This window comes from Symphodus melops, assembly GCF_947650265.1.
Source record: "Symphodus melops genome assembly, chromosome: 8".
NCBI lineage: Eukaryota > Metazoa > Chordata > Actinopteri > Labriformes > Labridae > Symphodus > Symphodus melops.
This window is the reverse complement of record NC_136698.1, coordinates 15,613,604-15,674,551: the sequence shown is the minus strand read 5'-3', so window position 1 is coordinate 15,674,551 and position 60,948 is coordinate 15,613,604. Positions and strand designations below refer to the sequence as shown.

The window sequence follows — 60,948 nt, the reverse complement described above, 5'->3', positions numbered from 1 at the left end:
GAACAGTGCTAAAGAAATACTTTTAAAAACAGATGATCACACTCAGGTAACATGGTTCAAACACACATAAAGGATGTCGTGATATTTTATGACCCTGAAGAGATACTCATGTACAACTTTAAATTAGTTTATTATATAATCTCATGATTCTGATATCTGTTCGGAAAAGTCATCATGTATATGAATTTACGCCCTGGTTATTGGTTTTGGGCTTATACTAGCCTCTGAACAGTGCTCTATAGTCATATATCATTTACTACACCTGCAGTCTTTTGCATTTACAACCATTCATTTCGGCGTTTTTAGCCGTCTGTGTTCAGGTCAGCAGGGGGCGCTGGTTAGCACCGGGCACCTTGACACAGGGACGAGGAAGAAGTATGTACACGGAAGTCAACGAGGCTCTTTATCTTGCATGCATTTGCATTTGTGTCCACTGAATAGACTTCCTTTCATTTCACTTCTGACGGTAAATCAAACTACAATGACTGTAAAGTATGGGGCAGCCAGAGTGGAAACCGTGAGCACATGATGTGCTTGTCTTGAGATCCGGATCGGGTCACAGGACTGACCAGGATTTGAAGCGGTGCTGTTTTGACAGCTGGGCTGAGCCCCCCGGTACCTGGTCCGGGAGAGAGCGGAAGACAGAAGTGTCGATAAGAGAGTAGACTAGGGGCGTTTTACTGTCTGAAGACTTGTTTTCACTGAAGTAACGGGTAAAAAGGCGTCTCAGGGTTTTCTTTGTGAGTATAAAAGTATTAACCTCCTTCTTATACTACAACAACAACAGCACCTTGATTTATTGTAATGTTGTGTTTTTCCTTGACTGTGCACGTAGCTTCCAACAGGCCAGTGGTCTCATGGCCTCGTCCCGGCTGAAGTACCTCTCCCTGGGCGTGCTGGTGTTCCAGACGACCTCCCTGGTGCTCACCATGCGTTACTCCCGCACCCTGCAGGCCGAGGGCCCGCGGTACTTGGCCTCCTCAGCTGTGGTGGTGGCCGAGGTCATGAAGATCTTCACCTGTGTGCTGCTCGTCTTTAAGGAGCACAGTGAGTGAACATTGACGCAGTGCCTGTGACTGAAAGCTGCACACGCTTGAGTTTGAGGCTTGTGCGTAGAGTTTTAGAAACAGAATTAAAGCCTCAATATAATTATAGTCCTTATTGAAACAGAGATGTGATTTGATGTGACAAACTCATGTTAGAGGAGATGAGTCATTGCATAAGGTGCAGGATTGCGTTAAACAAATAGTACAGATATGATGGAGGTGTGATTTCTGAACATGTTCTGAAAGGGAAAACATTAAATCTACTATTAGAAGAGAAAGTATCATTTTCTTGTACTTGTTGGTGCTTTGGATAAACACGATATGCATTGATTGGAGTTTCTACTCACTCTCTAAATGAGTTCGAACGGGTTATTCAGGTTGCTCCTGTCCTGCTTTTCACTTCTCAGAGTACAGTGTGCGAGCTCTCAATAGTGTCCTTCGTCAGGAAATAGCCCATAAACCTATAGACACACTGAAGCTGGCCATCCCCTCAGGGATCTACACCCTTCAGAACAACCTGCTGTATGTTGCACTGTCCAACCTGGACGCAGCCACCTACCAGGTACAGCAGATCTAAGTGGACATCATCCAAACTTGCACAATTGAAAATCTGACTGGGTGTTAAACACCCGGGAGCGGATCTGTCTTCTTGTACCATTTAACCATTTGTTTTTGAATGATTTAAACTCCTCACACTTTTTCTCCATCAGGTGACATACCAGCTAAAGATCCTGACCACAGCACTGTTCTCTGTGTCCATGTTGGGCCGCAGACTGGGTATCTACCAGTGGCTCTCATTGGTTATTCTTATGGCCGGAGTGGCTCTTGTGCAGGTGCAGTACAGCTTTGTGTATTTTCATGACTTGTGTTGAGGGAAATTATGTGGTCCTCTTCTCCATCTTTAGAAATACGAGATATTTTTTTTAAATATGAGATTCAAACATATTTCAACCTGAAGTAAAATCTGTTTTGTTCCTCCGGGGGCCATGATACAACATGATAAGTAGAAATACAACATTAAGTATAGCAGTATTACATTTCATGCAATATACACAGTAATTTATACCCATTAAAAAGCAATTTCTGTTTTTAGCCCTCTTAAGCTTTTTGTATTGCACTCTGATCAAAATAAATCAAGTTTACTTTTATTTTAGAGTAGCATAATGTTTGTTTTATTAGAGCTGTGGTTGAGCCAATAGTTCTGTGAATCATCCCTTTCACTCTGATTAACTTCTGTGAAATCGAACTGGTATAATTACATTAATAATAATAATAACAACTTTATTTCTATAGCACCTTAAAAAAAAGCACATTTATGAAGTGCATTTATAGACAAACCTGAGGCAGGAAATTGGCCAGATAACAAAACAGATCAGCAGATGAGCCAGACAGACAGAGAGAAGTCACCAAATGGGCAAGAATGGAGATAGATGGAGGTCAACTTGTGGAGAGTATTTGTTTGAATTGATCATTAAGAAGGAACATTTAGTGCACTAATAGTCCACTGGTGTAAAGTTAGGCAGGTTTGTTGTGTAACCAACTGTTGATTACTAAAGAGACACCATGCAAAGGCAGAAAATCTAAGGACTAAAAAAGGTCCTTCTGAAAGTGTCACTTTGTCTTTTTAGCCATGAACTCTTCTGTGCACTTGGATTTTCCTGTATCGTAGTGGTGAGATCTAGAACAAAACGTGGTTTCAAAGGTTAAATAAATCAAACAAACAAAAAAAATAGCTGCTGCCACAACACTAAATAAATACTGTCTGTCAGTGGTTTAGCAGGATGTGCCAATGAAGGATGTTGGCAGGTGTTAACAGCTGTGACGACATCTCCTCCTCCTCTGTAAAACAAAGGAAGGGGCAGTCCGTTTTACGCTGTGTTTTTAAGCTTCAGACAGAAGCACAATGAGGGTGGGGGAACATGAAGAAACACCTTGATAAACCTGTAGGATCAGACGGGTGCAAATGTTTATTCTTTAACAGTGCACCCAGGAATATGATTGTGACGGAAAAAAAACACAGAAATAATATGTATAACACAAATCCACAGCAACTGTTGTGTTTGCAAACATTGTCACCCACTAACAAGTTAACCAGCTGAAAAGCCAGCATGAATCTGTAAAAAAAAAAACTATTAAGCATTAAAACAAATGCTCATTTTCACAGTTCTTTTAAGCTTTATGTTGTGACTTCTCACTCTGATGGCTTCTTGTTGGTTTATGGAGGAGGCATACTGTAGAGGTGAAGAGCCAACACAGTCATGTGCAGATTTCTTTCAGGATTTTTTTTGTTTGACTTGTTCGGTTATTTTTGTCTCTATCCAAAGAAAAGTGCAGCTGCAATACTTTTCATTTGTTCTACTGTGCACAACCAGAGATCATCACTTTTTTTTTTTTTTTTTTGCATTAAGTCTAATTTTTCTGCTTACTGCAGCACATAGCACAGGAACTCTCTCTGCAGCATTTTTACAGCTCAACAACTTTATGGCGATGCCTTTGTATGAATTTCATGTATCCAGTATAGTTTGTTTCAGGGACTTTCTCTGGCAACCATGAGAGACAGAGGTCATGTCATACTAAGAACATGCTGTAGTTCTCCTTGTATACTGTAAAGACAATTACCCATTGTGTCCCAAAATGAGATGCCTAGTGGGGGTATTGCACCCATCAGTTTTACTCTGTAAGTCGGGTAACTTCTGCAAGAGCTTCAAATATGCCCTGGTCATTTCTTCCTGGATGAAGGAGTAGAGTTTAGGCTGGTCCAAAGGGGTTTCATTATGATTGAGAGCAGAGTATAAAGCAGAGAAAATACATAATTTATGCTTTGCATTCAAAGTCCTAACCGTAGACGTCACTCTTTTTTTCTCTATTTTCTCTATCTGGTCCACTGAGTATAAAGTGAATTGCAGGTGATTTTTCTTTTTTGTGAGAACCCCCCCCCCCCCCCCCCCCCAAAAAAAAAAAGTTGCTGTTGAGGCTTTCAGGGGGGTTTAAGTATCAATTAGGTGGTCTCAGAACCCCCACCCCATTTTTTACATTCTGATCGAAAGGCAATTTTTCCAATAAGAAGAGATTGAAAAATGTCCCTGATCTTCAAGGGATGTTACATCTGTTTGATTTGTCCAGATCTTAAGTGCACAAACTAGGTGTCGTTCATGTGCTAGTCCATCGTCCATTTCTCTCCAAGGCCATTTGGTTAAATTATCTCTTAAAAGACATGTAACCAGATACAGCTTCATGTTCTCTTCTTAACTTGTAGCTCAGGTGTTTAATACTGTTGTTGGTTTTTTTGTCTGTTTGTTTTTTAAACTTAAGTTCTCGCAAGTGATTGTACATTTACTGTAGTTAAGATGAAGGGTTCAAAGTCAGAGGTTTGTTGTAATCCTAGTGTGTCCCTTGTGTTTGCAGTGGCCCTCGGAGTCTGAAAAGACCCCAGAGAAGGAGGCGCTCTCTGCAGGCTCCCAGTTTGTGGGCGTGGGAGCTGTGCTGGTGGCGTGCTGCTCCAGTGGGTTTGCCGGGGTCTACTTTGAGAAGATCCTCAAGGAGAGCAAACAGAGCGTCTGGGTTCGCAACATCCAGCTGGGTCAGTGCCAATCAATCCAATCAATCCAAGCCATGCAGTCAGTTAACACTCCATAATATTTTGTCCATAGTTTGATTAGATACCCTGCGAAGTAAAGCTCAAGTTTACAGAATTTATTAAAAGCCTATTGACTTTCAAAGAAACCATCTTTCATTGAAAACAGATAAAAAGGGCTTTACCTCCTGTTTTTGAGGTCCAGTAAGCTTATGTGTGTGAACAGTTTCCTCTTAGAGAGCCAGCTAAGCTTTTACCTCTGACATGTTTCAGCAGAGATGAATGTACCTGTCTGGTTTATTTTTACCCTGGAGCGTGTGAGCCATGTGTTACATTTTCTGTGATTCCCGCTGTGAGATTGAAGCTTTTTCACCTGCTGATCTTCAGAAAGGAGTCCAAGAGGAAATGTATTTATTCGTAGCTGCTGTGGGATAAATGGATAATCATGAAGTAAAGGAAATACTGTAGAAATATTGATTTATTGACTAAGAATGTAATATTCTTGTTGTCGGTGTATGAATAACTTGATGTGGTTAAAAAAAGTGAAGAAATTGCCATTCTTCTCTACTGAGATTTGAAATTGATTCATAATTTTCAAAAATCGATTTATCTGTTAAAAAAAAAAGCAAATCTTTTTTTTTTTGGAGGAGGAGGGGCTAGCCTATCAGCCACTCCCTGCTCTATAACTCGGTAGAATGCCAAACAGAGCAACAAGAAATCCAGCTAGCCTCACAGATGACTTTAGTAGATCCAGAAGTATCTACTAAATCAAAATAGATTTTGAATCCAAAATTGTTTTGAATCTAAAATTGATTCTGAACTAATCGTTAGCCCAAGAATCAAAATCGAATTGAATCGTGAAACACCCAGCCCTGTGCATGATGTTTTCAATTTGATTTCATACATAATTTTTTTGGGGGGGCGGACTGATGATATCACAAACAATCTCAGGATGTCACTTTAACCTCATCAGAGATCTATCTTTTTAAAGGTCTGGAAGGACTAATCTTGACTTTGTTTTGAATTGACTCTGGCAAATGTGTCTCCCTTCTTTATTTCCTTTGACTTTATTTCATACCTGTATTAAGAGAAAAACAACCTCTGGGGCTATCCAAGTCCAAGTCTATCCAAGTTTTGAATCATTTATTTACTTGTGCGTGTTTTTCCAGGTATGTTCGGGCTGGTGTTTGGAATCTTCGGGATGTTAGCCTACGATGGAGAGAGGGTGAGGGAGTCAGGAATGTTCCAGGGATACAACACAATCACCTGGACTGTGGTAGCACTGCAGGTAACGTCCACTCCGCAGATTCAACATGTTTCCCAGCAAATATGTTCAATACATATTATCAGTTCTCACAGCACAGGCTTTTTAGTTCTTGGAGCAAACTCTCTGTGGGCCAGTACAGGTCATGCCTCAGTCCATCTGTGTCTGTGTGTTTGTTGTTTCTCCAGGCGCTTGGGGGTCTGGTCATTGCAGCGGTCATCAAGTATGCAGACAACATCCTCAAAGGCTTTGCTACGTCGCTCTCCATCATCCTGTCAACTCTGATATCATACTTTCTGCTTCAGGACTTCGACCCCTCAGGGTAAAAACAAATAGTCCTTACATCTCTTAATCTTTTCAGAATATTTCCTTTCATTATTTCTTGACCTGACCGTTTCATCCTCTGTCTTCCACAGCATGTTCTTCTTGGGGGCCATTTTCGTTATCATGGCTACTTTCTTGTACGGCTACGAATTTAAGCCGTCCTCCAACCCCAGCAGGGCCTAGGACTTTCACAGCTTACACTGCAGCAGCAGGAGGAGGTCCTGTTGAAGCATCAAGAGAAAGAAGGGGAAAGGTCCTTATAGCATACTTTGGTCACTAACAGAGAGCAGGGGAGTAAGAGGAGAAGAGGTAAGCAGACTGTTAACAGGGAGAAGGAAAAAGAAGGCTAATAAAATAAGCAAGATTAGTGCTGTGATTGGTCTCACACACCAATAGTGCCTCCGTTAAGAAGGGTAACCAACGAGAAAAGAAAACTGTGGCAATAGGATTGTGTTTCTCGTTTTCCTATAATTGCCGCCGCTGAGATAATCCTAGCTGTCACAGCTCCAGATGTGGAGAGGGTTTCCGGTCAGGACCTACTGATTGTTTTTTTTTTTTTTCCAAAACCTAATTGACTGCCATTGTAAATGCCACATCAATCATACCTGTACTGTAATGGACAAAATAGGCAGACAGTCAGAACATTTTCCCTGTCGGGAAATAGGCCCACACTGTTGGCTGACTCACTTAAGAGTTGCAGTATTTATGGTTCTGAGTCTTTCATGTCACACTTTGAGCTCTGAACGCACAATTGTTCCTTCCAGTAATGAGCCCTTCAGTCTATTACATACTCTAAAGCTGTGAACAATACACAATCAGCATCATGCTAAAAAGGGAGATGTATCTCTTCCTGGAAGTCAAACCTCAATGCAACAGGAGTCTTCAGTCTGTGGTTATATCGACTTTATAGTGACCATAAGGTATTGTGCCCTTACTGATGACTCTCATGTTGCATTTGTTTCAGCTATTTTTGGAAATGTGTTCTGTTGCCAGGCAACCTATAATCACCGGGACGTCTTTGATAAGTGCGTGTCTCCGTGACAGATTTGTTTTACTGAATGAGACTGGTCTCTGCATATGTTGGAGTTTTATGATTAAAATTAATCTGGGTTTAAAGGAATATGTTCATTCATTTCAGAAATACTGCTCTCGGCTGTTCCAGGATTTCATTTGGAAGATGTACATATTTTTTCTCGTTTTGTTTAAAACGTGATTACATGGAAATAAATAATTAGTAAAACTTAAAGTTATGTTCATCTTGGGTAAATGATGGCACCCTTTCATCTTTAAATCCAAAGGAATTGTCTTCGTAAGTTATTTATTCAGTCATTAGAAAATAACGTGATTTTAAAAGCCATACATGTTAAACATTCAACTCATTGTTATTAACTAATTCAGAAATAAATTAATTTACATTTTTGATAAAATAATAAAAACAAATGATTTTGACTCAGCTGAATCTCATCGGTCTGATTCTGATTTCTTGATTCTAATGACATTAGACATCTGTCAGGTGTATTTCACAAAGAAAGAATCCTTGCATTGTGTGATTACTAATGTTTTTCCTTTAGAGCAAAGGTTTTGGTGATAAAGCGGGTATGATTAATAACTCTGTTTTGATATTCAATATTTAAATCTTTTCAAAAAGAAAAAAAAAACTATTGAATGTGTGTGTTGCATTTATTCTGTATGTCTTGTCAGACCTTGTACTCACAAAATCCACATGAATGATACAATGACTTGAATTCAGAAAATCAAAGGGCTCTGTGTTGCTGAGAAACCCAATTTAGACAGCAGTAACACATTCTTCTTAAAATAATTTCTAATTTATTTATCGTCCTATCGCAGCCTGTCATTCTTTCAGCATTTTATCCCCCTACCTCTTATTCGAGTAAGTTTTGCAGCAACAACACGTCTACCTCTAATCTAATTTCGTACTTGGCACAACGCTGTAAAACTGCAAACTACACAACAGGAATAAATTCACACTGATATTTCTGGCATTTGTTTTAATGAGTTTAAAAACACTGCATGCAAAAGCCAGACAGTCTGAGAGAAAGGACGCCAGGGATTCATGTCTTTATATCATGACACTGTAAAACACCATTACCCAGCCATTTGAAACCCATAACTGCATTAAACTCCAGTCAATCAGCAGAACGAGAAGGATAAATGACTCGCTCCTCATGAGGGGCTGTGTGTTGCTCTACCCACCACTCCTCAGGCACATCTGTTTTTCTAACACACACATGAAGTCCTCATATACAGACAGACTGTGTTGCCTCATGGTCAAAGATAAATTCCGTTGTTTTGGGGTTTTTTGCCGACAATTTATTTTCAACTGGGCAACGTGAAAAAAAAGTTTTTCCCTTTGTTTCAGCCTAAAAAAATCTCCAAATCCCTGAATAAAATCACAGACTTATTGAGATCTTCTAGTTATTTCTTTTCTAGTTAAAAGTGCTGCTCCGGATGTTTCCCTTGATTGTCAGCTGCTGTCTGCCCCAAGAAATGCTCCTGTGTCATGGCTACAATTTGCATGTGTTTCAAATATCCAGTGTGTACTCCCTCTATTGCACAATACAGAGGAAAAAACACTCCTTCAGCTGATCTCAGCTCTTGTATCATTCTAGATCAGGTGAGTGTATGAAGGCTCGTTGGTTTGCACCAGGAGTAATGAGCAGCATGGGTATGATGAGGTGGTCACATCCTCTGTCTCTCTTCATCTCTGTCTCGTCTGGACCAAATCCTGTTTCACTGGCCCGATGTGTCCAAACAGAAAAACATCATATAGAGCAATCTTGAAATACAAAATTAACATTTTCATATTCAACGTGATTGTGAAATGTTAATATTCTTAAGCTGCACTCGGATTTTCAATTTCACTCATTTGTCCTCATAGAAACACATTTTGTCTAACATCATAATGGCACAAGAGACTGCATGTCTGTAAACCAAATACTACACCAGTCTTTAAAGGATCACGTCAACAACAACAACAAAAATACAAACAAAACATTTTTTTTTTAAATTCTATCAATACCATGCCACGAAGATAACTTGGGCTATTTGGAGGTTTTGAGACAACCGCCTCTGAAATTTCTGCCTCTGTCCGATACAATGTAGATTAACTAGACACCAACTGATACTGGACATTTTCATATAAATCAACAATAGAAACAACTTTACAGAAACTGTTTCTATTCACCTTTCTTTCTTTTTTTTCCAAATAGTGTCCATTTCCCCTGATGACTCACTCAGGGCCTGTAGCTCAGATGCTGCTATAATGTTGTACTGACCTGCTCCCAAGTTTTCCCAAGTCATAAACGGAAAAAAAAAGTTGTTACCTTATCACAAAGTTGTCAAAAGTTCTTCTTGGTTGTTCGTTTACTGAAAGACTTGTACAATTTATGGATATGGAGCCATAGTTTAGCAACAAACAATCTATTTTTACCCATTAGCTACCATTGAACGCAGCTAAAGCTAGCATTATAGCATTTTAAAGTTATTTCTGAAATAAGTTCCTCACTAAATTTGCATGAACCATGCAGTATGTTCCTGGTTAACATATTACCTAGGAACTTAAGGCCTTTTCCAAATTTATCAAGTAACACTACCATTATCAAATCTTATCAAATAATAGAACTGTTAGCTAGGACGTGGGTGAAAAATATGGTTACGTTAGCTGTAGTCTCACCAGAAGCTTTTAAGTATCTGTTCAGTTTAAAACTTGAAATATGGGGGTTCACTAAGTGCTATTTAGTCAAGAAGCCGGTAAATAATTAGGATTTGTCAACTACCCTCAATGTTTGCTCTTGTAGCTTGTAACATTATCACAGCAACTGATTGCCACCAAATGCTGTATTATTGTCTTGGTATTATTTGTCCCTTCCCAACCATAAGGTTGTCTAAAGATACACAGTATGTCACTGTCAAGTGCTTTGGTTTAAGACTGCAAACATGGAGATTCTCATCAGTATCATCTTGTGCGCTCATAACTGATAGCATGCTCATATGGATGATGAAACAAAAGTGTGTTAGCATTCTTGATAATGACAAGTTAGCAATACGTTTTGACCATACTCTGTCCAAATAAAGAGTCACATCGCTGCAAGCATGGCTTTAGACTTGTCTAAAGTCTTTTTGATGCAATGTTGAAATGCAGCTTTTAAGTGAAAAGAGTAACTGTTAAAGTTCATTCATCTCAACTGCATTGTTTCAGAGACAGAAATTTCACTGACACACAACTCAAATCTTCAACAAATAAAGTCCCAAAAATCTACATGGCTACATGCTGCAAGAGGTAAGTTTTTGTACTTCACACAACCTGATTCTTTAAATCTTGTCACATTAATACGGTTCTCTTGTACTACAATCTTTGCTCTTTAACAACATAGATAAAAAAGCTCTGCTTGCAGATGAAAGCAGGCTAATGTCATGATCTGTACAGTACCATCCTTGTTTCTTTACCCCATAGATCTGGTTACATTGGACATGGTATAAACACAATTATTGTTTTAAAGGCTGTCATCAACACAGGCATCATGGCTTTCAAAAGGCAGGGATGGAGAAGCTCTGCAGCTTTGATGAACTGGACATTAGTGATTGTAAAAGAAATATCCTGGTGCAGGTCTTCTTTTAAGATTGTTGTCAATGCATAAACTGTGTTCATGTGACCAAATCCATGTGTCTACATTTTCTGTGATATGTAAATGCAAAGTAGTTCTGAGGATGCATGTATGTTGACAATCTTTCAGTTTTTAAGTCATTCTAAAACTTACCTTCCTTGTAGCATAATGCCACATGTATATGTGTGTTTATGTGAGGCAGTCTGGTGTGACAAAGCAGCAAGCCAGGACCCAACCCTTAGGCTCCATTGTATAAAACACACAACCACAAGCAGGTGCACACATGCCTGTAAACTCACACTCGTATCATTTTTGAACGTCCACTAATATGAAACTTGTCTTTGTCCCTTACATATAAACTCTGCAGCAGTATTCTGTTTAACACATAGATACTACTATCCTTCATTTGTTACCCTCTTACACTTCACTCTACTGTACAGTACAGAGCAGGCTAGCATTATGTCATCATTAAGGCTGAAGAACCTTCTTAAACAGGGTCTGTTTTTTTTCTGGGCCTGAGTAGCTACAGTACAAGTTTGTGTTACATCCCAGCACTAATGGCAGATTTTCAAAGTTTTGCTCAGTTGTGCTGGGTTGAGTTGAAGGCCAAACAGCTCATCAGCACCAGAAGTGGCGACAAACAAACTTTCAGGATCGTCAAAGGCAGCATTTTGGAATTAAGGCAAGTGTCACCTCAAGATTTTACACACCAAAGACTGCAACTAAGATTTATGCCATTGACAGGGTAAGTCTGAGCCTTCATTTTTTCTTCTGATTATTTTGTTTGCTCTTCAGAAATAGTAAACCACCAAACAGATTCTCTCATTGCTCTACTTGGGTGGTATGACAACAAGTGGAGGCCCTCTCCTTGGCCTCCACATCAGAACCTGGGCGTCGTTAGCGTTGGGCCTCCCCATGGCATTAGGAGGGATGGGCTCCATGCGAGTCAGCACCCTTGGCTGGTCCTGGTGCACCCGCCCAACCAGCCTGGCCCTGGAGCCTAGAGGCAGGGACGGATCCACAGAGATATCGACCCTCATCCTCCACTTGATAGTGTGGAGCAGGATCTTTTCCCTAGATGTGGTGTTTAAAGCCACCAGCCAGGTGGTAAAGCTCTGATCTCTTTTAATGTTTGTCAGCAAGGGGGTGTTGGATTCACTGACTGGCACAGCCCAGGTGACGCTGGGGTAAAAATTGTCATTCATGCTAACGATGAAGCGGGATGGCTTGGAGGTGGGGCCAACTATAGTGACGGTCTCTGTTGTGTTTCCATACCAGGGGTAGCTCACACCGTCGGAGTCGCTGATGGCCCTCACCAGGCCTTCTCGGAGCTGAGGAAGCTCCCAGCTCGACCTGAGGTGAGATAGACAGGATGAGACCTGGAGCAATGAGTAACTGTGCCATTCTCTTTTTTTTTTAACCAAAAAAAATATGATGAATGGAACAGCAATGAATTGATTATACAGACTAGAATTTTCAATGTAGCTGAAGCATGAAGAAGTTTACAGCACTACCTGGGCTACCCTTCTAGTGTAGTATCCTCCCTGTTCTGAGAAAGTACTGATCTGCAGAAACAACATTTTAAACTTATGTGTAACCAACCTTTTTGAAGGACTCATTTATAGTCCTCCAGGTCATTATCTATTTTTTAAATTAAATATAAGTAGAGAATTGTTAAAAAACTTGTATACAAATCCATGAATTGTCATTTAAAAGAACAGGGAGTATGAAGTAGGCTAACGGGATAGGCTATATAATTTATCGCCAAGCTTACAGTGAGACCACAACAGCCGCCTGTAAATGATATCTAGTGGTTCAGTATGTCAGCAGAGGATTATCATCATCTCTTTGTTGTGCCCAGCAGTTTTTGTCATCTGGTGGCCCCCGTCCATGCTGTGCCTTTAAGTCCAATCTGATGCCACACCACACTACCCTATCCTCTCACCCCTACATCCAATCATTTGCAATAAACCCGGGGAGATTAAACACCCCCTCACATATGCCCTCCGGATAATGTGGGGGTGTGGGGGAGAACATGTCTCTGTTGAATGTGAGTGTATCAACTGTTGTTTAGTTCCCTTAATAGCAGCTTTTCTATATAGGTGCCAAAGTCACAGGAACAGAATCTGCCAGTGGGCGTCTGAATGAAGAAGGCTGACAAGCACAGTTAACCTGCTGCGTGCACAAATGCTCCTCTGTGCAACTCAGTGTGGTGCATAAGGGTGGACAGGCATGCACTTTTCATATCTGTAGACGTCACAGGAGTGTTATGGGGACACAGGTGACAGAGGTGTGAAGTGTGAACTCACATGCCGACGTCTCCATAGGTGTTGTAAAATTCCATCTGTGTGCACGCCTGGATCCAGCCAACCACCCAGGTCTCATTGCGCGGTATAGGGGGCATCACAATCCGCGCGGAGGCTTTAAAATAGGGCGTCTTGTATCGCAACACTATCGGCGAGTTCTCCTCGATCACTGTGGAGCAATGGTCTATGGTGGCTGACAGGTCATACACCACGATGTTCTCTCTTTTGATCCGGGACTTGTTACAGGCTATGCTCTGGATGCAGCCCATGGCGGTGCAGGTGAAGGTGATGGTCAGGAGCAGCCAAGTAAGCCTTACAGGCCTGTGAAGCAGCGCTGCTGACCGGGACTGGACCAGAACCAGAACTATGAGGCCGTGCATCAGAGTAAACTGTAAGGCAAAGGTGGGTGCTACCACTCTGTAGGCCCAAATCAGAGACACGGTAAGGCTTCAGGACTCTGTGTCCCCCGTTGACACATACACCAGCTCCACGGGCGCTGGTCTTGGGCAAACCCCGCAGTCTTATATCCCAAGAGAAACAACCTGGATGGATTAAAAAAGTAGCCTATCGCATGAATCTTTGATTCAGGTGTGTTTGTATCCTCAGACAGTGCAGAGTTTCCGTGTGCCCCCTCGTCAACGATCTGACCCCTCTTTGCTCCTGCACGGACCCAAGCCCGTAACCTTTGATCCTCTTCTTCCTTCCCCGAGCTGTCATGTCATAAGAGGCGTCGTGGGACCGGCGGAGACTGGGGCGCCGGCAGGGGGACCCTGTGGTCGGGCGTTAAGGCTCGACGAGGAAGTGCTGTCGTACATGAGACGATGCTGCTGCGAGTAACTTGAGGGGCGACGTTACTGTCCGTCATTCCAACCCACTCGACGGGATGGGATGGAAACATACCAAACACGGGTGCATCTCTGACGGGAAAAACAGCCTCCCCCTGCAGGGTTAGACGACACTAGCTGGTCGATTCTGGTAAAGAGGAGGTAGAAAATGAGCTGTGAATAAAGCGACTGTCAACATCTGTTATAGACCAATGAAATAAGGCCAATAAGGCTGGAAAAAAAATTCAAATAAACAGTGTGACAGTAGCCGTGTAGGACAGCGTACGCGGCTCGGCATCCTCCTCGGATGAAGGCTGCATGGCTGAATGTCGCTGTTCAGCTGCGTGGTGCTGAAGATGCTGAATGGACCAATGAGCGGCTGCAGAGGGCGACTAAAGGCGTAGGAGTGCCCGCGTCAGCACAGTAGTAGCTTGACGACCTCTTTCCTCCATATTGAGGTGACACTTTCAAACAGCATACACATTATCTCACAAGCTTCAATTATGCACCTAAAGAATGTTTCAGTGGGACCCGTTGCTAAAATCTAAGAGTTTGGGGGAAATAATCGTTTAATGGCAAAATCGTTTAGCCTATTATAAAACATCACTACAGTCGATTAAACATTTTACATGCACTTTAACATTAACCTTCTGTAACTATTTACAAAAAAAGTGTTGCTAATTGTATATAGAAACATTTGATTGCTCATTGCAGTGTGCTGTCAGTTGCTCTATGACGCTTTCAAAATAAAACCTTTCATTTCCTCCCATTACACATAGCACAAGTTTAGGATTTATTAAAAGAAAGAAAAAGAAAGTGATTATCCAGCCATCAAGTTGACCCTGTAATGGCATATTTAGTCAGCAGTTGATAGTACGAATCTCTCTGTATTTGTTCAGTTTGGGTCGCCTGCACTCTGTAGAAATGATCATGATGTCAGCAGACTACAATTTATTCTGAGTAGCTATGACCATACTTGAAGAGATGTATATCATATGTAATGTCTCTGAAGCAACTAGCAGTGTAATGAGAGATTGTTCTAAATAGATGCTTGCAGCTTACATTAAGTCTCAGTGTTTCTTGTCAGACACCCAATTGGGTTATGCCTTCTTCTATCATTCAGTCTGTTTTATAGATTCAGCATTAGGGACATTTGGTTAAACCCCTTACAGCAGTTTCCCTGTTAGTATCCCCTCATCATATGCACAAGTTAGACACTCAAAGGACTAAAACAGGACAATGAACCTGTATCTATCAGCAACACAGGTTATGATATTAAGGTCGAACTGCTTGCAGTCTATTTCACTTCACACAAATCATTTACGTACAAAAACTACCATAATGAACCCCTTCCTCAAACAAACACACGTTACCCTTCAATGTTTTTTCTTTCTTTCTTTGTGATATATTATCAATAACACATTGTGATAAAACAATATTTGAATTAGACTCTGATTGTTGGATTGGATTGATAATTGAAACTGAATCTCAATTTCTACTCTACAGCTTCATTACAGTACCTGATAAGCCATATTGATTTCACAAAATTTTCAGCTTTCTTTTTTTCAACTTGACATGTCTTTAAATGTCCTTACACTCCGCCTTACTATTTTTTAAACAGCACCAACCAAATCTTCATCAATAACATTTGAGCGGGCTACAAACGTGTAAATGTATAAAAAAGGAGTTAATATTTTAAGCTAAACTTTAAAGCATTGTTTACATGTTTTTATTTGTTAGCCTGTTCGGGTATCTAACACATTTATGGAAACATTAAATCACAGACGTAGGCTACTAAAAACCCTATCACTGTATTTAGGCTATATGAGCGCTTTTATTTTGAAAAAATAAACTGTGCATGTCGTCACATCCCGCGGACATGGGAGGCTGTTTGCCGAGTCACATAAACACACGAGAAACAGACCTTTGAATATGTCGATTATATAAACTATAGACACGTAGAGACATTATTTCCGAGCAGCTTACCATGGTGAGTATCTGAGAGTCATGCCACAGTTTATTTGGAAGTCTTGAAAACAAAACATCCACATGTGTTGCACTAAGCTAAGACCGGCTAATGCTAACTGTGACAGTGTTGATGTAGTTGTTGTGCTAAGTTTAATATTTAATTTCATTATTAGTAAAGCAGAGGAACCTTTATTTTATTCACAACTGAAAAAAAACAATTAAGACTGTCAAGTAAAGTAGTAATTATTGTAAGTTTTTTAAAAGGTCTGTTCAGAAGCCTATCCCTTTCATGCATAGAGGTCACTACAGTGTACAGCTATTCAAAAGCTGTTTTCTTGTATATGCATGCGTTTTGATGGCACAGCTGCACATCAGCCACTACAGTGGATGCTATGGCATCATCTCATACACTGCAATCCATTGGCCAGCCATTGCATGTGACTAAAAAAGAGTGGGAAACTGAGATGGCCAACAGACAGTCAAGCAGCAAACTGCTCATTTTTTTCTGTTCAGACTTTCTATAAAAAGAGACCCTTGAAGGTAAGAAAAATATGGTGACATCAAGTAACATCTAAAGAGTCAAGTAATTGCTAAATTTTCCAAGTATTGATTTTATAATGGGAGAAAATTAGGATTAATCATGTGTCCACTACAGTGTACGTCATGCATCACAAGCTATATTTCAACTCCAATTCCTAGACTACAATTAGTCTGTTACTGCTGCTGTTCTTCAAAATACTTCATCCATAGTCACTTTTTTTGCCTGTAAATCAATTTGTTTGTGTTTTTAGAATATAACTTTAAGTTCTTTATATTTCTTAGAGCTCAGGAGCAGAGCATAATAGGCAGGCCTACAGGATAGTGCAGGAATTACCACATTCAAGTGAGGAGGAGGATGATGCTAGTGTCATACTATCCTCAGTTCTGAGACCAACAGGTTCAATTTTATGCCAGTGGTGTGTATACTCTTTCTTTTTTTGACCTGGCTAATAAATCAGATTTTAGTTCTGATTTTGATGTAAAAAAAAAACATTCAGTGTAAGTTTGTACTGGGGCAGTGCACCTTATGATAGCTGACATTTGATAGATCACGAGTGAGAGCCTTGTGAATCTTTACAGGAGAGTGAATTCCTCAATGGTGTTTTTTTTGTTTGTTATGCATGCATACAATTATATTATTTTATAGTTCACATCACATTTCACACAGTTTATTTTACAAGTGTATTCATTTGTTTGTTAAATACATACGTTGATACAAATGCATGCTGTCCACCTGAGTGGACAGATAAATATATCTTTATAAATGTGTGTTGGGAAAAAAAAAGTTCAAACCTTGTTTTTCATGCCTAAAGATGAATGAAAACACTTAGTAAAAAAAAATCCCTACTGAGGTTATCATAATTCATGCATGAAAGGGCTAGACATAATGCAGTAATAATATGGATACAGATATATTAAAAGTGTTTACCCTTTTTAATGAAAGGGGTGTCATGATGAAGTAATGTGCAAACAAGTACTGTAATAATACCGCTCCTTTCATTTAGATGATGGGTATTTAAATTTTGTCCTATAAATGCTGAAATAAATCATCCTCTTTCCTCACTGCAGATCCCCACAGACTTTAAGGCTCTGATCCAGAGATTTTATCACCTTCAGTCTGAGCGGGTGGAGACCTATCGACTCTTTGAAGAGTATGTTTGTATATTTTTAAGACCTACTGAACTAAGAATAAGTTAACGCATGTTTAACTAACCTCACATACATTAACATGTTATGAGTCCTTTCTGTTCTTCAAATTCACTTAAGCTTGTGTTTTTCTTTTTGCTTCTTCTTCTTCTTGTTTTGTCTGCTAACTTCCTTCCAGAGGTCACGAGGCCTACTTGAGGACCGGGCCTCATTATGACTTTGACCACTACAGGCAGCTGGTCCACGAGATAACACAGGCCTTCTGTGGCATCTCCACAGAGGTGCTGGAGATCAAGGGGAGGCTGCATCGTGAATTTGATCGAGCCGACCTCTCCGAGCACATTGACAAGCTGCAGAGCAAAGAGAAGCAGAAACTGGACCTGGTATGTAAACACTCTTCTCTTTTCTAAAATAATGCGTGCGTTGATAATCTAAAACTACATTGCCTGTGTTGTGGGATGGTCCAGTGAATAGGTTGCTCACCTTTATTTTTTAACAGTGTACAAAAATGTGACTGCGTTCCTGTTGATCCTTAAAAGTGTTAAAAATGTCTAGTTAAAATAGTCAAGGTCGAAAGATCTCTGAAAGTTTCTGAAGTAATTGGAAGGGAAGACATTCCCTCATCAATCTTTGTCAATACGTCTGCGCTGGTAAAGTCTTCAGGCACCACTGTCGGGCATCAGACAGTGTTCAAGCATGTTATCTGTGATAACCATAATTATAGTAAATGGATGCTAAATGGAGGACATGCTGTTTTCTGTCAGACTGCCTCTAACAACTTGTGGTTTTACTGGCTAAGGTGTGCCAAATAAATCAGTCATCCAAATGCAATAACTCAGGCTGTTACTTTAAGCCAATACTCGCAAATGATTAACGTCAGACTACAACGCAAACTTTATCTATTCCATTAATCGCCTGCTGTTTTGTCCCTTCCGGCGTATTGTATTTAAGCCACCGTAGTGTCTTCCTGCTGCTGCAGTGATTGGGAGAAAGAAAAGTACACCACTCATAATAAGTTAGGGATTTTGTGAGGTGCACAGTGGGTTTCATACATAAAGTGTTTGTTTGACTGCAGTGATTTTTGGGATAGGAGGGAAACTGTATTAGATATTATATATTAGGGCCAATACAAAAAGACAACCTTTTTCAATGTGGCATCACTGTCAACATTCTGAGGGTATAAAAAGCTGGTATCGTCAGTAAGTCATTCCCAGTTCATCATTCAAGCAGCCATGAACACACGACGAAGCAGCGGCGCTCGTATCCCGACCCCATGTGACCTGGCAGAACTGTGTGTAGCACTTGTGGAGAAGTGGAACGCATTGCCTCAGAACAACATGAGGATAGTTAGGAGCATGAGACGTCGCTGTTATTGTGGCAGACACCCGCTACTGACTTTGTCAATTTAGGCTATTTGAGGCTATCTTTGTTATTGTCTAATTTTTGGGGTAATAGCTATCTCACGAATGAAAATGGTGCTTTATCCTTTGTATATTTCATTAACGTAAATGATTAGCATTCTTTTGTTAATTGTTAGTACAGTGAAGTCATTTTTTTAAGAATTTCTTTGTTGCTTTCTTAAACTTGTTGTAGTTTCAAATCAGTGTCAGGTAAATTAAGCTCCGTCTTAAAAGTTTACTCTCTTTAACATTCGATTCAGTTCCCTGTTTTCTCAACAAGGGGGCAGACTTCTGAAGTAAAACATCCAATAACTTCAGGACTTTTTTGTAGAAGGTTTTTGTTTTTGTTGTTTTTTTAAATCAAAGCTTAAGTCTTGTTTTATTGTTTGAAGTGAAAAGTTCTTCTGCCAGGTGAGTGCACCATGTGTTTGGTGTTTTTATTGAGTTTCTTAATACCAAACAAAAATTGAGTTCAATTGTGGCTGTTTTTGAACTGGTCCTGTTACAATTCACTGACCTGAAATCAGCAGTCTGAGATTCTCATAAATGTTTGAACAGACACTTTGAGAGAGACTGGTGTTTAAATCTCCACGCTTCAGTTCCTCCCACAGCCTTGAACAGTCCACATCTCATACATCTGGTGTTCACCATGATGTGCAGCACTGTTTTATGAAGTTTAACACTTGTTTAATAAAGTAACCTCAACTTCCTCTCTGCCAGTAAAGTCATAAAACCCCTATTATCTCAGAGTCCCTCCTCTGTCTCCCCATCCTCCACTGATGAATGGTTTGCATGAATCTTATCTGATGTGCTTCTCAACAGACAGCCAAGCTGCAGCTGGCCAGGCAGCGGGCCCAGGATCACCCCGAGGAGGAGGACTGTCAAGAACAGATTCAGGAGATCAAGCATGAGTAAGAGCAGCTTTTACCACCCCTGTGTTTACTGAGTTTACTTACTCCCTGCTGACCCATCCACTCACTCACTTTCAACCTGCTGTCGGCTGCAGGACTTCCTGTTTCCTCTTCATGTAACAAACTTTTCTTTGTTACCACGGTAACATCATAAAACTGTCAATTAACTATTGTCGTTTTGGTTTTTTTTCCAGGATCATCAAGAACATAGAGGCACTGAGTGAGATCATGCAGGACTTTAAGTATGACTCTGAGGAGTGTGATTGACGGGCAGCTCCCATGAGGCCTCGAGCTGCTGTCTCAAATCACCCGACAGCAGCACTGACGGATCAGCTCGGCTCTGCTGCAACTTCAATATTGGACTCCTCAGCTACACTTATCGATCCCCCTCTGGCCCCACCCTGCTTGATGCTGCAGTCTTATTTTACACATATATTTATATTTTGGCGCTGTGTTTTATGTGTAGTCATGTGTTCATGATGATGCATGCCAACAAAAACTAAACTGAGGCCTCCATGTTCGATTTGTAAATAGTTTCTTGGGCTCATCCAGCTTTTGTTTACGTGATGAATTGTATTTTGAAATAAAACACTGTCCAAGACATTCTTGACTTTTTGCTGTTCGATACACTGAACACATATTAAGAGAAAGTTTAAGAATATAACTCAGACAAGACATTCTTTAAATATGAACAGTATGATAATGTGATTACACAGTTGGTTTAGACACAGGACAGTATAAACATTTTACAGAGGAGTCCTTAATTAATAGATATTAAATGACTGATACATACAAAACAGATGTAGTGAAAAAAACATGTAAAGCAGTACTAAGAATAGGTTTGTAGGCAATGTGTGAGACAGCTTGCTACTTAGGTTAGACTTTAGTTAGACCTGAAACCTAATGGACAAGTTATTTGATGAAAGTATAGCTACGAGCTAAGCTATTTTCAAAATAGATGAATAGGCTTTTGTAGAGAAGTGGGGACAGTCACGTGATTTTCTCAGACTTAAACCACTGAAAATGACATTTCTTTGGGTATTAGACATGTGAGTCATAATAGAAATACTGCTGCATGTCAGCATTTGCAATTCTTTACTATCCTAAAAATTTATATTTAAGGATTTATCAACCAAGTAAAACAGTTACACACATAAACTGGTAATGAAAATATTGTAAGATGTTGTAATTGCAGTAAATTCACACATTTGTAAATTACTTAAATAATTTTTCTCACCCATGAACACTGGCTAAATGTTTTGCACATATTCATAATTTCAAGCCTGTATATTTGCTTTTAGATACTTTATCAATGCTTTAATGTTCTTACATTATTATAGTCTCAGAGATCTCTTTGCATTAAGTAAATAAGTCTGACTTGTAATTTTTTTAAAGAGTCATGGTGAGTGACTGTATGTTGCTGTTTTTGCAGCAGATTTAAAAGACAGATTTGGACAGCGGAAACAGCAGAAGAAGGCTGCAATTGTCTATCTTCAGTAATCTTCCACCCGGGCCTATTAAACCCAAGTTAAGGTTTTATGACCAAACACTGCGGTATCCTTCAGGCAAGGCATTGGACCTCTCACACAGCTGGGACCCACGGGGCCAGTAATCTATTCTTAAATTAAACACCACAGTGATCCCGACTGGTGATGCTATGAATTATCTTCTTGAAAAATCTGAAAAGAGAAAAACAGATGGTTCATACTGGGATAAACTAAAGCAGCAAACCATGTAATCTACAATCATTACAATAATCACTCTGTTTGGATGCCACATTCTCTATTTCTCAGTGTCCTTCTTTGCATCATCTCTTTTTTATTCTCTGTCTATCGCTCTTGAGCCCCACCCCCTCTTACGACATTTCTCTCAAGGTGATCCATGGGAACCTGTCACTGTGAGAGAACAAAGACATTATTCAGGAGACAGCCCGTGCCCTATAAAGCACAAAACACAGATACTACTGAGCTGATAAAGTGAGGTAGAGTGAAGGTTTCTGTGAATTTGTAGATGGAGCGGCAGAGGGTTATGCTAACAGATCTGAACTCTCATAAAGTCACAAACACATAGAAGATGTTGCTCTGCGTGACAAAAAGTTATTTTGGTTAAGGGGCTTCGCATACTAATCAGAAACATACAATACAGAAAAGAAGCACATCTTTAACTAAATTAACATGTTCATATCTCTCTGTTGTGGTCCTCAGATGAAAGGCACAAGTCTACTCTGTTAAAATATGTAATAAAATCAGAGTGCATGACTGAGAGCACATCTACTGCTGGGCCTGTAAAGTCAAAACCACACATTTTTACCTTTATAATAAAAAACAGAAAGAAGCTTTACAGAGAGCCAGCTCAGAAGAAATCAGTCCTCTTTGTGTTTTTAAAAAATGCTGACCACATGAAATTACCAAGGAGGGGTCAGAGAATCACTTCAGGACTTCACTGCAGCAGAGGCAGATTGTGCGAGAAGCTCGGGAGAGATAGAAAAAGAAAGAAAGAAAGAGATTGCGCTTACCTACCTGGTTGCGTGTTTTGTGCGATTTCTGCAGCCACACCCTCCATTGATCATACAGTTTGATTGACATGCCGCTGCAGCCATATGCGTGCTTGCGGACCCACCCAAAGAACTGTTTGAGTTCCCGTCGCAGGGTGGAGTTACGATCGCTGGGCTTTGACTCACAGGACCCACTCTGCAGCTGCTCTGAGAGGAGAGGAGAGGATGTAGAAAGAATTGAGGTAGGAGAGATGAGGGAAGATAAGAGAACAATGTCAAGGTTGAAGTAAGGATGGGTTTAATGACTTACGAATTAATGCACAGCCTGCTGACCGGTTCATGGGTATGCATGGATTATACCACAACAAAAAACTCATTTAAAAAGTCTTAGTGTGATGTTTTAAGTAATGACAACCAATGGAGACACCTTTACAAACTATATTTTAAAAAAGGGGGAAAAAATGTGAAACAAAAATATCCACAGAAGACTGGCATAACATATCCAACATACAATGTGCCTCAATCAGCTCCAGAATGCGGAAAGAATTTTGTTGAAAATAACACAATTACATTTTTCATTACACCACAGACCAAAAATAAGTTTCTAACTACTCGACAGACAAGAAAATCATACCCATGCAGTTTGCAAAAATGAAAAAGTACAGGGGTCATTTTGAGCTGTTTTCAGGGGAATAGAAGATGCATCAACGATGGAGAGAAACATAAACTATCTGGCTCATAATCATCTTTCTCATACCTTTTTCTTCTCGAACAAAGGCACAGGATGAAGACTACCAAAATAAAATACCTTTAATTTAAGTTTTAAAAAAAATATGTTTTTTGTAGATCTACAAATTATATCAGATTCTTTTTTTTTTATGTCCCTATGGTTTTATTGAACTTATCTCTTACAACACTTATTGATGTTTTAAATAACAGATTGTTAATTTTAGTTTTAACTTCTTTCATATTTTTATAGTTCAGTCTCTGTTTTGTCTCTGTGACAAAATATGAATTCAAATAGTGTTAGCCCTGCACAAAGCATGGAAATATTTGTAATTATGTAGATCCCTTTAGATTTAAATACCAAGGTGTGAGATAAAACGATAAATTGCAATTACTTCAAACAACTTTTTATTTTGCTTCTTTGTCTGTTACATCTATAAAACTAAAGACATTACCATCATCTTCTACTGAAGGCTACTTTCATGTTTAGTGCTAATTAGCAAATGCTAGCATGCTAGCATTGAGCACTGCTTTGACGGTTTCCAAATGAACATAGTTTAAAAAGGACCTGTGAATATAACAGTGTTAGCATTGACATTTGTGTACAAATGTTATGGGTTGAAATAGCAAGTAGCTCCAGATCTGATAGAGTCACAGAGATGTTAGCATGGTTGCTAAAAAAAATAAAAATAATAATGACTGTCACAACATATGACGAAGAATTTAGAACATTTTTCATAAATTACTCAAATCTTTGATGATAATCCTCAAGTATTTTAATATTTTTATTAAGTACCTCTCTTCACTTCAGGGGTTTTATGTTGAAAACTGATATGCTTGGTTCACATTAATGATAATTTAACAAAAGAGTGAACATTGTCATATATGGAGAAATATTTCTTAATTTAAAGTTTTAAACTGTGGAAGTAATCCACCAAACTCTGCTTTCTGGGCAATAAAAGCAACTAAAAGTCATCTTAAATCAATCCTTTATTGCAAACTACAGAGCCTGATAATGACTTCCTCCCTCCAGGGAGTAAATACCACATAACCAATGTAAGTCATTATCTGCTCCTCCTGCTTCCAAACCTGCTTCCACTCAAGCTTTATAGGCCCTGTGTGTGCGCAGTCAGACGAGCAGCTCTTTAACCTGATCAATCTTTGAAGCTGACGACACAAATCTATCAAATGTCCCCCCAGCCCTTTGCAGTCCCCTCTAATCCTTTGCTGGGAGATCTCCATCAAGATATTTGGCCTATTGATGTTCGCTTTCTCCTGGTTCACATGCGGTTTGGATCTGCTTGTTCAGGATGTTGAAACAAGGATAAGGATATTGTTTTTCTGGCTTTAATTGATGATGAAAGGTTCATTATTAGACAGGATGACTAGTTAAGATATGTAGGATCCAGAAACATTTGGAAAGCTGTTTGAGTTACACAAAGACACACAAAGAAATTTTAAAAGGACTTCAGTTGTTCTTTTAAACACTACCTGGATTTTGTATTGAATAGGTCTTTGGTCCTCTTTTATGTACTCACGGCTGCTGGGTGTAGAGGCAGCGGTTGGATGACTCCAGTCACTCCAGATGCCCGCCTTTCTGGAGCCATAGATGCCCACTGGATTGCACCTCACCTGGACAAAATAGACAGTCCCGGGCCGAAGACCTGCCAGGCGACATGATGTCTGGTTACCAACATCATCCACCACCTGTGAGAGGGAATACAACCACAGATAGGTTTGATTTGACATAAGACAGACCTTGATGTTTAAATAATGTAAAGCTTCTGTAAGGAGATTTTAGCTGATTATGAAACAGACTGAAAATGCAAAAGAAGGACATGACTGTTACCTCTGAAGATATATATATATTTTAAAGCGTATGCAGGCAACCTTTTTACAGACATTACAGACAGTATTTGTCAGTCAAAATCATTGTTATGTAGCCTTCATTATGTTCATGCTGATAGACATTTGCATATGACCGTATGACATTGAACTCAGGTAATGTATGTATAGAGAGAGAGAGAAAGAGAGGGTGAGCTCTTTTGTAGGATTTCAACCTTCATTCTGCTGCTTGTCTACCAAACACAACTATAATCAATTTAGTTAACTTATTGAATATTGTTAGACTTTGTTTCATAAAAAAATGACACAATAGGTTCTCTTTTTGAAACATTGTGCATGAAATTGTGTTTTCTCTCTAGTTGTCATGATACTGAAAATAAACATTTAAGTGGACATCTGTAAGATACGTGGACTCTTTTATAGTAGTTACATACTGTAGATAATGTGATGAAATCATAGTCAGTTTAGTCAAATCATTGTCCAAACCAAGAGATTGTTTTCTGCATCTTTCTGAATGTCTTCTTAATTTTTTTGAGTTCATTTTGAATGATTCCTGGATAACAGTGGCAGCGCACACATTAACATTGTTAGATAAAGATTGAATACAGAAATCAAAGATTTACTTTATCTTCATACACAGAAGAGAAAAAAAAGAAGCAGTGGGTAGAAAACATCAAAGACGCCTTATGAAAGAATGGCAGTTTCTGCAGCATGGTTTGGATCAAAGCCAGCTTTCTAAAAGGATCACTTGTAGCTGTCAAGACTTTAACAAGAGTATTATTTGCTTCAATGCAAAATGAATTTGTTAGAGATGCAGTCTGAGATACTTCTGTCTTCATCATCTAAAAGATCAGTCAACTTTCACCTTCTATATTTTCCCAGAGAAAAAATTGTTGAGATTTAGTCTGCTGTTTTCTGCAATAGTTATAATGACCACCTTCCATTCAGTGCTGCCCTCCAGCCTGTAGCGAATCTGATATTTGGCCTGAAAGAGGATGTCCTTGAGCTCGTAGGAGTCGGCCCAGCGGATTGTCAGCTGGTCCTCGAGGTCCCCAACACGGCTCACCTGCACGTTGGCAGGAGGGTCTGTGGTCACTGCACTCACAAATTAACCAAGAAAGTATGACAAAGTTTATATACAGCAATTGTACAGTGTGTGGTTTAAGGATATACCAAGACTAATATTTTGAGAAAGGAAAAATGGAAGACAAACATCATACAACATAACAGAAAAAAACTCAGTAAGTTGTGTCTGTCAATTACCTTAATTTTCAAATTATTAGACAGCCAAAAAAGAAGTTTTTGCTCTTTGTAAAGAATGTACTTATATTTTCCTTGTCTATTTTTCATTATTTCCCTTTAGAATAAGAAGAGGTGTCAAAAAATGTAAATCTAATGCTTCCTTGGACATCCCCACACCACCAAGTATAGAGGGCCCTAACTTGCTTACAATGAGTAATATGATAAATATTTATTATTCTAATATAAACGCATAAAATGCATCTTGACTTCCACCTGGGCTGCCTGGATCGTAGTTTTGGGTTCAGGTTGCTCTGTAATTCTTCAAGAACCAAACAGTTTACTGTTTGTCCGATCCAGCTCTTTGAAGGAGAAAAAGATGGAGGAAAGATGGGTGGAAAGATAAAGGGGGCAGCAGCACAAAAAACAAAGAGGGGAACTTATTAAACAACTTGTTAAATGTCCTATAAAAGTGTTTCCTGCTTCAGACGTCCTTCACTGCTGTTTGTAATGCAGTTATTCAGCCAACGTTCATGTTTATCTTACACTCTATTCAGCCGAAGGGAGAGGAGAACCCTTGAGCTTATTGTTTCTGTCATAGAGGCAAGGCATCACAAATATGGCAGAGCTCCTCTTTCTCTTCCTACCCATGTACAGCTCCAAGCTTTCTCCTCCTCAATGTGCAATGAGGGTCAGAGGGAGGCAATGCTCCCTGAAGAACAATAAACACTCATTTTAAAATGTTGCGGTCACTGTAGGACACAGAAGTACTTTATGTTATCAAATTACATCTGGATAAATTGTGCGGAACACCTGCTTTTGCTCATTTATCATTTCCTGAATTTCTCAATTAAAAGCCCTTGTAAAAACAATGCCTGAGAAGCATCTGCTACACAGTTAACAGCACAGTTTATCTTGGAGAGTTTCAGCCTGAACACATAATATTACTTCAGTGACACATCAAAGGAAGCCAACCATAAGGATATATCCCCTCACTTTAGAGAAGTGTGATACCCAAATGCAGGAGATACGCATGGCATAAAAAGACAGGAAGACATGAGAGCAAGGGCAGGTAAATGAAGGACAGGAGGAATGCTTACCCACCTACATTGAGGATGTCCAGGATGGTGATGTCAGAGGTGGCAGAGCCCAGCTGATTGGCTGCATCCACCCAGACCTCATAAGGCGTGAAGAGAGCAAGGTTGCGGGGGATGTAACAGGAGTAACGCAGATTCCCTGCTGTGCCATAATTATCACATTCCGTCTCCTTGCCATACCACCTACAACAGAAAAAAAGACATATTTTGTTTCTGCTTTTATTAGTGAAAGGCTATCTGAACAGTTTTTCATCCCCTACAGAGTAAAAGAAAACAACAGCCTGTTGGTGTAGTATGTTGCAGCGATAATGCATTCATTGCCTGTCCACCAGTGTGGTGCTGAATGAGGTGATCACCTGTGAGCTGAAGCAGGTCGGGGCGCTCACCTCAATTTGTACTTGAGGGTGTATTTGGTTTGGATGTGGGTCTCACCACGCCCCCCTGGGCTCCACTTGCAGCTCAAGTCTTTTGTGTTGCGAGACCAACATGTTATGTTGACAGGCTTTTCTGGAGGCACTAAAAAACAAAACAAAAAAACCTGGAGATTTAGATCATGTATAAAGCGTAAAGTTAAATACTTTAAAATATACAAATAGCAAACAATCTCTCCTGGTTGGATTTTGAAATTGAGCTAAAGGTGATGTTGACCAAAGAGGGACGTAAATAAGCTTTTGTGATTTTATTAACTTAAGTCTAAAATTTAAGAGTGATTAAAACAGCATAAGGCCAGTTTACTTTTCTTATTATAGACATTTAAACTCTTCAGTCTATACATTAAAACAGCTCATACTTTATCACTGACAGGCTCTAATGGGCTTTTCTAAGACCTAAAAACTTAAAGAAAATCAACAGCAAACATCATTTTGAGTCTTGTGGGTTTCTGTTTCTATAAAAATGATAAAAATGTAAACATTATCGACTGTGTCATTGAGAAACGCACATAAATAAATAAAAATCTTTATAGATTTCTTTAATGGCAGAATTCTACTTTCCACTGATTTTTATATTTTATAGTTTTTAAATATCCTCTTACAAAGAAAAGTGTTAGGCTGTAGGACGTTTTATTAATTCATTTTGTATCTATTTATTTACCTTTAATGTAAATAAATGTTAAAGTTAGTTATAAACAAGAGCAGAATTTGGGATTTAATTAGGGATTTGCATAAACGGCTTTATAAGCGAGAATATACTGTAGGGTAACTGTTTTCATTTTTACATATGCACACTACAAACTCCTAGAAGTCCTATGCCATTTTAACAGCCAACTTTCTCAGCCCAAGTGCATCTGAATGGCAAATCTCTATATGACTCGTTGCAGACTAAACTTACTGCCCACATGTAGACATGAGCCGGCCAGGACGTGTCCATCTGCTCTATGACACACCAGGTTGTCTCCAGACTGCTGCTGGGAGCCGTTGAGGTTGTGAAGAGTGACACTCAATGCGTCAGGGCCCAGCAGGCTGTAGATGCTGTTGGACAGAATCATGCCGTTCAGAGTCCAGTACAACGAGCCGATGTGGATGCCAAGCTCAGGATTCAGCGTGCAGGTGGCTGTTAGAGATGAGCCAATCTGCAGGACTGGATCTTGAGGGGAGATCACTGCTTCATCTACATGGGGGAGACAAACATAAAAAAAACCCATAGTCTCCAAGAACTTTAGAGTACACATTACTCTTCTAGTATGCCTTTACTTTTCCCAATTACATTTTTTTATTGCTTTCTATTAAAAACATGTCAAATGTGATCCTAAAATTCCAGAGCCCAAGCTAAGGCCTTGTCCAACCAAATTTCTCAAAAACAAAAAACAAGGAAATGCTGCAGGTCATCAAAATTATTAAATATATGATAAATATATACAAATTCATTGTCATGTTTAAACCGCAGTTTAAGCTCGAGTTACAAAGCTCTAGACAAATTATTGAGTGTGATTTTTTCTGTGACTGGTGCAGTGGTCCCAAATGATTTGTCTCTCTACTTTTTGTGTTTACTATTATGTTTTAATGTGGGATCCCTAATTAGGTCAATGTCCCGAACATTTATTTTTCATACAGTTCAAGTGCCAACTGTGTCCACTGCACCTTCACTATTTATATGATTTGATTCTGCTTAAATATAAAACTTTGCGATCACCAGATTAGATTTTTCATTAAAAATGTCTGAGAAAAAAAAAAAAAGAGGTTTGGTTGTTTTTGATATTCCACTACCATTAACTTCGATTGATATTTCACAACCCTGATAATGACCTTGATGCTTGAAACATGTTGGACTTGTAATGATTTAGCAAATAAATAATTTTTAAAAAAGTTTCCCAACTTATTGAATACATTTTTCATGCTTGCAGTGCCAGGTTACAGCTCCCCCCCCCCCCCCCCCTCCCCGTGTAACCTGCATTAGGTGATCTGCAACTTCTAATGTATGCAGTTTCATATTTTTAGTCGTTGAAGACAAGGTTCTATGTGGTTTAAATATCATTTAAACCACAAAACTTTGTTTGTGTGAATTGGAGGACACCACAGCAGCACAGCACAGAGCAGGAGCTCAGCACATATTTATGACCCTAAAATGAAGTGGATTTATGAAGCCTCAGTGGGATCAGTCACAGAGGTCACCCTGGTGTGTCTGTAAAACCCTTGAACACTTTCCCATATCCATAACGCCTCGGCCTTTATGATTTAAACCCCTGAGAAACAGTCTGCTGTGAGTTTGAACGTTAAAACTGTGCTTCATTGTGTAGATTCATATAACTTTGGTCCAGGTGTGTGGTGAACAACGCTTCTAACACATGTCCCTTTATCTCACTGCACATCTCATATGAAGAACATATACCAAGACACAACTGTTAGCAGATGAGATCACTTAAAGGCTAAGTGAGTATAGTGTGTCTGAAAATAAACATAACAAAATAGCAAACATTCATTTTTTAAGTCCCAAATAATAAAGATGACTTGCACGTTTCATCTGTACAACAATTTATGGAACTATTGTTGCATTTCTTATATTTTATTTTGTCTCCACAGCTACATCATCAGCACCATGTCTTCTGATTTTGGTATCAAACACATCTGGGCTAATTGAAGTGGATAATTTAATAAACAGTAACTTGTTGGTATGTGTTTATTGGTAGCCTTATTTTTCATCTAGGTGTTTCACAAAATACAATTCGGTCACACTGGTCAGACTGCAAGTATATGTTTTTTATTCTAACCTAATGTTAAGGCAAAACAGGCTTATTTTTAATTAAAAAAAAATAAACAACACTCTTTATGTTCGGTAATGATGGACGACATTTAACAAAATATATATAATTGGCCACCTATCCCAAATAAATAGACGTTTTTTAACATCTACTTTGGTCTCCAGCTACAATTAATGTTGGATTGATACTTGATAGTATTGTAAGAAGTAAACGTAGGCTCTGTATCACACTACCTTTGTGTAGGTGTAAAAAAAAACAGAAACTGAATTCAAATATGAACGTTTGGAGCGTCTCACTGTTCGCTCCTGGAAGCACCAGATCTTTAACTAATTACTAACACTGACACAGAGTACATCATCATTTCACAAAACATACAGCCGTCTAGACTAAAACACGTTCATGCCCATCGGTCTGTCAGCTTGTTAATTAATAACAAAGGTTGGTACTTACGTGTCGAAGACAAAAACACACCAGAGACAAGTAGTACGAGGAGAGGCATGAAGGAAAACATTCTTCTACTATGTTTGTTTTGGTTTAGTTCTCTCTGTCCCTTTCTTGTTTCCTGCACATAACGGCAGAGTTAAAGTTGTAGGAAGAATTGCTCAGCTTTTCTCAGGCGACTCTCCTCACATCGTCGGTTACTCTTAAGTGAAACCAGCCAGCAATACAAAAGGGAATACTGTAATTGCTCGTTTTTAATTTCTCTCTCTCTGCTACTGCTGTGACACTCAGGTTCATACTGTCAGCTCCACCCTCGTTTTACCACACAGAAACGAGTCGTTAGTGCTCCTCACTCAGTGTCCCCTCCCTGACACTCCCACTACACACAACCAACACACGACCACCACAGACATCGACAAATAACAAGCACGCACAATTATAGATGAACTTTATAAACTTTGTAGGCTACATGTTGTACTTTTTTTTTTTTGGGGGGGGGGGGGGGTTGTCATTCTAATTTATAATAAAAACATTATAATTAAGATGTAATGTATTTAAATGTCATAAAAATCGCACAAAAAATAAGGAACTTGTGTTTGGTAGATTATTTCTTTGTTGTGACAATGATTCTTGGCAAATCTTATACCTTTGAAGGCCTGTTTATTTCCCCTTTAAATGGTGCCACATTTGTTCGGAACATGCATTTGTGGGATGAGCAGCAGAGCTGAGTATGTGGGCTGCACCCATGAAAAACTTGTCAAATCTTCTCTGCCCATATGCTAAACACCTTATTCTTACTGTTGACTCTGGTTTGGCGTCATTTAGTGGATTGGATGACTGAAGTCTAAAGAATCAAGATATTATCAATTTATTCATTTAACAAACAGGAGCCTCAGTAGTGTGTGGAAGAACCAAACACAGTCACAACAGCATGGCACCTCGTCCTCATGCTGGTCACCCGTTGTGGCACACTGCTATAGCATCCCATTCTTCAAGCAGCATTTGTTGTAAGTCAGCCAATGTGGTTGTGTTGGTCGTTCTCGCATGAACAAAATGTCCAAGATGACAAGTGTTCAATGGGGTTGAGGTCTGGACTACAGGCAGGCCAGTCCTCTCCACTCCAAAATTCTGGATAAACCCTGCCCAGTAGGGGCAGCTTTGTCATTTTTGAGGATAGAGTTCGGCCCCAGACTCTGATTGCCAAAGGTTGCAGAATCTCATCTCGATATCAGTCTGCAATTAAATTTGCTTCCAATGATAACGCGCCTTATTTTTTCAGTGAGAGAGATGCCTCCCCACACCATCACACATCATGTAAAGCTCTTATCGAAGCAGCAATCAGCATAGCATTTTCCACAACTTCTCCTCACATTGACCTTATAATTTCTCCAATCATTATTACAAAATAATGCATAAGCATTAAACCAATCAAGACCAAAGTCACAGTCTACTGCTTTGTATTATTTGCATGTTTCCATAATTGACCTCTTAATGTCCTGTGCGTTGTATTGTCACTCTTACCTTTAAGTGAACAGAAGACTGTAAATGATGTGGGTGACAGCCATCATACATAAATAGCATAGACTGTATATAGATATATAAACTATTTCATTTAATACTATATAAAATAGGAGAAACTGATTAAAATAAAGCTTCAATAAATAAAAATCCCATGTATTGTGTGATCCTGGGATGAATCACAGATTAATACGTATTTTATTAGTATACAAAAAGGCCAAGATAAACTGGTGGACAGTTATCAAGTCACTTGACTCTAAATCCAGCTCAAATGTAATGGCAAGACTTGTCAGCCTCTTCAAATGTGTTTGTAAAGAAGTCTGCATGTAAATATGCTAAGTGAGAAAGCATCGCTTGTCCTTATAAAAAATTGTTTGAAAATGGAGATTTCTTCTGTCTCAGTCATATGCTTCAGAGAAACTTTGCACAAGAACAGGTACTTAAGTTTATTTGGATGCATTTCTTTCTACCATTTTTAAAAAATATTTTTACTTTGCAAGGCTATTATACCTCTCACAACAAACAGATTAAATGAAAAATACAAAATGCAATGTTTCATCAACTGTTGCAATCCTACCATTCAAGAAGTACTTTAATTGAATACAGTTTTTTGAATTGAATTGAATTTCAGCCATTATATTTTACTTGCTTCTTTTTTAACAGTTTAGATATACTAGTTGGAAAAGTGTGTGTTCACAAGCACGAACTGGGAAAAGTGAGTTTTCAGTTCCAGAACAGCTTACTTGAGTTTGCAGGTGAAAACCAGTGTGGCTTTTAATTACAAACTATTAACAACTAAGCAGTATAGTGTCCTAAATGCTTTAGGTGCTGCAAGCCCTGGACTGGAGTACTACAAAATGACAAAAAAAGTAATTATTTGGGAAAATGATTTGAAGGCATTCTGTCTTCCAACACTAAAACTTTCCTGTCAACAGTAAACACCCGAAGCCGGTCTAAGAAACTTGCAGAAGAGAGTCACATGTTTGTTCTGAGGAGACACGTATGGGCATACTTTATCTGCTTTGTGAATATATATATAAATTATATTAGATTATATGTTAAATATATTTTCAGCATGGTGGCCCTGAAGATGAAGTGGCACCTTGAGGGCCACCATACTTAACGGCAAAAAAAAAAATGCACAAAAAGATTATTTCGTAGCCTACACAAGTTTGTGAAAATCTTGATTTTGACTTGGGCATGGCTGGTAGATATTATCTGTTAGAAGCTTGTTTGGGGGCTTTTTTGCTTGTTTCTCTCACGAGATCTGGCAACACTGCGCGTGACGCCACGAGCAGCGGCGGATGAGTGGCAGTCTATGGGCAGAAGCAGCAGCAGCATCCGCAGCAGCAGCGCCGCCACAAAGAGAGCTTCAGTGCTGCTTCAGACTCGTCTCTTCGTTCCTCTCCTTCAGGGTTTGAGATGCTCTGGCTCGGCGGCACAATGTGCGGCTTATCGGCCCTGCTCTCGGTGCTCTTCGCCGGGCTCGTAGCTGCGTCTTCGGATCTGTTCGACAACCAACTGGGCGACATCAATTACTGCAAAAAGCAATGCCAGCTCACCATCAAAAACAAAAGCCCTGCTAAAGTAAGTTCTTCTTGTGTGCTGTAGCGTAGGCTGGCTCTGCAGAAAGCGCGTTTACATCGATGAGAGCACGGCTACATCCTGCTGGCCGACATTTCAGAGGCTGCATCGACACACAGAGTTACACTTTAATAATCTGCAATCAAAAAAACTGCCTCTTGTATTATATCAGAAAAATGAAAGGTACGAGAAAGGTTGGTGCTTCACGATCGTAACGCAACATCATTGCTGCTCCGATATTTCGCTGCATCCCTTGAGATGCTGCCGTGCAAAATTAGGCCAAAAAAATGGATGCAGCTGCATTTCTTGTGCACCTTAAAGACTCGTCCAAGAAGTGAGCTGTTTTCAACAAGCTCGTCTTTGATATGCAAATAACTGCACCAATAATTAATCGTATTTACGCCGACAGTAAGATTAGCCTGTATCTATTGACCAGAGGGCGCTTTCGCAATGAAGAATCAGCAAAACTGTTGTCATCTATGAAAACAATGATCCTGTATTGATAACACAGCGCCTGCCATCTTGCACAAGGCCGAATTGGAACCAAGCAAAACGGTAGATTTTGGCTTGAATTTACACCAGGAGTTGCGGCGCTTTAGAACCGATATATTTCAAGCTTCGGATATCTCTCTCCTCCCTCCTTCATTCTCCTCCTCCTCCTCCTCCTCCTCCTCCTCATCTGCTGCCTTCAGGTGTGGTTATAGGTATCCTGCAAGGGAGGAGGGGGTAGAAACAGAGCTGCAAAGCGGTGCACAGTCACCTGGATTTTAAAGGTTGCGATTGAGAACTAGACTTTGTATTGTGTAGGGTCTAGTACAGTGCATGTAATCTCCAAGGCGCCGTTTTATGGTTTGAGATAATCGCTCTTCCCTGCATGCACCAAACAGGCAAACGCAGTGAGGATGATGACAAGCACAAGGCTCAAATAAATCGTTGATGGTCGCGGTCAGAGAATCTCTTTGTGTCTCTTGTTCCAAGAGAGGTCACTAGAGGGGACTGTTTCTTAATTTTTAACAGAGAATAAGGGCATTATTTTACAGCGTTAGTTACAGGAGTTGCATTAGGTTTTTTTTCTTGCAAAGTTGTACTCAAATGTCTAATGTTAACAGCCTCCTTTGTAGAGAAAGCGTCATAACAACCGTGTAAGGCAGGTTGTAAAACAACACACTGCACCGTTTCATTAAGAAATGCCAGAATCTCTTTTGTTATTCATTCTATCAATGTTATTGTGAGTTCAGGAGGCGTCTCTAATTTTGTAACTGTCTGTCTTTTAGGACTCCATAATGAATGCCTGCCACCGCGGCTGCCGCCTCTACTCTATTTGCCAGTTCGTCAATGGCAACGCCGGCTTTAATACCAGCCGAGAGGAGTGTCAGGGAGGTGAGTGAGTGTGTCACTTACAGTCCTGCTGAGCGAGCAGAGACCAAAGTTTAAGCAGCAGAGGCCCCAATATGTCATGTCAAAATGAAAGGCAGAGGAACAAATCCTCATAAGAATACATTTGAAATGTAGCCAGGGTTATTCATTTGAACCCTATTTTGGCTTAGTGTAACTTCAATAGTTTATTTTAGTGATTTCTACCTTCAGTGTTTCCCAAAGGATGGTGTCTTTTGGTTCCTTTGAGAAAAGATGATTTAAGGTGGAATCGTACAGAAACATTAACTTAAAAGGCAGAAGGGAAAGCAAATACATTCTGTCACATGGATTAGCAGAAGAAATGCAGGCTGAAATCTCTGTTAAATATTGCATTTTCCTCCTCAAAGCTGGAAGACTCTGGGTATTTTCTGGGTAAAGGCAGTTCTTCCTGTTTGAACTGCTATATTGGAAATCAATGTATGATTTACCATCCAGACAGCAAAAGCCCCCTCGCCCCCAGTTTCAATAAAGACAACACAAGATGAATCATCTCTGTGGCGTCCAATAGATACATCTCACCAGCCTTCTTATCTTTGATCCCAAATGAAAATGGTTCATTGTTTTTTTTCTCCTTATTGTCTTACATCCAGCTGAGTGTAGTGCTCCATGGCTACTTTTTCTTTTTTGTCGTCATTATTTTTTACATCTTTTTTTGCTTCCTACCTCCTCCTCTCTCTCTCTCTCTCTCTCTCTCTCTCTCTCTTTCTCTCTCTCTCTGTCTCTCTCTCTCTCTCTCTCTCTCTCTCTCTCTTTCTCTCTCTCTCTGTCTCTCTCTCTCTCACACTCTGCAGCCTGCCAGGAGGCGTATATCAAGCTGCTGGAGCAGGAGGCCTGCAGCACTGGTTGTGCCAGCCAACCCTCTGAACCAGAGATCAAGAGGAGGAAGGTAAGAAAGGCCACTAGCTGCACACACAAATGCAGCAAAACGAGCTCTGAGAGCCAAAGTGACATAAGATGACTGACAAAATAATATCACAATTTAGAATTTAAAAGTGAACTCAATAAAGCATTCGCACACAGTTAATAGTCTCGTGCTCTCTCTCTCTTCTGCAGCTCAGGGCCATGACTCTACGTCCTAAGCCCCCCTCTGTGATGGAGGCCGTATCCAGTTGGTGCAACGACATTGTTAGCTCTGCTCAGAGCTTCATCTCCTCCACCTGGACCTTCTACCTGCAGGCTGATGATGGCAAGGTTGTAGTTTTTCAGGTAAGAAGCACATAAGTGTTTGTCCAGAGAAAGCAGGCTCTGTGCTATGGGAGCCCAGTTAGGTTTCATTCTTTAGCTTTACGATAAGCATCTATCTCTGATAAGGTATATGTTTAAATAGTCAAAGTTGTAATTATCAAAGGGGCTCGGTTAAGGAATTTGTTCTGTGCTGTTTGAAAACTATTGTAATTTATTGTTTTAAGTCACAGAAGTTAGATTTTCTTCTGGAAAAGTCTAATGTTATATGTGGTTTTCGTTGAGCAGTAATAGTTACCAGGTAGTGTAGTTGCTAAACTAAAAAAACTCCCCCTCCCTTTATATAATGTCTATACAAGAAATGTAAGAACACAAGATGAAGAGTCATCTTCAGTGTGTCAAAACAGCAACAAAGTCTACTTGACAAACATCGGACATACAGTATTAAGCCTTTCATAGGTTATTTTTGGGGCTGTGCATTTTCACCTTATCATGCTTAATGTCTTTTGCTGACAATAAAGTTTAATTCTGAAGGGCTTTGTGGAAAAAGATGTTGACACATTAACTGTGAACTCTCCATAATTGAACCAGTCTCATAAATATTATTGTGGCTGACTGAGTTCTGATATTAGAAAATTAAACCTGAAGCTTTTTTTCCCACATTCGTTATTTTAATTGGAGGTTAAGAGCATGCCACTGAACCTTATTATATGATTAGTGGAGCTATCCTGTGCTTCCTTTTATGATAGATAATATATACCCACAATGTTATATGGTGTTGTAGAGCTTGGGTTCCTGCCAAAATAACTCACTGCTCATACTCCAGTCAATGCATTTGTGAAGGTTGAGTGAGCAAGGGCACACAGCAGGGTGGGGACAAGGTGGTTAGATTCATTCATTGCAGCACTTTAATTGTTGGTAAATGTCCTTTTAAATTACATCACCCGCCCTCTGTCATATGCACATTTGATACTCAGCAGGGTTAGTTATAGTAGTGAACACGCATCATGACAGAAACAATGCAGAAGTGAAGAAAGAGTTGACTGTACTTGCTTATGGCCTTTAATGAACACATATTCCAAAGTTATTTCTTAAGTATGAAAACTGAATTGATTAGAGCTGAAAGCCTCATGGTTCTACCTATGCAATGATTTCAAAAACCAAGCCGGTTAAACTTGGGCATTGTTGGTTTGTGCTGTGTTAAAAAAAAAACGAAAAAACTTTAAACTGATTTACATTTCATTTAGTGATTGTGATACATTGTCGAGACAGACCTAACTGTATCCTCCAAATGTCAAACAAAAACCAACATCCTCTTTAGAGGTTTTCCTGTTTGTATAATGAGTCCTTGTGACACTTTTAGCTATGTAATTACAGGGCTTAAAGGGATATGATTCCAACTAACACGTATAGAAGAGTGTCTGTATAACAGAGGAGTCCTTTATGTGCTCACACTCAAATTTGATATAAAGAGTTTAGTGCATACTGGGGTCTGAGATGCAGCAGCTGCAGAACATGAAACATTTCTTTGGGACTTTGTGATGGATGGTTGCTCTTTATGGCAGTGACGTGCAGACTGGAGCTGCATGAGGCTCCATGGGGCTGTGAGGAGACCATCAGGCCTGTGTTTAGTGGGCAGCTGGCAAACTGCCACCAGCTTGACAGATTGACTTTCTGAGCATTGAAACAACAGAACAAGTTCAGGGACAGCAGTAGAGTGAAAACAAAGCTGAAACACAAAAGTATATAGATGTCCATAATAAGCTATTTATACACATGCATTTGTCCAAACATGTAAGACTAACTGATTATGTTCAGTCTGACCATCTTTTAAACAATAAAAACCACCAGTAACCAGTCATTGGCATTAGATAGAGATTTTGAGGGTGGAGTTGGTCACTTAAGGCCACAGATGTGGTTTCTCCCCATCAAAGGAGAAAATAAAATCAAGAAAATGCGAGGACATATTGGTAAAAAAATAGTCATCCTTTTTGCACCGTAAACTCATCTTTAGAAATCAGCCCATGTCAGAATGACTGTGAACGTTCAGGACAAAAGTGAGTCAATTAAAGACTTCCTCCCACCGAGCCATGGCTTTGTTAGCATGTAATGCAGAACAAATTGAACTTGGTTCAAGGCTGATCACAAAGAGAAATCCCTCACCCTTTTCTCCTTACAATAGTCCCTTTACCCGACTGAATTTTAAAGAAACTAAAAGGCTGATTTTGAGTAATGTTAAAAAAGCAGTGTTGGAAACTAGTGTTACTTTGATTGATATGAGTGAGCATCCTGCATTCATACAGGAACATGAGAAAAAAACTGCCTTTTAGTTTTATTGTCTGTTGGACTGCTGATGTAATATGCTGTATCTTTCTTATTTTAATTAAAATTCCTTAACTGACAAAAGGTTATATGTTAAAATGTCTTACTACCACAGTTATTTCAAACTAAGATACTGAACCCTTTGTAAGTGTAAGTTCAAATATGAAGCACATGTTAAAGGCCATAATCAACCATCAAAGCCTCTGTGAGTAGATCTTTGGCTGGTTCGTAAATCTGACTTCAATGAATACTTATCTCTCTGTATGACCTTGAAAAACAAACAAGATTACCAGTATAAAGATGTAAATTCGACAAAGCGATAAGATGTACTCATTTGTCCACAAAGGGGCGTCAAGCTAGACTGAATGTGAAATGTACCTTGCAGGAGCTTTAGTGATTATTGGGCATCAAATGTAATGAACATCCAGATGAACTTTTGATAAACTGCAACTGTTTCCTCTCCTTGTCGTATGCAAATATGTAAATATGATCCATATTTACTAGGGCTGTGAAACGATTACATTACTTTTTTCGCCATTCATCGCAAAAAGGTTTATAGTAATGAATGACAATTTTAATTGCTTGCTTAAAATGTGATCATTTTGCATTTCAAATAAAAGAAATGCTTTGATTCATATTTTGAAATAAAGTCCGGACCTTCTAACAGCATGAGCTTGACCACTGAAAAAGAAAGTAGTTATGGATCAAAACCGAAGTAAAAAGAGCATAAAGGAACGGTACAAGCCATCTGCAGGGGGCTCCGGAGGCTCATTGGCAGCTCACTAACTTTCATTAAACCCGATGAAAGGCTGAGAGCTGGAGCTGAGAAGGGTTTTCAGCTTGTCGATGAACCTTTACATCGCACCCACCTGTTAATCATGTCAGCTATGCGCCTTACTATGGAAAACTTTTCATTTTCAAAATCAAACAAGAGCCGTTTTCAAAAAAATCCCCCCCCCCCAACTAATCAGACCCATTCGTTTTTGTACCAGTCTGGTGTCCCTTGAGCTACCCTCATGTGGTCACTCGACAAACTGCTGGATTTTGCACTTACGCATAGGCTTCAATTTTCGAGACCGGGGGTTGCCACTTGGTGCTACATGACATTTTAGATTGATCTGTCCACCACTGAAACAAAAAATAAACTAAATCTGCCTCTTTATTACCTACATGTTTCTGTGGCTCAAATTCCTCATTCTGTCTTTCTATAAGCATCTTTACCCTCATAATGCATTACAGATGCCGATCAGGCCAATGAGAGGCACCCCCTCACATCTTTACCCTGCTGCTGCATCTGGTCTTAATGCTCTGTCAGAAAACATTTCTTGCAAAGGGCAATAAACCCAGTTGTGAAATAACTTGTGACTGAAGGTTTTATAACTTTAAAAAAGCAAATGGTATGTTGTATAGTTATTGTGGCCCAGTTATCAGAATTTTTCTGTTTAAAATAGATACATAATTAATGAGAGTCGTTAGAATTAGGTTTACGTTTCCTGGAATTGTATTAAATAGGACATATTATCCCCCTTTTCAAACACTGTGCGTGTGTGCTGAGTCCAGCAGTAGTGTTGTTACAACAGTCTACAGCTGCTGTTGTTGGGGTCTCAGCAGTGGGGCCAAAAATCCTCATTTAATGAGTTCTCCAAGGGAACCAGGAACACTGTGCACAACATAAAAAACACACAACAGGGCAAATACTGGCAGCAGGCTGTTTGTGTATGTGTATACATTATTTTTTTCCAAATCTTTTTTCAGTGGTGCTGCCTCAGTTGCAGGTTTTAGAGAACTATTTAGGGTTGATAAGACTGGTACGATAAGATTATTAGACTTAATGGTCTAAGGTAAGAAAAAAAGATTTGAAGTGTTTTTTTTACCAGTTCATGTCTCACAATTCAATGAAGCATTTGATTCATGAAACTTTTATTTTCACAGAACAGAAGGGTAAATTCAGATATAGATGGCAATAAAAATGTTGCTTTTCTCACTAAATTGACATACATATTTTACATACTTGTGAATTCTCACATAGTGGCCGTGCTTAATGTTGAGGAATAATCTAACTGCTAGACTAGCTAGTCTGGACCAAAGACTTTTTTACAAAGTAGAGTTTGTTTTTGTTTGTTTTTGTTGTTGTTTTTAAAGAGGATTTTTGTTGTCACATTACTAAAAGTGTCAAAAACACTTTGCATCAAACAACTTGGATATTTATGTGTTTTCCAGGTGTCTTGTGCATGTTTAGGCACATTTACTTGCAAAAATACAAAGTCCGCGGGAACTCGGATTCTCCTACCTCCTCATGTTAGCAGTAGCAATAGCCACATGTAATGCTCGGTCTCTAGCCCCCCTCATTGAAAATGGGTTTGTGATATCACATTAATGTTGAACCCCAAAAAGGGCATAATATGGGACCTTCAACCATGTGACACCTGGCTTAACATTGTTCTCATTTTCATCAATGTCAACGATGAATCACTTATTTTACAAATCAACATGGTAACAGTCTATGAGGGAATATTTCAATATTCGAGTGTTAAGTGGTTTTGGGTATTTTTAAATTTAAGTAATTCAAATCAGCTTGACAGCACTATCATGTACGAGGGTTACACAAGTAATAAGCCCGGCTTAGCAATTAGGTTAAAAAAAAAAGAAAGAAACCTTGGCATCAAAATCCAGCCTTCAGCATCTTTGATTAAAAAAGACAAATGTTTTTTTTCCAGTTATTTTGCTCGCTTTTTATTGCTGCCCTGTGTATGTCATTTGTGTCACAGACAGAGGTAGAAAAACAGGGAGGGGTACCAAAACAAAAACCTACTTAAATAATAAATCCAGAGAATCCAAAACCAAATAAATCCAGCGAGCAGAGGGAACGAACGGCAGGCTCAGACTACACATGACCGACAATGAACTGACAACAGGAGGGAAGGCACACAGAGACTAAATAGACTTGGGGTAATCAGACACAGGAAACACAGAGGAGGCAGGAAACACTGAAAACTACAAAGTAAAACATCGAACACTGAAAACACAATTTAAACAAGATCTTACAAAATAAAACAGGAAACACTTAAGACTAAAATAAGAAACAGCAAACTAGGAACAGGACACAGGGAAACCCACTACAAGATTTAAGTAAACACTAGACTAGGAAACATCAAAAACACACAGAAACACTAAGGGAAAAGTATAACTAAACAAAATGAAATACAGAAACAAAACCATGACAATTTGTGCTAAGCAAGGCTAACTACCTCTGCATCTATGCAGCATGATAGAGGTATCAGTCCTTTAAGATTATTTTCTTAAGAGAGAAAACCCTTTCTTGAACTATTTCTTTACAAACAATCTTCATATCTACTTTTCACACCTCATATCTAACTCCTATGGTGCTTCTCTCTGTGCATGCAGCCCATTGGCCATCCCTTTTGAGTTTAAGTTGTCAGTTCTGCTGATGCTGTTTGGATTGTTGAGCATCTTTGTTGTTGCATTTCTCCACAGAGCCAGCCAGAGATGGAGTACTCTGTACCTGAACTTCAGGCTCCTCGATCAAATGTTGCAGACAAACCTTGGCCTCAGATCCACTCTCACACCCAAAGGCCCCATGGTGAGATTAAATACACAACACACGTACACCAAACTTGGCACAGTAACTGTAAATGATGTGCATTAGCTTCCCATAAAATATGAACCCAATCAGTCTGATGGTGGTGATGTTATTATCTTTTGCTGTGAATATATATTTTTTATTTTTGACGTTTTTGACGTTCCTTGCAGCATAGGCCCAGCTGGTACCAAAATAGCTGTGGATTCTCATTTGACAAAGCTTATTCTACTATTTTTAAGAGTTGTTAATGTCTTATTTAGTTTTCAAGATGATGACACATTAAATTGTGGACAGACGTTCAGGTCGTGTCTGTAAATAGGCCTGCCAAAGCATTTTGAGTCTGACCCATAGGGGGTGCCAAAAACACCAAAAATGTTAAACCCAAAATTGGTGACTGACAGATTTTCACTTAAATTAGAGTGTCTGCTCTGGGGGTGAGCTATAATTAATATCTCAAGTGTCATATTCATTTCTGCTCATAACTCAAGATGCCTTTTATCAGTTCCGATGAAACTGACAGGAGACATCTTTGGCTAGTCCCTGAACATACTGTTTAGTCAAAAATAAGGAAGTCAAATTCTTCTGGTGAAAAACAAACATTAAGCAAGAAGGAAATGAGAGGCTGGATGTTTGCAACCCTTATCCAGCAGGGGCAGCAGGGATTCAGAGGGTTGTGCTACCACTGCGATTGTGGCTTAAGAAAGACCCACAGAGCAGCTCTAAAGTAAAACATCAGCTTATAAACAAACTCACAGGACCTGCACAGACTTTGCATCTCAGCAAACACAAAGCACACAGACGAGTCAAGTGTATTACAAGGAGGAGGAAGAAGAGGAGACAGCTCAAACCCTCAAAAACTTATGCTACTGGTGTGATTTAAAAGGTATGTGTTAAGTTAAATCTGTCAACAGTAAGTTTACTTTTATTAATTTAAACATACAGTATGTTATGATAAAGAATATAATAAAATAAGAGCAGCATCTAGGTGCCTTACAATCAAAACAAAAAAAAGAAGATGACTTGTGGGGTATCATGGGAGGGATTCTCTCTGCTTGTTGTTCCTTTGCAGCAATTTGATGTATTTTTTTAGATTTTTCATTTTTACAATTAATTGTTTTTTTTAGGCGTGAGGGGACATGGTGAGAGGGGGTCATCCAAAGCAGGAGGTAAAGGCAAACACCCCGTTCAGCACCCAGAGGACCTCACAGCTGAACACGACTTCCTCGGCTGCATGTCAAGGTGAGTTGAAGCTTACTTCTTCTTAATAACTTTTTCTCCTGAAACATACTGTAAATCAACATAACATAAAGTCATCACCAAAAACTCAAATCTATTCCTTTATTATGGCACAACAATTATCATGATGATCTAATCACAATCAAAGAAAATGCAGATATACCAAATTGAGATGCATCCAAGATTACCAAACTCAACGTTTCATGCGTCTGGATGCTTATATTACATGTGCATTAAGGAAACTAACAGTGATATATATGGTAGGAAAAGTTTAATCACATTTTGGGATACAAGATGGTTTGATTCTTAAATTTTAGCTTCTGTTGCGTTTTCATATTTAAGTGAAAGTTGTGAAATTGGAAGTGCAGTTTTCTCTTGTTCATTTATATTTGTAAAGTTCTGCATATGGTGCATAATATTTTTAATGTATTTCTAGCCTGCTTCATCCGCCCAAACTCTTATCTCCCTCTTTTTCTCCCCACCCTTTTATTCTCCAGACGCTCAGGCCTTCCACGGTGGATCTTAGCAGCCTGTCTCTTCCTGTCCATTATGGTCATGTTGTGGCTCAGCTGTGCCAGCCTGGTCACCGCACCAGAGCAGCACATCAAGACACAGGTACAAAAAAATTGCACAAACAGAAAGTGCCCACACCAACAAGATACATGCACATGTGAGAGAAGGAAAGACTTATTATAAAGCTCAAATTCAAGGTTTTTCTCATGGACGTTGCTTTCATCATTTATCCCCCAAACTGAAGGCATTACTACACCACCCACCCGAGAAAATGTTACTTAAACTTAAGCCTAGTTCACACGGCAGGATAATTGCGCCGATTTTAGCCCAGATTCTCCCCTTCCGATAATCTTAAGGACGCCCCGATCATCATAAAATAATCTTATAAGATCATCCTGCCGTGTGTGGTGTGTTCAGACCGCTCTCGTCTGGTCGGAAGAACGTCGGGACCGCTCCGATCTCAAATCGGGGATATTCAACATGTTGGATTGTTTAGGCCCGATCTCTCATCATGTGTGGTGTCCCCCGAGGGGAAAACGAGCATGAGCCTGTTGAATGTGACGCGTAGCCAATCAGAAAGCGAGGTGACGTAGTAGCGAAAATACCGGGAGCAAAACAACTACTCACCTCCATGTCAACATGTAGCAAGTACAGCTCATGCTCCCGTAGTCTCCGCTCCTTTGACCGACGCCTCTTTTTAAAACGTTTTTAACACGTTTTTTTGTTTTTCAGTTAAAAACACAGTAAAACGATCCCTATTACATCCTCTTCGTCCGTTTGTTGACTCTGGAAACACGTTTAATCTCGAGAGGTTTTGCGAGATTTCCCGTCTGATCGGGGGACGTTCGCGAGTGAAATCGGTTTGTGTGTGGTGTGTTGATGTTGCCGTGTGGCCGCACACCACACACTGTACGACCAGAACTGTAAAACCTCAGATTATTTATCGCCATGTGTGTGGTCTCTACAGTTTGGGAAATCTGCCGACAATTTTAAAATCCTGCCGTGTGAACCGGCCTTTAGACACATTTTTCTGTGTAATAGGATTCTTACTAGCATTTTCCATCTGAAACAAACAGCAAGCGGCTGTATATTGTTCTTTTTTGTGTTATTCAAACTCCCTTTATAGCCATCTACTGGTGTCTGAAGTCTTGAGTTTGAGTGACACATATTGTAAAATCTTGGTTTATGCAGCCTGGTTTCACTTGTGTTTGTCTTGTTTAAATCAAAGACTCACTGTTACCCGGGCAACAGTTGTGTGCATTCTCTTCCTTTCTTCAAACTAACAAAGGGCCTTTTAGATTGCAACATTGCAAAAAACTGTGTTATATAATTGAAACCAGCATTGAATGTCATTGTAAGTAACAGATTTGAGTCAATCCGGACAGTAGGAACATTATAATCATGTTTCCTGATTGAAAAAAAATGGTGAAAATCTTATTTTAATATTTATGTGTTTGAAATTTGACATTCAAACTTTGATTAGGTGTCATTATTTATCACATTACCATATAATCAGAAATACCATCACGATTACTCTAAATATTTGAACCTAGGGGGAAAAGGAACATTCTAACAAGTCTAACTCACAGCAGGTCCATAATCACTTAGGATCATTTCTCGCAGTTTTGGCCGCACATGATCACTGTACAAATAGAAAGTAAGTTCTGTCTTTTAAAATATATATTTATGGGAGTACTGGATAGTGTAGTGATTATGTCGCACGCCCCATGTGCTGAGCCGATAGTCCTCATTGCAGTGGCCATGGGTTCGAATCTGAACTTTGCCCTTTGTTGCTTGTCATAACCCACTGTCTCCTCCCGACATTCTCTCCAGCTGTTTTTTCCTCTTAAAAAAAGTAAAGCAAAATGCAAAAGAGCCCAAAAAACCACTTAATAAAATAAAGTATGTTTATTAATGAATCTTAACTTTCAATTTAAAAAGATGCAAAACTGTGTGAAGTTAGTGTCAGCGCTGTGTTTGTTGGTCCTCTGACAGTTTCTTGGTTGATTCAGGTCAAAGTTGGCCATAGTCCATCAATTCCATATTAAGAGGTTGCACGTTTTGAATCCTGTCATTTAGTGTATTTGGTGTCAAAATAAAACATGATGCCGGAAAAAAAAAAAGACCCTGCTTCTTTTTAATCCAAATCTAACTGAGCATGTATGTAAAGACAAGGTTGGGAGTTGTATGTTTTCTCCCTTCTTCACTTGTTTCTTCTTCGTGTCTCTCCAGTTGAGCATCAATGGAGACAAAGAGTTTCTGGATAACTCCATCAAAGTCAACCCATTCCACCTGAGTCCTGTGATCGCTGTGGCTGTGAAACAAACGGAGGAAAGTCAGGAGGCGGGGCCTTTGCCGGTGAAGGTTGACCTCAACAAAACATGCGTTTAGAATGGACCAATGGGGAGTTGCTGTTTGTGTCCCGTGGTCACTTTGTCCACAATCCTTGGCCTGTGTGTGAAACAAACACAACACAGGGCTCACTTAGTCACTGGAGTTTTTGTAAGTCATATTTTTAAGAGCATGGCACCCTCCTGTCATTTAAAATTACAATAATAAAACCTCTAGCTTTTTTCTGTTGATTTGATGGCACTTTACATCCTTGTTCCAGATTTGTTCCAAGTCCATCTTTAGATGATTACAAACACTACTCACAGCCTGCTCAGTGCTTGATAATAACTTGGTGTGCATGCCTCAGAACTACAGTGGAGATGAGCAGGGAGGACAGATTAATTTTTTCGAACATGTTTTTCAAGACACAAGTCAGTTTATTTTAGATCTAATTTTTCCATGTTCCCACATTAAGTTTGGATTCATTAAAAAGCTGCTGAGAAGATTAATGGAAGGTGGGTTAAGTACTTCAGCTTGTGAGTGCTGCAGAAAGCAGATACTGTAGCTCACATTAGTTTATGATCTGTTTACATAATCAACATTATGAGCTGTTTACTTAATCAGAATGATATGATGAACTGCATATTTCCCCCTTCACATGGTAAAACTACTATCAACAGAGTTTCATGTTCTCACCAGAGAAACGAAAGCATACTAAAACTCAAACATGTCTGTGTGTATGTGTGTGTGCGTGTGCGTGCATCTTCAACACAATACACATGTATTTAAGAGGAACAAATACGTAGAACTCTTATAGCTGGAACTGGACAGATAGCGCTCTCCTTGATGCCGATCCAAAATAAACTTTTATTTATTGTTTTTGTATTTATTCAGTCATCCACATGAGTTATCTGTTCAAGTGTTATTGAAGTGCCATGTACTGTACATATAACCATCATACAAATGTAACCGCTCTGTATGTAAAATACATTGTAACACAGATTGCATAGAGGGGATATTGCACCTATTACTGTATTATTACTACTATCATTATATTACTGCTCTTATATCAATTGAAAAGTTCTTAGCTGTGATATGTGCCATGTGCTTTCTGACAGCTGCCTATTTTGTATGTCCTAGGAGCACACACGGAAGGATAACCTCTGTAACTATGTGTAATGCAAAGCTTGGATTATTTTGCTATCGACCAGATAATTGCACAGTCTTATAGACATAGACAACATTTTGATTTCCTCTCAATGCTTTTGGTGTGTGTAATGCTCTCTTTTTATCCAAGCTGTGTAGACAATAAACTGTGCATGCAAGTGACGCTTCAATAGTTTATCTTTAACGGCCCCGCCCTGCCCGTATGGCAAGCCTCTGCTGTAGACTTGTGATTTTTGTGTTACTGTTTACTGTAAACACTGAATAGATGACGATTGAGAAATCACACCCATGATTTACTGGAAGGACTCTGAATAATTAAAAAGCCATTCAATCAATATCTGTGCTGGTTCAAACTGATTATACAAGGAATATGATGTTTCCTTTTTACTGGTCTGGTTCTTTTCAATGAAATGATACTTACAACTTGATGAAATAAAGTGTTTTCATTGTAAATAACATTGTTGGGCTTACGTGTTTTTTTTATGTATTTATTTGCATAAAATAAGAACTAACAACAACAACAAATTAAAAAAAAATAACAGCCCTCTGTTCTCTTCTGTCATTGCCAAACAAAAAATGTACTTTCATCAAACTTTTGCCATGCATTTTAGAAAAACATGTGGGCCTATATGCTATTAGATGTTTTAGCATTACATTTTACATTCTCTTGGGCAACTCTTCTCAACTCACTGCTCTACAGTTAGGATACAAAATCCTAAATGTGTAAGTATTTTTCTGTCCACTTGGTGGCAGCAAAGATTTGATATTTCTCTTGAACTGGACAGACGAGACATCTATTATTTGTTAAATGCTGAAGAATGCTGTGGCTTGAGGTGGAGCTCACCTGAGCGATAGTGAAAGTAATGGGATGGTTTTTTTCACATGTTATTGCATTAAAGATTTATATATATTTACAATAATAACATATCAATGAGAGAAGGTTATATGGTTGTATGTAACTTACTTCATTAGCAAGATTATCATTGGAAATCTTCTACATACTACAAAGCTTTACTGCCAGAAAGAGCAGTTAGGGAAAATGCTTTTGCTTTACAAAATACATTTGATGAAAGCTCTGTTATAAATGGACAATATGAGCTGTAGTGTCATAAGAAATTTTTAAAAATGCTGCTGGTAGCACTGTTGAGTGACTAAATGAATCCATCTGCCTTCACCTGCAGGAGACAAAAACATGTTATAGGGTTGTTACATCAAGTGTATCTTCGGATGCATTGGTTTTTCATTCACAAAGTCTCAAATTGTGTTTACTGCTGAATGATCCTCAGCATGTGCTGAGACTGCAAAGAGGAAACTCATCTGTGATACTACTGTGGCAAAAGGAATCTGGACAGCAATGTCATTTTTCTGACTGATTCTTCTCAAACATGGTTCACTCAAAACAAAAGAAACGGAACAACAAAAAAAGAGTTCAAATCAAACTGATGGAAATTTGCTTTGACTTCTCTGTTGTTGCATCAAAAACAGACCAGATGAATACTTTAGCAAACATTACTAAACAGGGGGACACAACAGAGATACAGGGGATGTGTCCATCCAGCATAACATCCTGGATGGCTGTGTGAAAGAGAGACAGACAGAAGGAAAATCAAACAAGGCTGCTTGTGACACATAATCAAAGGATAGAAGCTGGAGCTAGCTGTTACTTTGCGATTCGTTATGATACACTTTTAGTTTTAGACTAGAAAAAATTAAAGGGGGGATTGTCCAGAGATGATGACTAATAATATGATTCTTTATTGGAATTCAAATAATCAGAGGACACTCAAAATGTCAATTCCTGAATCTGTTGTAAGGCCAGAGGTAACACATTTTTGTCTGACTTTCTCTCCTATACCCACACCGAAGGGTGCGCACTGGATCAGTGCTCTTTTATGTCTGCCATACATTCACACACTTTAGGTAAAGAGAAAAAAATTGCCTGCATGTAGTGCCACTTTAGTTACTTGACCCGGCCTGTGTGTGTGCAGTGAATGAGTTTGGCTCTTGGGCTCCCATTGAGAGAAATAAGTGGAGAGGGAGCTTGTTTCGTGTGTGTTTCTAAGTGATTTTGCAAAAGACAGAGTCTGTATTTGTGTGAAGATATGGTGAAAGAGAAAGAGCTTAAAAAAGATAAAAGAGCAGGAACAGATTGTACTTTTCCCACTGACATGTTGAGTCATTTGATGCAAATGAACACTGTTTTTCTCTGGCTCCCACAATCAGACTTTTAATGTTGACGCAGGGAAAGACGAATGCCGGTTTTATGGTCCTTGCAGCCTCACCTCCAGGAAAGCACACACAAGCGGACATTTATGACCTCACAGGAGTCTCTCCCTTTGATGCCATTTTAAAAGAAAATCTGAGAAAAACTAAGGTTTCAGAATATAGCATTGGCTATAAGGATCTTTTGCATTGGGACAGTGTCAAATTTAGTTGGAAAGAGGACTACAAAAGCCAGCAACAAGACCCTGGCTCCTTGGCTCTCACTCAGCTAGCCACCCACAGGGGGCGCTCTGGCTCTAAGTAAGAGTGCTGGTGGCCCCATTATTACAATTTAATGGTTTATGTGAGTGAAGAGGCAATGTTCCTCTCCCTCTACCTCCCTCCCAGCAGAAAGCTGTGTGCTGCTCTTATCTGGCCAGACATGCTGCAGGAGCCAACCTGCAGTGCATTAAACAAGCCACCACACACACGCGCGCGCACACACACACACACACTCACACACACACACACACACACATCTTCACTTTTAGTGGGTATTTGTCTTGATGTGTGTGCGTGCGTATGTGTGTGACTGTGGAGACGAACTGAATAATGAGAGAGGAGCGACAGTCAGAGAGATAGTTGAGAAGGAGAGTTCATCAGGGGGATTGATTGGACAATCTATTCTGGTGTGTATTTGTGAATGTTTCATCTTTGAGATTACACCATGAGAAAAAGATGAAAATGTAATGTGTTCCATGCTCTGTGGAGCCTGTGCAAGAAAGTGACCTCAGGTTGGAAAAAAATTAACACAACTGCATTAGTAGTAAGAAAAATGGCCTCAACAGTGTTAACATTAAAACGAGAAAGTCTGAAGTTGTGCCATATGTAGTAACATTCGTTTTCTATCATACACCAACACTTGACCAATGCATTTAATGTATGATAATTTACATAATATTAAAACTATGGCAATGCGAGTGATGATTACCTATTTCCTTAGTTGGTCAAATCTTGAAAGCAACTTATAGCCTACTGGTATTTTTTCCCATGACTCTTTGTGCCAACAGCAGAACAAATAACAGAGGTAGCCAGGCATGAAACCTGTCAACTTTGCAGTCATCTGAGTCATGCCTAGTGTGTGACAAGTGTCAAAATGAATGTGAGTCTGTCAGCTCTGGTTTTCCTCCGTGAAAAGTTTGGTGGTTCTATGGGAGGGAAACGTTCACACACTCTTCATCTCTTTGACAGTCGCTTTGTTTCTCTTTCACTGTCTTTAACACACACACGCACGCACAGGCGCGCGTGCGCACATACATACACAGGGAAGGGGCATCCACTAGGGCGGACTTGGTTGAAGGCAAGCACTAACTTTATTTCAACACATCTGTCATAAACCTCCGCTGCGCCTACAACAAAGATTCAATCAGAGCTTTAGCATGTCAAATCAAAATTCCGAGCACATGTTTCGCCCTCTTTTTCACTCCTTCCTTCTTTCAGTCTCTCTCGCTCTTTCACAGCCGTAACATCCATGCACGTACACATGGGGAGGCAGACATGTACATACAGCACGGATGCTACCCGGACTATTAAACTCCAAGCTGCCCGACACGCCACTCTCTCCAAACTAGGCGCACAGGCATGAGCGGACGGTTTCAAGTTGCCCTCTCTGTGAATTGATTCTACTATGAGCTTACACGAAGTTCTCCTCTAAGAAGCAGGGGTGAAAATAAATAAAGAGCGAGTCTAATCTAAGTAAGAAAACCACATATTTTCAAATATTTAGGTATAAGTATCTTGAAATATTCATTTTAGTCTTTATAAATCCTCAAAATAGATATATTACTCCTTTTTTTTAAGGAATTCGTGGTGTCACTGAGGCTCCGCCACCCCCGCGCATCAAAATGGAACATCCCACAATTTATTCGAGGGAAAGACTGACAGTTTTTTGGGTCATGAAGCAGCTGTTCAAGTCAGCAGCCTGTCCTCCCTCCGCTGGAATAAGAAATTAGTCCATTTTAAAGTAAATAACTAAAGCCTCTGGCCGATAAGAAGGAATTATAGAATGGTGTGCAGGCACAATTTGGCGGAGAGAGAGCCCCCAAAACATTTAAATCCAATAAATATGATTTTCCCCTCCTGCTACATCAAATTATTAAATACGTTGTGTTCGAGCTAGGCCAAGTTATCACAACACAAGGAAAGATGGGGGACTATAGGATAACACGAAATGACTATAAGGAAGAATTACATTTTCAAGGTTGTCATATGTGGTTGTGATAAAAGTCTCGAAGCTTTGTTTTCAAGGGATGTTATTTAAATGCACATATGGTGTAAATTTGTATCAATTTGACAGATTTTTTTCGGCACCTGAAGGTCATCCAGTGTATCATCTGCATAAAGTTAATAACAATTCAACAAACTGATTCCAGCTTTAATGATGACGTTACAGTTTTTCTTATGACCATATGTAGTCACTTATTGTTTTGACCTCCGATGTTCAGAATCAGAATTGGTTTTATTGCCAAGCATATTTACATATACGAGGAATTTGTCTTGGTGTATTGGTGTGAAACAAATGCCATCTTAAACCTTCATGTATTGGATATATTTCAATTGTTAAAGGGCTTTGCATTGAGGCCATGAGATAAGCATTATCCCCTAGTAGTCTATTGTACCAATTGTAATGAAGTGTCACGAATCAAATAAATTCTAAAAGATGAACACTTTCTATCTTCAGCTGTTTCTTGTTTTTATTTATGAATTAAACTAACTGTAAAACATCCTGCTCATTTTTAGTACAGTAAAACTAATGCTGAACGTTCAGAAAGTTTAATGTGAGACCTGTGAAAGGATAATCTTTCAATTAAGCACAGGACCAGTTTATGTCAGAGACTGTTTTATAAAATGTGACCTATAAAGACTGCAGGCGCAGCTAAAAACTTCATCAGTGGATATTCAGCTGAGGCAATGGAATCAAAAATGATCAGTCACTTATAATTAGAAAATTACTGAATTCAATTAATTAAACTGAATACACACATTTAATTTCATTAAGCCAAACTGCTCTCAAATATAACTTTTACTGTAATGGATGTTTACATCTTCAAATGTCTTGCCTAATTGACTTTATTAAGGAAGTAGGCTACTTATAGGCTTCTAATAATTGAAGTATATGTGATATTGCAAAGCTTAGATAGGTTTTCAAAGACATGCTAAACATATCAAGAACACCATCAGCATTAATATCCTAACTTTATGTAATAGTTGAACAGATGGTGTATGATGTCGACGTGGGAAGATGTAAATTCATAATCTGCATATCTAAGAGAAAATATACATTTCCTTTGGCGTCATTTACATCTGTTGTTTGGGCAAATGTAAGACCTTGAACTCCAAACCGAAGCAAAGACTATGATCATTATTTAAATATATCTTTGTTAATGTTTGTTGTAAGGGACAATCTGTATGTTAACGACGACATGACACAGGTTTTATTGTGTGAGAATGAACATTGAAAAGTCAGGATTTAGCTGCTATGAAAAGTTCCAAAACTCCATTTACGTATTCCTAATCATTCATTTACACAGTTTGCATTTTAAGTTGCTTCCATTTATCTTCTTCTCTTTTGCCACGTACACCTGAGCCAATTGTTCTTCTGTACAACACCATTCTCCATCTGTTGGCCTTCCACCATCTCTTCTTCCAACCCCCTCTCCTGTCCACCAAGAGTCACCAGTTATCCATGCGTTTCTCCTGCAGTCATAATGAAGATCATATGTTGAAGCCAGCTCTGAAACCCAACACGGGACGTCCATATCAAATAAAACCTGCTGTCGGCAGCAGGACCTGGCTCTGCCAAGGGAAGTGAAACCTATCTGTATCAGCCTCACCAGCACGCCATGAAATGGAAGCCAAGAGGACGAGAGAAAGACAGAAAGACAGAAGGAAAGAAGGACGGACGGATGAACAGACCTTGACTCTCTGGGAGACATTGCAGTCTCCCCCTGCGGAACTACAGACTCAAAAATGTCTCGTTTTGATTGACGTGTGTACAAACCTTTGAGGTCTGAGGTTTGCAGACATATAACCAAAAAAGGCTTGCAGCTGTTCATCATCAGAGAAGAGCATGATTGGCTAGTAATTTGTTGAACTACTACAAGTTTCAGTGTTTGCCCTGAAAAAATACCACCGTCCTATTCGATTGTCATTTTGGCATTCTCATGAGACATCTAATACTCTTGTTTATTGCACTTCTTCATGCCTAAACACTTGACTGTGCTGCACATAAAGAGTAATGTTGCATACCTTGGTGTCCTTAATTGACTTATTAAATGTGCTCATTGTCTGCCAATGACAAAAACAATGCTGATTTCCAGTTGGATAACTTACACATTTCCAGATCAGCATTCCACTAACCTTTAAGAATACCAAAACATAGTTCTCTTAAACATTGTTTTGGCTATCAAAATGTTTTTTTTCAAGTTAGGGAGAGGCTATGATCTTCAGGTAATGTGGCAGATTTGCCTCAGGCAGATAGGCAACATTTTAACTTTTAAGCCCCATATTAAAGCCACTTAAAACACAAAATTCCCTTCTCATCACAGTGGCCGTTGGTCCCGCTGCATGTCATCACACTCTCTTCTCAATGCTTCCTTTCTCTATTCAGCCGTCTTCTGGCAAAGGGAAAAGCCCAAAACACAACTTAAGTTTCTTCATGTGAGGTACTTCCTCTGTGGGGTTACCCTTTTTACTTGTGGCCTACCGCTCGTTGTTTCAGACAGCAGCAGAAGCAGTATCACCATTTCTCAGCAGATATGACTTAGATTGAATTGCCCTTCCAGTCTTCATGTCTGGATAGTAGAGATAGAGATCCGGTGTAAGAGCTGGAAGATGGATGGATCATCAGCGGTGATGGTACTGCTGCTGGGGGGGAAGTGGAAGCCCAGAGTGTCCTGTTGTTCGTCAAGTAGCTGATAGATCAGATGCTATCAGGCCAAGAGGTGTCTGCTCTCCAGGACGGGCTCTGCACACAGCGGCTAGTTTACGTAAAGGATAAACAGTGACCTCAGGGTTGTAATCCACTGGCAGGCCGAGCAGGAGCTGTGTGGATTACTGGAGGCTAACTGTAGCCTCTCCGCTTGTTTTACACCACGAGAGGATCCTAATTGAGCCAAATCTCATTATTTATGGCCAGCTATGGAGACCATAATCAGAGAGGCTGGTGTGTCTTTAAACAGATCAGTCAGGGGGTGCGTCTGCTAATGCAAGCATTTGCGTACTCGCACACATACAGATACATGTTCAGCTCTCAGGTTTTACTCATGAGAAGACTAAGCAAAGGGATGGGATCCTTCGGTGGTAATTAGAGGCTCCTGTAGACTCATCTTCATGTGTTCTACAGTCTATGGTTTTAAGTCTATGCATTTGTGTGTAAAAAAACAAAAAAAGAAGACAGTGAGAGAAATCATTTTGTGAAGGTATTTTGTTGTAGACAAAATGTACCTGGAGAAATGAAACATCGTTAATTTAATGAAAACATAAAACAATAGTTAACAAGATTTTTCAGCCTTAATTTCTTCTGATTTAATGAATCCAGTCGGAATATTCATTGCAAGCAGCTACCTAGACCAGCAATTTCCCGTCTTATTAAAAGGATTTGTCATACCGTTGATACGAAGATATGAAGTTTCATTGCTGGCTGATATGAGATTTATGAATGGCAACAGAGGGCAGAAGCTGACCCTGTGTGGAGTCGTCATGAAGAGGGGGTCTGCAGCTCTAATGACAGACAAAAGGAAAAAAGAAACTCCAAGAGCGGTTCATATAACTGTCACGCTTTCTAGACTGCTAATAAAAAAAGAACATAGCTCACACTAAAAGGGGTAAAGAGAGAGAGAGAGACATTAAGCAATCCGGAAAGCAAACCAGAACAGGAAGAACGACATGGAGTTTGTTAATATATTTCAGACAAAAGGGGGGGAAATAGATATCAGACAAAATGGCGGTGGAGCGATTTTGCAAAGATTTTGAGCTGGTTGGGATGAGGTGATGTGGAGCGGCGTGAAAGAAAAAGAAAGAAGATGGATGATGGTTTGGGATTTTTAGAAACCTCTCAACCGTATGAATTTCTATTTGTGCAATATACATGCAAATGGCTGCACGCAGGAGTGATAGGAAAGCAAGGAGCAGAAATGTTTCTCTTTTTTTTCAAAGCCACATTACCCTGAACAGTGCCAAGCTCCAGCCTACCTCCACCCGTCTACACAAAACACACAGAACTGCAGACGACAGTGGACATTTAACTCTTAAATTCAGCATTTAGCTGTTGCTCTTTCTTCTCTATAATCTTTGCTAATTCCAATCTGTATGATTATATTAAATCTGTGTAATTGACCGAAGCTAAAGTGAGTTTTCGTGTTTGAAGATTTTCTTTTTGAACAGTTCACTCTCTGAACTTGGAAAATAATTAGATGTAGAGCTGGGGAGAGACACTAAACAGATAGTTAGTTTAGACCATGGTTCTCATAAGAACGACAACCTGGTTATGATTTTTGAACATAGCTTGCATATCTATAAAGGAGCAATCTGCAAAGTTAGAAAACACAGGAAGACTCAAAACCTCTATTTTTAGTAAAAAACCTGTGTACAGCAGATGTTTTATTTGAACAAATGGAGATAAAAGGATATTCTACTGTTCACATCAATAAAATGGTGCAGCAACAGGACAAATGCAATAATTCTAGGTTAGTGTATGTAAAGAAATGTGTATGTGCTCTTGAACTTCACTCTGGGGTCCAGTTAATGTTTGAGACTCTGAGACAAAAGTGAATCACTTTAGCTGCATTTAAATGATTATTTGCAGATTAAAGCCTTGTTCTTGTGGGACTAGTGTTACCATGTTTTAAAAACGACCCCTGATGTCTATGCTTTAATGTGAAACATACAACGAATGAGCTATGTTTAACTTAATATACTGAAATTATCCCTTGGTTTGACGTCAAGGCTCAGCATAACATTTAAAAAACTGCTCGGAGGTTAGACCTGTTTAATTTAAATGAAATTTGTAGAAATATGTAACTCATACTGCACGCTGTTAATCATTTCATCCATATATTCACTTTAAATCTTCTCTCTTTCAATGGATGGGAGCTCTGTCTTTTAGCAATTCAGTCTACACATTGTGTTGTATGATGCACCCCTGCATTTATCGTTAACATGTTTTTAAAAACTATCTCTCTGAATATAATTAAACTGGCATACATGACATTATAATTGTACTTATTTCAACAGGATGAGTTAATACTTTTCCTTTCCCTTACCAATCTTGGTGCCTATAACTTACTAAAGCTTTGACTGTTCGGCATCAATTGGCAAGGCACTTATTGTATTGTACCATTCTACATTTTAAACCACTGTTAAGATAAAGAAGTCGTTTTCTCACCTTCATGACTCAGAATAATAATAATAAAAAAAAGAAATGTTTAATTATGTCTATTTTAGATTCAATCTCAAATTCCGTCAGGGGAAACTGTACACAAATTCTGTGTCCAGCATTTGCACCATTGAGCAAAACCTATTCTGTCAGGATGTAAAGTGTTGCATTGGGTGAGTATGTACATGTATGTATGTTTGTCTGTATGACAGGGACTTATGCGGACTGTTTGCGTGTTAACATATGAATGTGTGAGCATGGCTCTATAAACACAGGGGTGTTGGAACAGGATTAAGAGAGGGAGCAGAGGTGTGGAAGAAGGGTAGACAGTGTAAATGTTTGTCCAAAACTATTAGCAGTTAAAGGATGAATGTACATCAAGCTGTGTGGCTTTTAGGATTGAACCAGGTACACACACACTGTGTGGGTTTGAGTTAGTCTGTGGCTTGAATGGGCGTATGTGTGGGTCTGTAACAGTTCTTTTGATGCGATCTCTTTGACTGAGAATCAGGCTTCTATTATGTGGCGTAACATGCATGTTCTGTAGTCTGAAGTATAACAGCCAGCAAATAGATTTATAGTTTTTCTAATGTGTGTGCGTAAACATGCATTTCGTGCGTTTGTGTGTAAGTCGTTGTGAACAGCCTCGTCTTTCTTCGTCTCCCCTGCAGTAATCAGTAAGAGTGGAGGCCCAGCCTTCTCTACCTCTCCCTGCATGTGGTTTGTTCACATACCGTCTCAGCCGAGCGAGTAGGAATGTGTGTGTGTGTGTGTGTGCGCTTGTGTATATGTGAGATTGAGAGAGAGGGGAGAGAGAGAGAGAGAGAGAGAGAGAGAGAGAGAGAGAGAAAGAGGTAGGTAGGTAGAGAGTAAGTGAATGAGGGAAAGAGAGCTTTAGTGTGTTTGTGTGTCAGAACAGGGGGTGGGAGTTGAAGGGGCCCTGTAAGGGAGAAGACAGAAAGCTGAAGGTAGTTAGCTGGCCTTTTCCCTGCAGGAAACGACACATGATGCATATGAATTCAAACCAGACTATTGTGTATGCTAATCATATGAATAAGATGATCATTTCATGACACTGGAACAAGAGGGTTTTGACGTACATATAGCATGTGAGATATTAAGAGAAAATACTGTAATGAAATCATCGTGGTAGGTGGCTGTTTGTACAATATTTTGCATCAGAAGAAATAAAGCTGGAGGTGTTTTTTGGTTTTGTTCAACAGTGAATATGGATGACTATGAGCTGAGTTGATTTTTCAGAAACAGGCAGACGAGAACAGAAGAAAGCATATAACTGCCTCAGAATATCAACTGTTAAAAGAAAGTAGTTTCATGGTATAGAGAACACACACACACGTTACACACACACGTTACACACACACACACACACACACATTACACACACACACACACACACGTTACACACACACACACACACACACACACATAAACACACTAATGAATTGTGGTTCTCAAACAAGGCACAAGGCAGGGTTTGTATTACACGAGCTTGGCCTGATCCCGGCATGATCCCTAGGCTGATATAATCAGAAGTGATGAGAGGTTGTGATGACACGTGAACAGGGAACATTTGGTGCCTCTCCAACATATGTCACTGTTACGATAACCCACTTACCACTATGTTATGATGACTTTGCATTCGCGGAAAAAAAGGCTGCCTTCATATTTTTTAGTAGCATCTATTTTTTATATTATACAATAGCAGCATAATCAAGATAATATGACTCAACTATTTGTGGCCTTATTCTATAGTCTGATGTTGTCCTTGCAAAACAGTTATAATACTCTACTTAAGTAAATGCTAAACAGTAGCAATAAAAACAGAATTGTCAGGGCTGCAGTCTTTGATGTCATCCAGAATAAATTTTCAGAAAATATATTTCACCAAACCATATTTCCTTGATCTTGGACTTTGATTTGATTTGAATGCATGTATTAATTTGATTTTTGAAAGTAAGAAATTGTTAATTTTCTAAGATGAATTTAGAATATACTGTACATTATAGACATAGGGTAGTTAAGACAGCCCTGTATTTCATAAATCCTGTTAGTGGAAGAGTCTTCTTTCAGAACACAACATACAGTATAATTCACAGCATCCAGTTTGAGTCATATGTTAAATCCTCAGATGATGCTTACAAAATATCAAAATTGTTGTGCTTTACCTTAGTGCACCACCTGTCGGCACCTTTGTCCAATTAGACTTCAAGCGGGTTTTTTGCATTTACTGACATTGCATTTACTGACTCTTGAATTGACCCCCGGGGACAAATAAAGTTTTTTGAATTGAATCGTTCCTTACTATTGTAGACCTCAGTCTCACTGTAGTCAGCCATTGGTTTCTGAAGAGGCATTATGCTGGTTTTGGGAGTGGACACAATTCAACACCATTAAAAGTGGCATTTATTGCAAATTTGGATGTCGTGACAAAGAAGAGAAAATGTAACCATGATGAGGCAAAAACACTAGCAGATAAAGCTAGTTCAAAAACAAATATGTACTTTAGGTTGGACAGGTACAGTAGATGCCGAACACCATACGTCATATTCCCAGGTACAAGCAGTAAACTTACACGCTAACCCTTCAGTGGGCAAATGTTTCTGTTGGTGGTAAACCCAGGATGAGAGGCTAGTTTGAATGCTGTGCAACATTGTTACATACTCTACCTTTAATATGGGACGTAATGAGGATTCCTTGGCTTTTTGAGTGGACACTCAAGCAACGGCTGCACTTACAATAACCTAAATTTGATAGAATTCCTGGAAACTATATATGTTAAACAATAGCTGACAACACCACCTGGGGGCTTGTACCACAGGAAATACACAACTTATTACACCACAAGGTAAATACTAAGGACACATGTTTGAAAACTGAGGAGGCATAGACGATGAGGATGAAAGGAGAAATATAATCTTTATTTTATTACAGAATCTACAATGGTCTAAAACAGGTCAAATATAAAGTTGACATTTAAAATTCTTACAAAAGAGAAATAAACAAAAATTGAGCCACCAGTGAAGAGGCAGACTGAGGAAGGTGTGGGGGTGCTACCACATACTCACTTTCATGCAGCAATCTCAAAACAATGTTTCAACTTACAAGTTGTAAAAGACTGAGTCACCCTACTCACCACCACAGGGAATTAGTCAGAGCTGATCTGGGGAGCACGGAACCATGGGTCAACTATTTCCACTGCAGCAAACAATGATTTCACTAACTATAAGAACAAGCCAGTTCAACATTAAATCAAAGCTGTAGCAAGGAGCAAGAGCCTGTGCCATGTATTAGGCATCCAGGTGCCTTAAATAAGCTGACCTGATTAGTGAGCAGGGGGGAGGGGACAGGTGAGAGGCTGTGTCAGTTACATGTTTGGAGTCGACCACATCTGGAAACTCATATAACCATCTTCTACTGTTTGCTCTGACTTTATGGGTTAATAATTGCCAAAGTT

General features: G+C 39.3%; 5 protein-coding genes across 5 annotated transcripts; 3 read left to right on the top strand and 2 right to left on the bottom strand.

The window, feature by feature from the left end:
• The first annotated feature begins 301 nt into the window (after window positions 1-301).
• Window positions 302-7,657, top strand: slc35a3a (solute carrier family 35 member A3a). Its single transcript, XM_079349538.1, has 8 exons — window positions 302-740; window positions 836-1,047; window positions 1,454-1,608; window positions 1,757-1,879; window positions 4,452-4,626; window positions 5,790-5,908; window positions 6,073-6,206; window positions 6,301-7,657. The coding sequence occupies exons 2-8, from the start codon at window positions 858-860 to the stop codon at window positions 6,389-6,391; spliced, it is 987 nt and encodes a 328-aa protein (XP_079205664.1). The 5' UTR covers window positions 302-740; window positions 836-857; the 3' UTR covers window positions 6,392-7,657.
• Window positions 7,658-7,784: 127 nt separating this feature from the next.
• Window positions 7,785-14,356, bottom strand: fam78bb (family with sequence similarity 78 member Bb). Its single transcript, XM_079349539.1, has 2 exons — window positions 13,143-14,356; window positions 7,785-12,186 (listed from the first exon to the last, which is right to left on the bottom strand). Exons 1-2 carry the CDS (start codon window positions 13,517-13,519, stop codon window positions 11,664-11,666), a joined length of 900 nt encoding a protein of 299 aa, XP_079205665.1. The 5' UTR covers window positions 13,520-14,356; the 3' UTR covers window positions 7,785-11,663.
• A 1,451-nt stretch (window positions 14,357-15,807) lies between these two features.
• On the top strand, window positions 15,808-20,531 carry rex1bd (required for excision 1-B domain containing). The gene is made up of 5 exons (XM_079349545.1): window positions 15,808-15,953; window positions 17,540-17,622; window positions 17,796-18,000; window positions 19,840-19,928; window positions 20,123-20,531. Exons 1-5 carry the CDS (start codon window positions 15,951-15,953, stop codon window positions 20,193-20,195), a joined length of 453 nt encoding a protein of 150 aa, XP_079205671.1. The 5' UTR covers window positions 15,808-15,950; the 3' UTR covers window positions 20,196-20,531.
• A 569-nt stretch (window positions 20,532-21,100) lies between these two features.
• Window positions 21,101-31,252, bottom strand: crlf1b (cytokine receptor-like factor 1b). Its single transcript, XM_079349536.1, has 8 exons — window positions 30,976-31,252; window positions 28,659-28,937; window positions 27,716-27,845; window positions 27,337-27,512; window positions 25,931-26,088; window positions 24,687-24,855; window positions 22,448-22,629; window positions 21,101-21,607 (listed from the first exon to the last, which is right to left on the bottom strand). Exons 1-8 carry the CDS (start codon window positions 31,034-31,036, stop codon window positions 21,584-21,586), a joined length of 1,179 nt encoding a protein of 392 aa, XP_079205662.1. The 5' UTR covers window positions 31,037-31,252; the 3' UTR covers window positions 21,101-21,583.
• A 2,512-nt stretch (window positions 31,253-33,764) lies between these two features.
• On the top strand, window positions 33,765-48,306 carry tmem59l (transmembrane protein 59-like). The gene is made up of 8 exons (XM_079349537.1): window positions 33,765-34,071; window positions 35,343-35,448; window positions 36,276-36,370; window positions 36,538-36,690; window positions 42,484-42,589; window positions 43,714-43,828; window positions 44,323-44,440; window positions 46,571-48,306. Exons 1-8 carry the CDS (start codon window positions 33,907-33,909, stop codon window positions 46,727-46,729), a joined length of 1,017 nt encoding a protein of 338 aa, XP_079205663.1. The 5' UTR covers window positions 33,765-33,906; the 3' UTR covers window positions 46,730-48,306.
• The last annotated feature ends 12,642 nt before the right edge of the window (window positions 48,307-60,948 follow it).

What these genes read in the sequence shown, in the direction of transcription:
- slc35a3a (XM_079349538.1), top strand. Translation starts at nt 858, where the DNA reads ATGGCCTCGTCCCGGCTGAAGTACCTCTCCCTGGGCGTGCTGGTGTTC. An exon ending in CCGGAGTGGCTCTTGTGCAG is followed by an intron (nt 1,880 to 4,451) that starts GTGCAGTACAGC and finishes TTGTGTTTGCAG; the next exon opens with TGGCCCTCGGAGTCTGAAAA. An exon ending in GGTTCGCAACATCCAGCTGG is followed by an intron (nt 4,627 to 5,789) that starts GTCAGTGCCAAT and finishes GTGTTTTTCCAG; the next exon opens with GTATGTTCGGGCTGGTGTTT.
- fam78bb (XM_079349539.1), bottom strand. Translation starts at nt 13,519, where the DNA reads ATGCACGGCCTCATAGTTCTGGTTCTGGTCCAGTCCCGGTCAGCAGCG. An exon ending in ACCTATGGAGACGTCGGCAT is followed by an intron (nt 12,187 to 13,142) that starts GTGAGTTCACAC and finishes ATCTCACCTCAG; the next exon opens with GTCGAGCTGGGAGCTTCCTC.
- crlf1b (XM_079349536.1), bottom strand. Translation starts at nt 31,036, where the DNA reads ATGTTTTCCTTCATGCCTCTCCTCGTACTACTTGTCTCTGGTGTGTTT. An exon ending in CCTGGACATCCTCAATGTAG is followed by an intron (nt 26,089 to 27,336) that starts GTGGGTAAGCAT and finishes TTGTGAGTGCAG; the next exon opens with TGACCACAGACCCTCCTGCC. An exon ending in CGCACAAAACACGCAACCAG is followed by an intron (nt 21,608 to 22,447) that starts GTAGGTAAGCGC and finishes TTCTCTTTTCAG; the next exon opens with ATTTTTCAAGAAGATAATTC.
- rex1bd (XM_079349545.1), top strand. An exon ending in ACCTATCGACTCTTTGAAGA is followed by an intron (nt 17,623 to 17,795) that starts GTATGTTTGTAT and finishes ACTTCCTTCCAG; the next exon opens with AGGTCACGAGGCCTACTTGA. An exon ending in ATTCAGGAGATCAAGCATGA is followed by an intron (nt 19,929 to 20,122) that starts GTAAGAGCAGCT and finishes TTTTTTTTCCAG; the next exon opens with GATCATCAAGAACATAGAGG.
- tmem59l (XM_079349537.1), top strand. Translation starts at nt 33,907, where the DNA reads ATGCTCTGGCTCGGCGGCACAATGTGCGGCTTATCGGCCCTGCTCTCG. An exon ending in CCGAGAGGAGTGTCAGGGAG is followed by an intron (nt 35,449 to 36,275) that starts GTGAGTGAGTGT and finishes CACACTCTGCAG; the next exon opens with CCTGCCAGGAGGCGTATATC. An exon ending in TTCCTCGGCTGCATGTCAAG is followed by an intron (nt 43,829 to 44,322) that starts GTGAGTTGAAGC and finishes TTTATTCTCCAG; the next exon opens with ACGCTCAGGCCTTCCACGGT.